Consider the following 70,125-nt stretch of genomic DNA (forward strand, 5'->3'; position numbering starts at 1 on the left):
CTATCATTACAACTATACAAATTTATACATAAATAAACGGAGTATACGACCAGGCTGGTCGTATATAAAACTTGAACCCTGCATATGGAAGAATCTCTGGTCGATAGGCGAGCAGCATCTCTGCCACGTGTCAACCACATGCTGAAAATTCTTGCCACGTCATCCACAGCTGTTTTTTGGATAAACATTTGCCCCCAAGTTTATTTATTGCGACCAACAATAAGTAAACTTAGGAAACTAACCTTTTGCATACCCCACGAAATCTGTCAGAGTCACTCGTGCTTCCTCGAAAAAGGTGACCTAATCACGTCCAATCATGCCTTTTCGATTTCCAAGTAACCCTTCTGACGGCTATTACACTCCCCCATGCCTTGAAAAAGGTAACTTCTTATTACCCATTTTTATCATATTTCAGCCATTATAAATAATCCCCAAATTTACCTTTTCACTTTTACTTGTCATTTTCTTGCCAAGAACCCTCAAGAATTTCAACCCAAAGCTCAGAAAATTTGAAGATCATCTGTCGCTTGTTCTAAAGATCCTCTATTTGCACACCCAAAGTTGTCATTTCAGAATCTCCAATCTTAATCTAGGTAAATTTCTTCAACTTTCATGCTCTCTAATATGCCATGCATACTGTTACATGCCTGTTTTTAGTTCTGAAATTTTTCGTGTTCTTGGGTAGAAGTGCATGAGGATTGTGCGTATACCGATTGATGCTTGATAGGGTAGCGTAGTTTTGCTCTATAGAAGTTAGGAGCCAGTTTGATAGTCAAGATCGTAAGTTTAGGGCGTAAAATAGAATTTTATTCGATTTTTAGGCTAGTTGAAAAACTGGGTTTTTCCCGCCCCTTCGGAGTCTAAAAAGCTTTTTTTCCAAAAAAGTTTTTATTTCCACTTCTCAATCTGTTTTTCAAACTGCTCGCATAGAATTTAGTGTTTCTGTTAGAATGCTGCTGGTTGTATACGCAAGCAACATTATTCCAACTTTCAACACAAGTTTTTAAGATGTGCGTCTTATCTCCTCCTTTCTCTGTTCACAGATTTCATGAAAGATCCATGGGGAGGAGAAAGACCTATCGATGATGACTTATTGGCTCAACTGCTTGAGGACGAGGAACAACCATCATCACTAATACCTAACATTCCATTTTCTCGTGTCACTTCAAACACTCCACCTGTCCTTACTCAAAATATGGCTCGAGCTAAAACCAAAGCCTAGAAAAAGAAAACCCCCAATCCTTCACATCAGCCTGCTCCTCAGGCTGAAATTCCCTCGACCAGTGGTTGAGCTGAAAATATTCCTGACCCCAATATCCAAACACACGCTCAGCCCCGACATGCCATTCAACCAGATGTTGAGTAGTATTTAGTACCCGAGAGCCGAGTGACGATCAGGATGATTGCCAACTACATCAGGAAGTATGGTCTCATGGGGGTGACCTTAGTCTGATCCAACCAAGATCAATGAGCGAACCTGCCCGGAGGTGCCTTCAGCGCTTAGTCGAGGTACCACATTGAGGCAGGGGCTACCTTACCTCTTCATTCATTCTTTCAAGGGGTGGCCAACTATTTCAGAGTTGCCCCTTTTCAAATAACTCCAAATGGATATAGAATGCTTGCAGCACTCTATATCCTGTACAGCCACAAAAAATGGCACGTGCCAACTCCTCATGAGGTTAACTACTTGTTTGACCTCAAGTTTAACCCCAACCAAGAAGGTACGGGGTTTTTTCATTTCTGTCATCAGGAAACTGGGCACACCTTCCTGACTAATACCACCCATATATCGAATGTGGGGAGGTACTACCAAGAGTACTTCCTCACGACCGACATGGTCGTGCACAATCTGGCCTTCACGTAAGGAGGTAAAACCTTCGTACCACTGGCTGTTGATATTTATTTGTGTTTCCTTCATTTTTTTCTTTTAATGCCTTTCAGGCCCATGGCTGGGACCAGACCCAACTCCAGACATGGAGTTGAGATCAACCCTCTTGGCCAGCATGACTGGCGTAGAAAAAATCGTCAAACATTTGGTCACAGAGGCTAACCTTAGGATGGTTAGCCTTTTGGCCCCTCATCAGGACATGAGGGAGTTGACAGCGGGGAGTGCTACTGGCGGAGAAGTTCCCGAGCAGCACCCGAACGTGGAACAACCTCCTCCGAGGAGGGCCACCAGAGTGACAATTAGGGAACCTTCCAGCACCCCGCGGGCTGCTGCTCCCCCTGTCCCAAAGGGAAAAGGGAAAAAGAAAGCTACCGAACCCCTTGAGCCCCTCAACAAATCTTCAGACAAGAACGGTATTGATCTCTCGCTCTTAGATAGCTTGCCAATTCCCTGTCACTTATTTGACGGGGACGGCAATTTTAAGTATGCTCCAAATTTAGATTCATCCTTCTTCATGCCAGAGAGTAAGTATAAGACTAGTAGAGTCTATAGTATATCGACCAGTAATAATAGCTCGGGTATTTCACATACACTTTTTTCCATTTCTTTTCTTGACATGACATATTAAATTGTTTATACTGTCTCACTGCTCGAATGTTTGCCTCCATTTCAGATATGGACTCCGAGAATGTGTTCGACATTTACAGCACCCCTGAGGCTCTTGCGGCTCCCTCGAGCAGAAAGAAAACAAGCAAGAGGCATCCTGGGGAAAGTAGTAAAGTGCCTCAGGCTAAGAAGCCTCGCAATGCAGGCCTCCCGGAGGACGGGCCTTCAGCCAATGCAACTCCACCTTCTCCTCACGAGTAGCAGACTCCCCTGCCCGAGCCCGATTGACTCCATCTTTAGCGGCCCCTACTGACCAGACTCAGCAGGCCGGTCCTGCTTCGACTGGGGGTGACATAACTAGTCGTGCCTTCAGATCGGTCAAGGACAGGGTCACGAAAATTGTAAAGCACAACCGCTCCAAGAGGTGATGGCCGCGACAGAGGCGATGGACGTCGACCAGGTCCTAAATCGCGCCTTGAACAAGTTTGCCAGTGTTATTCATCTTTTTCTGTGGAGACAGCTCTTCTATGTTCTACAGTTATTCTAACCTTTGCTCTGACCACAGGCAATGCTGACCCTTACTGTCGGCCGTCTCCGCTTGGGTGATGTTACCGAGCAGGCCAAATCTCTGGAGCAACGACACGCTGATGAACTCAAAGCTGTCGAAGCAAAATATGCCGAACAACTTGCAGCGGTGCTCGAGGAGAAGAATAAACTGGCTTAGGAGTTGAGGGAGAAGCAAAATTCTCTAGACAAAGCCATCGAGCAGAGGGACCAGTTCAAGGAGTCTAACCGCGTCAATTACCGCGCGGATAAAAAGCTCGAGGAGGATTTGGCTGTGAGAAGACATTAGACTACAACCTTGGAGGGTCAGATCGAGGGGCTTGAGAAAGCCAATGCCAGCGATTTGGAAAGGTACAAGAATGCCACACTCTGATGCTTCTACAATTTCTAGAAGCACAACCAGGGTGCCAACTTCAATTACCTTCCTGAGAATGCAAGAAACGCTGATCTCGCTCACTGTGCTGCTCGACTGGCAGAGGAAGAAAGAGGGAGGATTCCTGCTACCCCTGAGATCTCGCTGGCCACTGGGATGGACAGAGGAGAAGCTGGTGCTGAAGAAGTGGTCAAACAGGATGCTCCCCAAGATTCTTTAGTCCCTTAGTCTTTTCCTTTTATTATTTCAAGTATTCGATCTACGGGTCATAGTGTAAAGACATCGATTTCTTATTGCTGCATGGGCAGCCTTTACTTTTATTTGAACAATTACATCCGAGCAGCGACTGCTCGTGGTGTAAAAGGATACATTTTGATATTATAATATATTTCCATCTTACTATAACATCTGTTCGCATGACCGAACTTAGCATATCACTTTGGTTTGATTTAACAAAATAACAAAATTTTGAAAAATACTCTAAGTACCCTAGCATGCTTTCACTTATTTTGCTCATGTGTTTACATACCTTTTAACGATATGCTTTGCTTACTTATACCTTATATGCCCCCCAAGTGATCGAGGAGCTTTAGGTCCTTAGTCACTTGCCTTGACCAAAACCTGTTCGAACATTACTGCTCGTAGCAATATGGTTAGAATTATAATACAGCAAAACAAGATACGTAATGAGAAAATACTTGTAATAAATACAATAATTGGAAAGAAATGACTGGCTGCGCACAATCTCTTTTATTTCTCGTAATAAATGGACTAAACCTGTCTGTACGAGTGATCAATAAGATCTTACACTTATAAGCGATCAGTCACATAAAATGACTAACCCTTTTTGAAAACCTGTAAAAAGTAAAATTAATACAAGCCAATTATTTAAGAAGAATTGTTTATTGGTAATACTTGCGCAAGTGTTCTCCATTCCAATAGCGAGGAATGAGATCTCTGTTTAAGCGTGCAAGTTTATAAGTGCCTGGGTGAAGGACCTCATCAATCTGGTATGGCCCTTCCCAATTAGGTCCGAGTACTCCAGCAGCTTGGTCGCGGGTGTTTAGAAAAACTCTTCGGAGTACAAGATCTCCAACATTGAACTTTCTTTCTCGCACTTTAGAGTTAAAATATCGGGCGACTTTCTGCTGGTACGCAGCTACTCGAAGTTGGGCTTGTTCACACTTTTCTTCAACCAGGTCTAGGGACTCCATCAATAGTTGGCTATTAGAGTCTTGGTCGTATGTTAATCTGCAATGCGAGGGTGGATCCAACTCGACAGGCAACATAGCTTCATACCCGTATGCCAAGGAAAATGGGGTATGACCTGTTGCTGTTCGGTGGGAAGTCCTATACTACCAAAGAACTTCAGGCAATTGCTCTGGCCATGCTCCCTTAGCTTCCTTAAGTCTTTTCTTCAGGGTATCCTTTAAGGTTTTGTTAACTTCTTCGACCTGCCCATTCGCTTGGGGATGAGCGACTAAAGAAAAGCTTTTGATAATACCATGCCATTTTCAGAAGTCTATGAATGGATCACTGTCAAATTGGGTGTCGTTATCCGAGACGATCTTCCTTGGCAATCCATATCGACAAACAATGTTCTTGACTACGAAGTCAAGCACTTTCTTGGTCGTTATGGTTGCGAGTGGCTCAGCCTCGGCCCATTTGGTGTAGTAATTGATGGCAACCACTGCATACTTTACACCACCTTTCCCTGTAGACAAAGATCCGATTAGATCTATTCCTCAAATTGCGAAGGGCCATGGACTCTGCATTTGCTTTAACTCGTTAGGCGCTGCTCGTGGGATTTTTGAAAATCTTTGACACTTGTCACACCTCCGCACAAACTCCATTGAGTCTTCATTCATGGTTGCCAAGAAATATCCTTGCCTTAGGACATTTTTTGACAAACTTTGCCCCCCAGCGTGGTCCCCGCACAAACCTTAGTGCACTTCTTTCATCAGCTCTTTGGCTTTCTCCTTTGTAATACATCTGAGGAGTGGCAGTGAGTATCCCCTTCGGTACAGGATTCCATCGACTAGGATATACCTAGCAGCTTGCCACTAAAGGGTCCTGGCTTTGTTTCTGTCTGCTGGTAGCACGCTGCCTGACAGATACTCTACATATGGTACCATCCACGTATTTGCATCTTGGATTACTAGAGTGGTTTCTGCCGCTTGGATGCTTGGAACCGATAGCCTTTCGAACTATGTTTAGAGTATCAGCATCCTTCGCACTTGCCAAGAACAATGGTAAAATCAGTTTGTTCATTCACTATGGTGCACTTGCTACAGTAAATTTTCCAACCCCCCCCCCCCCCCCCAAATGGAAGTGGAGTCCATTTTATAGTAGGCTCTAATGGCCCTTGATACATTGTGGTCCAGGGGACCAATCTGTGCACAAGTACACTATCAGGAGAGTGGTATCAGGTGTAGTGGTGTCGGCTCTGGTACACAGTCAGAGTCCATGGGAGCACCTCATCTTTTGTACCCGGTCATGACTCCACCACTCGCTTTGTACTGGTGTCAGAGACGTGGTGGTGGTGTAGCCACTCTTCGTACTATTCCCAACCGCCACTACTTGTCGGGCACAGGTGTCAAGCCCGTCCCCTGATCCTTGCAGGCATGTACGTACCCCTTTTGAGGTATCTTGTTCGTACTCTTTTTGTCTCTTGTGGGCCACCTCGACCACTATCATCATGCACGCGGGGCCTTGGGACGAGATCGATTGGGGCGAGGTTGTCTCACATGCATAGCTCTTTGGGAGAGGCCTTCACGAGATGCCGAGAGGGTGGCACGGCCTCACGGCTGGGCTATGACGAATTCCTCGCACAGCCGAGGTAGCATGGCCTCGCGCGGACGAGGCGGCAGGGACACGGCCTCGCGCGAACGAGGCGACATGGACACGGCCTCCCGCCTAGATGCGGCTGAGCGAGGCGGGGCGGTGCCTTGCGCCTGGGTATGGCTGAGTGAGGTAGGGCCTCTTGGCTAGGCGTGGCCGAGCGAGGTGGGGCCTCGCGCTTGGGTGTGGCCGAGCGAGGCGGGGCGCTGCCTTTCGCCTGGGCATGGCCGAGTGAGGCAGGGCCTCGCGCCTAGACGTGGCCGAGCGAGGCGGGGCCTCGCGCCTGGGTGTGGCCGAGCGAGGCGATTGCCAGAGGACGGTGGCCCGAGCATCCCGCGGCTCAGACACTCATTTAGGCCTTTATGGGACCTTAGCGCGCGTCTTGGATCTTTTATGGGTGTGGAATATTGAGCATCCACACTTGCCCCCCAGTCTAGGAGGGACCTTTAGGTGCTCTTGTAGACTATTCTCCTTGATTCTTATAAATAGGCCCTCATGCAAGGCTTATTATTTACACCTTACTTCCTTAGCTTAGTGGTATCTAGACCCTTACTCCTTTCAAGAGGTAAGGGGTTCAATCCCCCACAGCCTTACTTTTGCCATAGTTTTCGTTATTTTATTTTTTCATTTCATTTTTTTTTTTACATATGAGCTAATTTCTTGGTATGTCTATTTGGAGGCTAACACATCCTTTTTGTCTATTTTTGCAGACGTGTATTTTCGACCATTTGGTGCTTTTGTCCCTCGACCTCCTTTTTTGGCCTCGACTGCCTCTAATTTCTACATCTTGAGGTATATTCTCTTTTTCCCTGGTTTTTGTTGGGTCCACATTAGCGTTACTCGGGATGGGGTACCATGGCCTGAGCTCGCTGTGAGTTTGCCCAGTTGCATGCCCCTCTTTTTTATACTATGCAGTGGGTCATTTAGGGCGTTTGCATCTAGAGGTATTAAGCCTATTCCTTTGTGTTTTGTAGCCATCCCCTCATTTATACGTGAACCCCTTTTTGCTTTCGGGACGAGGTCTCATGACCAGTGACGGCCTGTCCGACATACCTCCGGGAGTTGAATTTATTGACCTGTCCTCAGACTCAGAGTCCCCTGAGGAAAACCTTAACCAGGACTATGACTCCTTAAGGCAGGCCCGTATCCGCCATCTTGAGTACATGGCTGAACTTAGGTGTAAAATTTGGGTGGTGGAGAGCGAAATTGACTCGGTGTCGAGAGGAGACGGAGCACCTTTCCCCCCAGACCTTAGTGACCATGTAGCGAGCCTTAGGGTGACCCTCTTAGAGTTGCAGAGGGAGTTGGAGTTTATGGAGGGGCACCTTTCGCTTGAGCCCTCTAGCCCATCCTCGCCTAATGACTGTCAGGGGGCTGCCTCCGCTTCTCCTCAACCCCTAGTCTCGGTTTTTCCTAGCTCAGCACTTCCGCAGTCGCTCCCTTGATGGAAGACTCTTGCTAGGAAGAAAAAATGGAGAGTTAAGTGTTCTGTCTCTTCCTCACATTTTTCTTTTGATTTTGCAGATATGCCGAGGGCACGACGACAGGTGGCTTCCAATGAACCGGAAGATGCTCCTTTACTGGCAACCGAACTGGTGTCGTGTGTGTCCGAAAACAAACTGAGGGACATTGTGTATCACTATCGCATCCCTCCGGAGTATGCGTTATATGCTCCTCATGAGACATGCCGAGCTGACAGTCCTAGGCTCGGCTTCGTGGCCCTCAGCGAGCACATCCTGAAGGCGGGTGGTACCATCCCGTTACACCCGTTCCTTGTTGCGGTCCTCAACTACTTCGATCTTGGCCCACTTCAGCTGGCTCCCAATGGCTGGCTGACTTTAAGCTGCCTTTTCGTTGCATTTACGAAGCTGCTTAAACGCGCTCCTACGACGACAGAGGTGCATTTCCTCTACAACCTCATGCCCCTTCCCAAGTACAAGGGCTTTTACTATTTACAAAAATCCAACAACTAGGCCTCTTTGATAGAGGGCTCGGTGTCCAACCCGGGGTCCTGGAAGCAGGACTTTTTCTTCGTGGAAGGCCCCCTCTCGGTCTGCGAGGACTTCCGGGCCACTCTCAGTAAGTATCCTGAGCATCACTTTCTCTCTTTACTTTCTTACAACTTATTATTTCATGACTTACGTTCATATCGACCATGGCGTGTATTATGCAGAGCAATTCGCCGAACCCACAGTTGTCGGGTCAGAAGCGAGAGATATGAGAACGTTCCTCAGCGCTGACCCTGCTATGAAAAAGGCGATGTGCCTATTCACCGTGAAGAATCTGAACCGCCATAAATTGTCCCCTGTCTCGGACCCCAAGTTGCTGTGGACCATCTCTTGGTCCACGAAGATGAAGGGGGCCTTGGCCGAGCCTTGCCCAGATGAGGATGAGGATGAGGAAGAGCCGGAGGAAGCCCCCCTTGACCGTGGGGGATCTCACCAGCTGCCTCCCTCTCCTGGGGGATGCCCTCCATGTGCCTCCTATGATCCAGACATAGCCCCTCATTCTCAAGACTAGTTGGCCATTCCGGAGTGTTATGTTTGCCCTAACCTTGAGGGCCACGACGCCTTCACTCAGGCTCCTCTCGACCCTGGACCATCGGGGACTTATTTCGCCGACCTTCCGGAGCCTCCCTCTGATCTACAAGATCCTCAGTTTTCCAGTTTCACCGCGCCCCCTCCCATTTCGGCGAGCAGGTCGTCTGTCATCATCCAGCCAGGTGCCCCTCATGCGGATGGGGAGCCCTGGGTGACTCGGATGGCGATGTCTTACGGGCAGCGATACGTCCAACTTTCCTCGAGCCTCCCCGTATCTGACTGGAACGGTCTAGGGAATGTTTCTCAGTCGGACCTTGGGGAAACCCTAAGGCACACCATGACTTGGGTGAGTTCCCGCACCTAGCGTCGGCCCTATTATGTATAGGTGTTCATGCATATTTTTTTTGTTTTTGTCACTTATTGTTGCTGTTGTTAACTTTCTTGTGTAGGCCTATACTGTGGCTCTGCGGTTTGCCGACTCGGCTGGAAATCTCTCCGCGTCGTGCATCGAGAGGGACTGTCTCGCAGCACGGGCGCAGGAACTTGAGAGAGATCTTAATGAAACCAAGGACAAATTGACAAGGGTTCGGACCAAACTTGCCAACTCGTTAATAAAGAGGAAGAAAGTGGTTACCAAGGCCTCGGAGCTGCAGGACACAGTTACCAAGCTAGAGAGCAAGCTCCAGGGTGCCCAAGCTACCGCGGTTGCTGCACAAGCGAGGGTCTCCTCCCTAGAGATCGATCTTGAAGCTCCTAGAGCTGAGGTTGCTGTGTCGCAGGAGAGGGTTGCCTCTTTAGAAGCAGAGAGGGTGACTACTGAGCATAGGTCTATAGAGCGCGCCCTCTATGGCATATGGAGGCAGGACCCCAATTTTGACTTCTCCTCCTTTGGCGAGTATGCCGTGACCCGGGTGGCTGGGTGGAGCGCCCGGGGCAGGAGGCCCTGAGGTTGCTATTTCATTACCTCTGCCAGCCTGTAGTAGATGTATGCTCGCTTAAGTCGTTGTAATATTATCGTTCTTACTATTTTTCTTTTGTAACTCTTGTACTGTCTTCAAAACTTTCTTTTTCAATGTATATATACATGTGTTGCTATTTATCTCTTATTCTGCTGCATTTGAGGTCCTTTTGAGCCTGTATGATGGGGTTTGGTTGGTTCCCCTCTTTTATTTACTAGGCTGGAGGTCCTTTGGAGCCCATGTGAAACTGGGACCTCTTTTGGTGCCTCTTGATTACTTTTATAAGGATATTTTGACCCCTTGGGTCCTACCTATCCTTTTATATATTCTTGCGCGCGCTTATTATTTTTTGCAAGAAGCGTCCTTCTCATCGTTATTCATAGTACTATTTTTGCAAGGGTCTCTTTTAGGTTCCTTTTTGGCTAGACGGCTTGGTGGCCGCTCTAGACTTATTATTGTCATTACCATATATTTTTTTGTAAGTCCCTATGGCCTCCTTGATGTTCACAAGGGTAGCTAATCCTTGTGATCCCAGGGGATGCCTTGTAAGGACTTTGCTTAAGGCCCTGATATAGGGGGCCCCTCTGGGATCCCCCGTTAAAGGGTCCTTTTTAGGGTCATGGTCCCTTTTGGGTCCTCTTGATGGAGGGCCCTTTTTAGGATCCTCCTGGTGCATAGGGTCCTTTTTAGGGTCCTGGTGCAAGGGGTCCTTCTTTGGATTCTCCTGCTCGTTGCTTGCTTTATCTTCACGAGCCACTTCCTCCTGATGGAGGGCCCTATTTAGGGTCCTCCTGGTAGGGGGTCGTTTTTAGGGTCTTCCCAATAGAGGGCCCTTTTTAAGATCCCCTGTTAGAGGGTCCTTTTTAGAATCCTCTTGGTAGAGGGTCCCTTTTAGGAGCCTCCTTTTTAGGAGGGCAAAGGGTCCTTTTTAGGATCCTCCGTTAGAGGGTCCTTTTTAGGAGCCCTTTTTAGGTTCCCCTTGCTAGCTGCATGTTTTTGCCTTCTGTCCTGCCCCCCAAGTGTTTGGTGAAATTTATTTTGGCAGGCACTTTGGCTGATGCCCGCGTAGCAAAGAAAAGTAACATATGAAGTTGCAAACAGTTTCATTCATAGCATGCAGTTTACAACCAACCTTGTAAATAAAAGGGTTACATCTAACTAGGAGGTTACCTAGGTAGCCTCTTTGATTCTTACTTACTTAAGCTAAAAAAACAAGGAACAAACTAAACATAGGTTCTTTTTGCACTGAGTGCCGAAGCCTCGCTGGTAGCACTTCTCGAGATGATCCGTAACTCGTGGGTCCAACTGGTGTGGGTCTAATTTGTGTGGGTCGCTCCTTCATACACAACCATTGCCATCGGTACAGATGGTATGGTGGCTGTGCGGAGGGACATGTTATAGCATTCCCTCGCTTCCTTCTGCTCCCCTTTCACGCATGCTACTCCCTCGGGGGTCAGAAACCTCATAGCTAGATGATACACAGAAGTTATTGCCTTCAATTCTCTCAGAGAGGGTCTCCCTAATACTGCATTGAAGACTGAGGTGCAATCCACCACAAAAAAGTTAGCCATTACGGTGGTTTGCCTGGGTTGCTCCCCCATGGTAAGGGCTAACTCGATTGCCCCCAGGGGCTGTATTGAATCTCCCATAAACCCATACAAAGACGTAGTGCAAGGCTTTAGGTGACAGAGGCTCAATCCCATCTTTTCCAGCGCTGGTCGATACAAGATGTCCACAGAACTCCCGTTATCCACCAAGACCCGATGTACCCTCATGTTAGCAAGCTGGGAAATTAGCACCAGGGGGTCATTACGAGGGAAATGCACCCCCTGCGCATCTTCTTCAGTGAAAGTTATCAAGTCATTCTCGCCCTTGAAGCTCTTCTGGGGGCGTTGCTCCAAACTTAAAACGCAAGGTGGTGGACTTCGTTTGGCCTCCTTGGCGTACTTGTCTCGCCCCTTCCTTGAATCGCCTCCGAATCCTGGTCCTCCAAAGATGGTCCTGACCTCTCCCTGTATTTCTGGGGCCACGTCTCGCACCTGCAATGGGGACGCTCCTTCTTCTGGCTTTTGGCTCTCCTTGCGCACGTACCTGCCCAAATGTCCCCTGCGAATGAGCTCCTCGATTTCCACCTTCAAATGGTTGCATTCCGCGGTGGTGTGGCCGACATCCTTGTGATGCTGGCAATACCTACTCGGGTCTCTTTTGGACCGGTCTTTTTTCATTGGAGGGGCCTTTTGAAATGGACCTGATTTTCATTCACAACAAAAATATGCTCCCTCGCATGGGTGAGGTCAGTGTAAAAGGTGTAGGGGCCCTGTAGGCGCTCCTCAGAGCGTTGATGCTTCCGGGGTCGATTGTCTCTTGTTCCTTCATAAACCCCCTTCTTCTTTGCACCGCCCGGGTCTTCTCGGGCTGAAGGTTTCGGAGGCGATGGTCCTTTTCCAGCTTTGAGGTTCTCGTGACCATCCTCCATGCGAATGTATTTTTGTGCCCGCTCGTAGAAATCATCCAAGTCTGTGACCTCCCTCTTGAGCATGTTATCCCATAACTTGCTTCCTGGGCATACTCCAGCTGTGATGGCTATTTTCAGCTCTCGGCGGGTCAGGCTCCCTACTTTAGCTGCCTCCATATTGAACCTATGAATATAGCTCTTTAGGCTCTCGTTTTCTCCCTGCTTCACCTTTGCGAGGCTGGTGCCTGGCATCGTGTAGTCGCGCACGACGTGGTGCTGCTGGAGGAACTCATCAGAAAGTTGTTGCCAAGACCTGATGGACCCCAGTCTAAGTATTTTGAACAACTTGTACGCAGGTCCTTTTAAGGTGACAGCGAAGCAATGACATCTCACCCCGCTGCCAATTCCCCTCAGCTTCATCAAGTCGTTAAATGTCTCTAGATGGTATTTTGGATCCATGCTTCCTTCGTATGGGGTCATGTGGGGCTCTTTAAAGTTGGCAGGGAGCTTGATGGCCTGGATCTCCCTAACGAAGGGTGACTCATGGTCGAACTCCTCCTCAAAAACCTAACCGCCAGAGGCGGTGACGATCTTGCTTCGTAGGCTCCTCATTTCTATGTCCAGGTCCTGCCTCCTCTTGCTTAGAGAGTCCCTCAAAGTGGACGGGTTAAGATCCGCCTTTCCCTTGCCCTCTCGAGGTTCCATAGGGGGTGTGGTCCCTTTACTCGCCCTCTTTTTATTGAGCTCCTCCCGTAAGTCCGAGGGTGCTCTCTTAGAGGTGACCTCGTCCTCGTTGCGAGGGGCAGCATTGGTCCTTGGCTCTGGTTTCTGGGCCTACTTCGGTGGTTCAGGATGTTCGCGTTGCTTTGCTCGGGGGGGGGGGGGGGGTGTTACTGGTAGAGTGTCGAGTCCTCCCATCATCTACTGGTACGGTGGTCTCTACCCCCTCCCGACCTTTCTCCTTCCTCTTGGGCAAGGTCACGCTTGACTTACCCTACAATAGGCCATTCAGCACCTCTTGCATGTTCTCCAGGGTGGTCTCCAACCTTTGGTTCTTACGGTGGAGCTCACGTATTTCTTCTTCATAGAATCAAGATTTCGAACTCGAGCTCACGGAATCAAGATTTCTGCTTATAGTGCCTACGCGTAGAGGGGCCCGGGTCCTGCCGGCCGGAGTTCGGTACTTGGGGTGGTTTAGGGAGCAGGAACTCGTTAGCATTTCCCGGTGGTGCTCTTGGAGGACTCTCTACAGGAGGGACGCCCGGTGACGAGGCCTCTCTATCACCCTCGCAAACCTCAGGGTCCCTTGGGGGCTCCAACTCTCTGGGTGGAGGGGGATCCTACATGGAGGCCTTCAGCTGGACTCCGCTAAGGTGGACCTCCACCTCTCGTGGCTCCCTGAGTCGCTTTGAATGTCTTGGCATTTCTTCTTGCTGGAAGTAATGGTAGAACAGTAGGTTGGAACTTAAGTTCCCACAGACAGTGCCAAACACTGTTGACGGTGAGAACTCGTCAACAAAGTTAAGTTGGAAAGAATTGCAAGATAAAGATTATCAATAGAAAAGCCTTAGAAATTTAAGTATCCACTCTAAGAACAATTGCAGAAGAACAATGGTAAAATCAGTTTGTTCATTCACTATGGTGCACTTGCTACAGTAAATTTTCCGACCCCCCCCCCCCCCCCACCCACCCAAATGGAAGTGAAGTCCATTTTATAGTGGGCTCTAATGGCCCCTGATACATTGTGGTCCAGGGGACCAATCTGTGCACAAGTACACTATCAGGAGAGTGGTATCAGGTGTAGTGGTGTCGGCTCTGGTACACAGTCAGAGTCCATGGGAGCACCTCATCTTTTGTACCCGGTCATGACTCCACCACTCGCTTTGTACAGGTGTCAGAGACGTGGTGGTGGTGTAGCCACTCTTCGTACTATTCCCAACCGTCACTACTTTTTAGGCACAGGTGTCAGGCCCGTCCCCTGATCCTTGCAGGCATGTACGTACCCCTTTTGAGGTATCTTGCTCGTACTCTTTTTGTCTCTTGTGGGCCACCTCGACCACTGTCATCATGCACGCGGGGCCTTGGGACGAGATCCATTGGGGCGAGGATGTCTCACACGCGTAGCTCTTTGGGAGAGGCCTTCACGAGATGCCGAGAGGGTGGCACGGCCTCACGGCTGGGCTATGATGAGGGCCTTGCACGGCTGAGGCAACATGGCCTCGTGCGGACGAGCGGCAGGGACACGGCCTCACAGCTGGGCCTCGGGCGAGGCCTCACGCAGACGAGGCGGCAGGGACACGGCCTCGCGGCTGGGCCTCGGAAGAGACCTCGCGTGGACGAGGCAGCAGGGACACGACCTCGCCCGGACGAGGCGGTATGGACACGGCCTCGCGCCTAGATGTGGCCGAGCGAGGCGGGGCAGTGCCTTGCGCCTGGGTATGGCTGAGTGAGGCAGGGCCTCGCGCCTAGGCGTGGCCGGGCAAGGTGGGGCCTCGCTCCTAGGTGTGGCCGAGCGAGGCGGGGCGGTGCCTTTCGCCTGGACATGGCCGAGTGAGGCAGGGCCTCGCGCCTAGATGTGGCCGAGTGAGGCGGGGCCTCGCGCCTGGGTGTGGCTAAGCAAGGCGGTTTCCAGAGGATGGTGGCCCGAGCGTCCCGCGGCTCAGACACTCATTTAGGCCTTTATGGGACCTTAGCGCGCGTCTTGGATCTTTTATGGGTGTGGAATATTGAGCATCCACACGTCCGCGTTGGAATTCTGATCGCGAGGTACCTACTAGAGACTGTATCTATCGAATTGGGCTAACAGAACCTTTGTTTTGTTCAGATAGGCAACCATCTTCGAACCTCGTGCCTGGTACTCTCCCAGGACCTGATTCACCACTAGTTGAGAATCACTATAGATGTCAAGCATTTTTATGTTCATATCCTTGGCTAACCGCAATCCAGCGAGTAGTGCTTCATATTTGGCCTCATTGTTAGAAGCAGTGAAGTCAAATCTGATTGCACAGTGAAATCGATGCCCTTCCAGTGTTATCAACATCACTTCTGCTTCTGCATAGGATTCGTAGGATGAATCGTCTGTGAAAAATTTCCACGTGGGAGCTTGGATTTGACATTCAGGTTCGCTGGGCTCTTCAGTCTGTTCGCCACTCGTAAGTTCAGTGAACTCCGCGATGAAGTCGGCCAAGGCTTGTCCTTTTATCGCTGCTCGCGGTAAGTAAGATATGTCGAATTGCCCGAGTTCGACTGCCCAATTTAGTAATCTTCCTGCAGCCTCTGACTTTTGCAGGACTTGCCGAAGAGGTTGGTCAGTCAATACTGTAATTGGATGATCTTGGAAGTAAGGTCGCAGCTTCCTTGAGGCCAAAACCAGGTAATAGGCTAGTTTCTCGATGGGCGAGTACTACTGTTCTGCTCCAATCAGCCTTTTGCTTACGTAGTATACAGCCTTCTGCACGCCTTCTTCTTCTCTTACTAAAATAGAACTAGCAACGTATTCCGTGATTGCCAGGTAGATGAATAAAGTTTCTTTATCGACCGACTTTGACAGGATGGGTGGTTGCGCCATATGTGTTTTTAGTGCTTGAAAGGCCTGTTCGCACTCATCTGTCCATTCAAATTTCTTATTGCCTCTTAGTAGATTGAAAAATGGGACGCACTTGTCTGTCGATTTCGAAATGAATCTACTGAGAGCAGCAATCCTCCCGGTTAGGCTTTGAACATCTTTAATCTTTACTGGCGATTTCATCTCGATCAGGGCTTTAATTTTCTCGTGATTGGCTTCAATTCCTCTTGAGTTAACTATAAATCCCAAGAACTTCCCTGATCCTACTCTGAATGAGCATTTAAAGGGATTTAACTTCATCCGATATTTATTCAAGACGTTGAAACATTCCTGCAAATCCCTTACATGCCCTTCTGATTTCTTTGACTTGACCAGCATGTCGTCGACATAAACCTCCATGTTTGTGCAGATCAATTCCTTGAACATGTGGTAGACGAGTCTCTGGTAAGTCTCACCAGCGTTTTTCAAACCGAAGGGCATCATCTTGTAACAGTAGCCATGTATTAGTTCGAAAGCTAGTGTGATCCTCATCAAGGGGATCCATACTGATTTGATTATACCCGGAGTACGCATCCATGAATAAGAGGATCTCATGCCCTGCGGTGGCATCGACCAGCTGGTCGATCCTTGGGAGTGGGAAACAATCTTTAGGGCAGGCTTTATTTTGGTCTGTAAAATCCACGCATGTACGCCACTTGCCATTTGGCTTGGGCACTAGTACGGGATTAGAGACTCACAATGGATCAAATGCCACCCTGATGAACCCATTCTCCTTCAGCATCTCGACTTCCTCTTTCAAGGCCTTTGATCTATCTTTGTCGAGCAACCTTCTTTTTTGTTGCACTAGTGGAAAGCATTTTTCGATGTTCAGGACATGGATGATGACTGCAGGATCTATCCCGACCATGTCTTTGTGCGACCAGGCAAAGACCTCCTGGTTCCTCCTTAAGAACTCCACCAGTGCTTGTTTTTTTGTTGTCTTTAAGTTCTTACCGACTTTCACAACTCTGGTCGGATTTTACTCATCGAGTTGGACCTCTTCAAGGTCCTCGATGGGTCCCACTTCTTCTTCAAAATCCCCAAAGCGAGGATCTAAGTTCCTATCCTCACTTTGGGCAACGCCCTATTTGGTGAGATTATCACCCGAGTGGGCCTGAACATCAGTCGCCATTTGCAACTCTTTTCTGGTGGCATCTCTCGATACACCCTTCTTCGCCTTGGTGATCGAGGTGTTGTAGCACTCCCTCGCTTCCCTCTGGTTTCCCAACACGCATCCTATCCCTCTATCCGTTGGGAATTTCATAGCGAGGTGCCATATAGAGGTGACGGCTCGTAGGTTGACCAAAATTGGCCTCCCTATCACAGCGTTGTACGCCGAAGGACAATCAACTACTATAAAAGTAGTGAGTAATGTCCTATTAGCAGGTGCAGTTCCTACTGTGACTCGAAGTTTAATCGACCATGCTGGGGCGAGAACTTCTCCGAAAAAACCATAAATGGTTTGGTTGCATGGCTCCAGGTCTTTCACGGACAACTTCATCCTTTCCAGCGAAGACTTGTATAGGATGTTGACCGAACTTTCTGGATCGACCAACACCCTTTTCACCATCATGTTTGCGATCTGTACATCCACGAACAACGAATCGAAGTGTAGAAATCGCACGGGTTGGGCATCGTCGTCAGAGAAGGTGATCAGTTCTTCCTCTGTTCGAGCCTTTTTTGGTGCTCGATCCTCAACACTCATCATCTCGATGTCCTGGTCGTGGCGCAGGGTTCGAGCATATCGTTCCCTCGCTTTCCCACTATCTCCTGCATGATGTGGGCCTCCGCAAATGGTGAGTAGGGTACCTGCCACAAGAACTGGCTGTAAAGGTGGCGAGCATTGGCGTGCAGGCGCCGACTCATTGCCACCTTGAGCCTCTCGCTGAGAACTTCCCGCGGCTCATACAAATCTTCTTAAATGTCCCTGCCTTATCAGGAACTCAATTTCGTCCTTCAGCTGGTTACACTCGTTAATGTCGTGCCCGTAATTGTTGTGAAAACGACAGAACTTTGTTGCATCTCTCTTGGAGATATCTTTTCTTATAGGTGCGGGTCGTTTGTATGGAACACTTGAGTTGGTCGCCTGGTAGACCTCAGCTCGGCTTTCAACAAGGTCAGTGTAGTTGGTAAATCTCGGTTCATACGGATTACCTTTGGGGCGCTTACTCTCTGAGGTAGAGGGTTCGTTCACTTCCCACCATTTCTACCACTGCCATTCCCGTTGCCTTTGCTGTATGGTCTTTCGGACCCATTGGCGGCTTTGGCAGGTTCTTCCTTGGGCTCCTTGTCTTTTGTTTGCGATTTCCCTTCGTTGGCAATCGCGTCCTTGAGCTTGATGTACCGATCAGCTCGATCTAAGAACTCTTGGGTGCTCCTTACCCCATTCTTTCTGAGGCTGCTCCAGAGGGGTGAATGGCGTCTAACTCCAATAGTTAGGGCCATCATCTTACCTTCATCACTCACAGTCTTGGCTCCAGCTGCAGCTCGCATGAAGCGTTGAACATATTCCTTCAAGGGCTCCCCCTCTTTTTGGCGTATCTTGACCAGTTGGTTCGCCTCAATGGGGTGCACACGACCCGCATAGAACTGTCCGTAAAACTCCTTTACGAACATTTCCCATGATACTATACTAGCAGGAGGGAACTTAAAGAATCACTCCTGGACAGTGTCAGACAGTGTTGCTGGGAAGATTCGGCAGCGGGCATCTTCTGACACCTTTTGTATATCCATTTGTATGAGATACCGGGTCTCCATACCCATCGAAATTCGGCAGTGTTGGCATCTTGAACTTACTGGGGGTTTCAGCCACAACAATCCTCTATACGAAGGGGGTGCCTCTCCTCCGATCATACTCAATGTGGGATGTTCGTCCCCAAACCAGCTGCTGCACCGTCTGGTTCAGGGCATCAATCTGAGCTTGAACAACTTCTGGGATTGCTGGGGCCTCTCATGCCGGGAGAGTGTACTCATCATGCCTTTCTCGGCGGTCGTTAAGTACGTCCCTCAGATCATCGTCTCTTCGTCGTTGCTCGCTGGGTTCGAGTCGACTAAAGACGTTATTTTGCCTGGGCTGCCCCACGGCGTTATGACCCGCTGGTCGGTCTTCTCTAGGTGGGGGGCTCCTGCCTCCACCTCTTTCTTCGTTCCTCTGACCAACATTTCCTCTGCCAGAGTCGGCTTCATTGTAGTCGTAGCCATCTTTGAATTGTGGCTGACTATGGCGTGATCGTCTATTCACTTTGTTGCCTCCTTGGGCTGGCATTTCCCGAGCGTTAGGGAGGGGCCTACGTTGGTCGGTGGGTCCCCGTGCATTATTATGCCGTGGGGGGCCCCTGACCGCAGAGCTTGTCTCTGAGTTCTTCCTGTTGGCAGAAGGACGCTGCCCCTGCTTGGTGGATGCGGCTCTTCATCCTCTGGGAGTCTAGGGCTGCGGGGCAGTTGCCCGGCCTTATTCTGCTTCGGGCGCGGGGGATTGCCTCGACCAGCCTGAGATGGAGGCTTCTGCTCAGGATCCCTAGGTAGGACATCATCCTGAGCCACAGGTGGTTGCTCCGGCCTTTGAGGGCTTATTGGTTGGAGCGGAGGACTAGGATTGGGACCCCTTTGAGGTGGCCCGTTTGGTGGCTGGTCTGGCTGGGAGGCTGGCGCAGCCAAATTCCTAGCCAGCTGGATGGCTGCTTCAAGGGCAGCCAAAGCATCGCTCTATCGACAGTCCATCTCAGCCTACCGCTCGCTCAGCTCCTGACGCTGGCGCTCTATTTCTCTTTGCTGCGACGCCATTATCTCGGCATCATTCTCCTCAGATTGGCCAACACATCCTGCAACACCCCCAGTGTTGCCATCAGGGTCTCAGAATATAACTCCTCCTCATCAAACTCCAATTGCGGTTCATCCTCAACCACATTTGGGGGAGGAGGCTGGGATGATGCAGTGCCAGCAACCTGTCCAGTCTTCTTGGATGTTTTTTCCATTAGATTCTTTCATAAGCTCTCAATGAAAGCACCAGAATGTTAACCCTTAAATTAGCCAACGACGCGGAGTCAAATATACGACAAGAAAATAGCACGATGCTTGAAAATACAATCTAATGGAAAGTAAAGAACACCAAGAATTATAGTGGTTTGACCCCAAAGATTGGTAATGACCTACGTCCACTTGATACTATTATTAATGTTGAGCTTCAAAGGTGTGATCAAAGAACTAGGGTTCTTGAGTTTCACGAACCTTCGAAGGAGAAACAATACAGACGATGGATAATGGCAATACAATTATCTTTTTCTCAGATCAGAAAAGAGGATTCAAAAAAAGATCCCCCCTTGAGCTATTTCTTGTATATTTATAGGCTCAAGGAGGGTTACATGAGTCAATTAATCATATCTTTCCTTAATAAACATATATTCAGGTTATAATGAAGATATATTCTCGACTATCATAAATAAACGGAGTATATGACCAGACTGGTCGTATATAAAACTTGAACCCTGCATATGGAAGTATCTATGGTCGATAGGCGAGCAACATCTTTGCCACGTGTCGACCACGTGATGAAAATTCTTGCCACGTCATCCACAGCTGTTTTTTGGATAAACGCTTACATTATACACAGCGGAATGAATGAGTCATTCCTTCAGATTCTCTAACCCCTGTATCCTTTCTGTCGCAAAGTATTACCAAGAAACTGAACTGATCTTCAATTTTCTTCAGAGCCTTAGGATCGTCTAGACTAGAGTGGCCAATTCTCAATACATGAGATAGATACACAGAGAAGAAGAGAAAAGAATAATAAGGCTTAGAAAATGACTTATGTTTAGAGAGAATCTAAAACCTATCAGAAACTTGTGTTTCAACTTGTGTTTTGACTTATGTTTTCAACTCTCTCTTAACATTCCTTTTATAGACTCAATTAGATCATTTATTTAATTAAAAAATCAATAAAATAATAGCCAATTAACAGCTCTAGGTCGAAATTATCATGGGCTTTAGGCCCGTGAAATTTCCCATTTGATTATGAGCCCGTTGGACTTAAAATCAAGGCCTGTATTATTTTCTATTGATTTAATTAATTAAATAATTATTTTAATCCTTTATAAAATTAATTATTTATAATTTGAACATTGATTTAAACTTATTTATTAATTTAGATACCAATTTATCTTAATTAATAAATTTTCCCTAATTTCTATTTTCTTCTCTAAATTACATAACTCTGTGAAACTATCCAAAATTGGCCTGGTCAACTTAGATCATTTTAATTGATAATTAAAATAATTAATTGAGACTATCTAGATGATTTTATCCAAGGTACAATGGGGATCAGAGACCTATGAAATCAAGCTCCAATAAGTTATCATAAATTTAATAAATAAATTTACTAACTTATTAATTCCTCGTGACTCCACTAAAGACTCGGAATTGCACTCTTGAATTCATAGAACGCTCTATAACAAAAATAAAAATGCTATTAATTATCCATTGTTACAACCATAACTGTCACTCAATCATCTATAGACGGTCTACAATGAGATGAGACTAAAATACTGTTTTACCCCTCATTGTATTTTATTCTAATGTTAATATATTTGCGGCTACAGTTTCAAAAAAAAGTACCATAAAGTGGTTCCAATAAGTTTTTTTTTTTTTTTTTTGAGAAAAGTGGTTACAAAAGGTTAGGTTAACAACAAATCTCTCTCTGAACTCAACTCAACTCAACTCTTATTAATTTTCTCATAAGAAATAAAAAGTTAATATTAACGGCTCTGTTAACCGAGATTTTTGGCAACTATCTTAAAGAAGGATATTTACTGATAATAATAATGAGAATGGAAGATCGACACAAGATTTTTACATGGTTGGGGCGTTAACTAGCCTTAGTCCACGAGTCTGTATATAAGTCTGTATTAGAGCTAGGATAAACTTTTACAATGGAGTTGTTTAACTGTATTTGAGCAGAGTTTCTGCCTTCTCTCCCCTTCTACGTTGCATTACAACTTATATTTATAGGACGAGGGAGACATCAGGTTTGGGCCGGGCCTGGCCCGGATCCATTTGGGGAATGTGCACAAGGGGCCTTCCTAGTGGAGGCCCGAGCTAAAAAGATATACAGAACACCAAACCCGAACCAGCTCAGGCCCAATCAGTTGCCCTGAGATGCAAGCATTCTCCCGACAAAACGGCACTCTGGCTCTGACCACTTCGAATCACGAGGCCGATTCAGGGGACAAGATCGGTCAAAGTACTTGGCTGCGCAGTCCTGACACGCCAGCAGATAATCCCAAGGAGATCCTTTCTGCAGGTGAAAAGTGGGGGGACAAGACCCACGCGAAATGAGGCGGCTTCAGTGTCCTGGACGCCTGACCCATAGCATGGGGATGAAGCGGTCCAGGTTCGTTTACCCTTGGCCCGCTGCGTTACTTCGGGCCCGGACCATTCTGGGCCCGGGACCGGGACGCGATGGCCGCGGCGGTCCGGGGCACTCCGAAGAGTGTCGGGACCGTTCAAGTTGAACATGAACCCGGAGGGACGTCCCGGACCCTTCTACACAGGCCCAGTCCGTAGTCCGCGGACTACGCCCAAATACCGAACCGGTCCCTCTGACCGTGGGCCGGGGCGAGGGCCCAAAACCCTGACAGGAAATGGGGATAACATTTACCCCCCAAGCCTTCACCCCGGTTAGCCGGGGGGAGGGTTGCACCACCCTCGTGGTTCTTGCCAAGTTGCCTCCCCAATTTTTGCCAGGGCCAGGAGGCTCGCGGGAAGGCAGTGGCTGGGGCAGGTTACCCAGCCCAGACCATTTGAAGTACCCCGGGGACGTTTACCCTTGGCCTGCTTCAAGAATAGCGACACGTGTCACCATGTGACTGTTGCAAGGGCCTCGAAGAGTCGCCTAGGCCTCCCAAAGTCTGCTAGGCCTGGGCTAGGATGTCAGCGCACGTCACGAGGCGTCCCATCCGCACGGGGAGAGTCATCATTGATTTCCTTGGAAAGGGGTGGACCGTAGGATGGGGCGTCCTTTGACATCCACCACTCCTGGACCGTCGGATTGGAGGTGCTGAGGATCCAGACCAAAAAAGAGCTCATAAATGTCCTCTGCGCGATCCTCGGCCGTCGGATGAAGAGGCATCTGACCGTTGGATCGGGGGGCCAGTATTTGGGGGCTGATATAAAGACTCAGACTACAGACATTCGACACTTTTCCACTTCCGACCCAGCTTAAGAAAAAGAAAAACCAGAACGCTCGCCAGAGCTTTGCATGTCCAACCTCGCCGACGAAATACTTCGCCGTTTACTAGTTCTGCGCCACCGCCTGTTTCCCAGGGCCTCAACTTTCGTTCTGCAACCTGATGGCGCTTCTCGGACTTGCCCCGCCGACGAACTGCTGAACCGATTGTGCCACTTCAAGAACGAGGTCCTGCCGTCCTTACGATCGGACAACCGCCAGCTTCAGCAGTCGGCACCACACAGTAAGTATCTTCCGATTCTATTGTCAACTTTGTGAACCTAGGATTTCTAGACGCATGCACCTAGGCTCCGTGCTTTAGAATTTTCTAGGAAGGCTGCCCGGTTTGGGTGGCACCGTTACGGATGATCCCTGGACAAGGGATGGACCGTAGTAGCCTTTCCTCCCGATCAGGGTCCCGGGGCTTTTCGAGGTCCCAGGCCTTATCTGTCGGGACTCCGAGCAGTCCTTAGGGGACTCCCTGTACCTCGACCGACTCTATTGGGTTCAAGTACTGACTGCTTGGCCTTTCTTTCTTTGTTCCCAGATCGTCAATCATGGCCACGGGCGTCACACTTCACTCCGAAGAGGAGGTTAATAGGGCCCCTGTAGTCACTCCCGGCTCCAAGGCGCCCAAAGGCAACAGGCGGGAGATGGACGTAACGCCCAACCTGTTCCGGAACTACCGGATGATGCAGCTCCTGGAGACGGGGCTGGGCATCGAATCGACTCCGGGCCTATTTCACAATCGTATGTCCAGGTTAGAGGAGCGGGCGCATACGTCCGTGGATGGATTCGGGGCCTGGAGTGCCGGCCACATCAGCGCGGGAGCTACGCTCCCGCTTCATGACTACTTCGTGCAGTTCCTGACGTATGTGGGGATCGCACCATTCCAACTGCTGCCACAAGCATACCGCCTGCTTGCTGGGTGGAAGGTGTTCTGTGTCGCGAAAGAGATCGCGGATCCTACCCCGGCGGAAGTCCTGTACTTCTACAAGTTGGTGCCGCAGGTCAGCGCCAAAGACAAGAGCCTGGACGACTTTTACAGGCTGCAGCCGCGGAGTGGCTATCCGGCTCCGACCAGCACCTGGAAGCACCCCCCGGATGTCAGGCATTACTGGTTTATGACATCCGGGTTCCTTATTGACAAGAATCCCACGCTGCTGCTAGACTTCCAGCGAGTGGGTAAGTATTTCCCCGGACCCTCTATTTCACTCCTCTTTCGCTTTCCATCTCTCATCGTATCTTCCGGGTCGCAGGTCCCTTCATACAAACCCCCCTCACCGCCTTTCTCCTGGAAAGGAGGAGGTTCTACGCCAAGCTGACCGCGGAGGAGCTGGACGTAGGGGGCTATGTCAACGACAAAAACCTCCGGCTAGTAGGGTTACTCGCGGCCACCCAGACCATTGTTGCCCCTAGCCTTCGGGGCATCCCGTTTGAGAAGAACGTCGAGGCCCGGGAGCAGCTAGCCCTTGACCACATCGCCGAGGTGGTGAGAGCGGTGCGGGCCACCGCAGCCCAGCGTAAGAAGAATCAGCTCCCGGTGGAAGAGGCCACCTCGGAAGAGCTGGAAGAGCTTTTCGAAGATGCCCTACCAAACGTTGGGACTCTCGGGGCTAGTGTATCGGGGCGAGGTAACTCCCCTTTAGTCTTAATTTATGCCCCTCAAGTTGGGGACTTAGCTAGGGATAGGCTAGAGCCGCCGGGCCCCGCGTTTGGGGCTGATGGGGGGATGAGGCCTTCATCTCCCATCCCTGTAGGATCAGAAACCCTAATGTTCCTGTCCGGGTTCCTCCAGTACGGGGGGTTTCTAATCCCGGACGATGTAGGAGACCGGATACACTCGTTTGCTTTAAGGGAATTGAGTCTCGCCCGGGGCCTAGACGAGGGTTTGTCCCGGGCTATACTTTCTTCTTACTGTTGTGCTTTCCCGTTCGGCTTATCATACTAACTTCGTTTTCCTGTATTTTTGCAGAGGATTCCAACATGTCTGACCCGGCCATCGAGATGAGGAGGCTCATCAAGGAAAGATCAGCCTTGAAGGCGGCCAGGAGGTCAAATGTCGTGGCCGGCGCGGAGCTCCTCCCAACCAGTGAAAGATCCGGGACAACGCCCGGCCCAGGTGAGGCATTGGCCGTGGTACCATTCCGGGCCGTGGAGCCGGCCGCAGACGGCCTCCCAGACCAGCCCCCGGTAATTGATTTGGAAACGGGCGAAGCCGCAAGCCGGAGCTCTGGGAAGAGAGGCCCCGGAGATGATGCCCGGGTGGGCAAACTCGGGAAGAGGCCTCGGACGACGTTGTCAGAGACAGCCGAGGAGTCACACGGGGAGAGTAGGCTAACCGCGAAGGAGATCCCTGCTCTGCCTGTCCTTCCTCTCTGCCCAACCCTTCTCGAGGAGGGGGAGTCCGCTCTGCGGGACGAGCAGTCCCGGCTGGTCAACCGGACCTGGGAGAGCGGCCGATGCTGGAGAGACGACGCCTACAAGGCCCTGATGATCCATCGCCAGGTCAAGTTTTCGGATCGTCCCGCCGAGTTCAGCGCTCCTCAGCCCATCGTGGATCGGCTAGCTGCTGAGATGGGCTTCCGCCCCAAGCTGGGCCAGGACATTGCCCCCATGGCCGCTGATCTGCTCGATCAGGTCGGGAGCACTATGTCTAACCTCCAGCTGAAGAGGTACGCCACGATAGCCAATCCGGACGGGCTGTTCATCTCTCAGGCTCTCCGCCACCAGGCTACCGCGGTAATTTTCATCTCATGTCCTTTAGTCATTCGTTGGTGGTGACTTCTTTTTCTAACTTTCGTTTGCTCCAGGTTGCCTTGTTATCTCAAAGGAGTGCCGATTTGATGGCCGAGCTTGCCCTCAAGATGGAGACGGCCAAGCTGGAAATAGAGGCAGCCGTGAACCAGAGGGAGACCGTCAAGGAAAATCTCAGCAAGGAGACAGCCAGCCTCCAAGAAGAGCTGGCCCGCGCGAAGGCAGAGCGCGAGGAAATTAGCCGTGCCAAGACCGGGGTGGAAGAGGAGTTGTCCCGGACGACGAAGGTTGCTGTTGAAAGGGCGACTCTCTTGGAGACGGCTGCGGCACAGTCCGTCCTGGACAAGGAGGAGATCCGGAGCCTGAAAGCCCGTGTTCTTGAGCTGGGTGACTCCCTTCTTCAGGAGAAGGCGGCACACGACACCACCCGTCGGGAGAAGGAGGAGGCCGACAACTTAGTGGATGTCACCTTTAACGAGGCCATTTATATGGCCTGGTGCAAGGACAAGAACATGAACCTCCTTATCTTCCCCGATCCCGACTCGAAGCGTGCCGAGTACGAGGCCAAGGAGAGGGAGGATGCGGACCTCTGGGCGGACGCGCTGTAGGCCCTGGTCTCGGCCTCGTTCTATTTGTTAATTAGTTTAGCTTGTAATTTAATTTCAAACACTGCTTCTTCCTTTGGTTTTTAAAAGATTTCTCCTTTCACCATTCCGTAAGAAGTTGATGTCGCGACTAACTGATTGCAGGGGGTTTTGTCCCGGTTCCAACGGCCGAGACTGGACCCAACGACTAGTCTTTGCTCTGTTCGGGGCCCTTGGGACTTTTTTTAACCCGGAGTGTGCTTTCCCTGGAATTTTAGGTCCTGGGTTTGTTCCGGGGTTGAATTGATGCTTCTGTGCTCCGAGGATCAGCACGTCCGGGTCGGACAGACTTTATACTCCCGGACATCGTTCGTCCGGGGTGGGACCGGCCTTGGGCTCGGTTCCCTTTTATTTATACCCCCGGACGTCGTTCGTCTGGGGTGGGACCGGCCTTGGGCTCGGTTCCATTTTATTTATACCCCCGGACGTCGTTCGTCCGGGGTGGAACCGGCCTTGGGCACGGTCCTCTTATTTTTATACTCCCGGACATCGTTCGTCCGGGGTGGGACCGGCCTTGAGCTCGGTTCCCTTTTATTTATACCCCCGGACGTCGTTCGTCCGGGGTGGAACCGGCCTTGGGCACGATCCTCTTATTTTTATACTCCCGGACATCGTTCGTCCGGGGTGGGACCGGCCTTGGGCTCGGTTCCCTTTTATTTATACCCCCGGACGTCGTTCGTCCGGGGTGGAGCCGGCCTTGGGCTCGGTTCCCTTTTATTTATACCCCCGGACGTCGTTCGTCCGGGGTGGAACCGGCCTTGGGCACGGTCCTCTTATTTTTATACTCCCGGACATCGTTCGTCCGGGGTGGGACCGGCCTTGAGCTCGGTTCCCTTATATTTATACCCCCGGACGTCGTTCGTCCGGGGTGGAACCGGCCTTGGGCACGATCCTCTTATTTTTATACTCCCGGACATCGTTCGTCCGGGGTGGGACCGGCCTTGGGCTCGGTTCCCTTTTATTTATACCCCCGGACGTCGTTCGTCCGGGGTGGAGCCGGCCTTGGGCTCGGTTCCCTTTTATTTATACCCCCGGACGTCGTTCGTCCGGGGTGGAACCGGCCTTGGGCACGGTCCTCTTATTTTTATACTCCCGGACATCGTTCGTCTGGGGTGGGACCGGCCTTGGGCTAGGTTCCCTTTTATTTATACCCCCGGACGTCGTTCGTCCGGGGTGGGACCGGCCTTGGGCTCGGTTCCCTTTTATTTATACCCCCGGACGTCGTTCGTCCGGGGTGGAACCGGCCTTGGGCACGGTCCTCTTATTTTTATACACCCGGACATCGTTCGTCTGGGGTGGGACCGGCCTTGGGCTCGATTCCCTTTTATTTATACCCCCGGACGTCGTTCGTCTGGGGTGGGACCGGCCTTGGGCTCGGTTCCCTTTTATTTATACCCCCGGACGTCGTTCGTCCGTGGTGGGACCGGCCTTGGGCTCGGTTCCCTTTTATTTATACTCCCGGACGTCGTTCGTCCGGGGTGGAGCCGGCCTTGGGCTTGGTTCCCTTTTATTTATACCCCCGGACGTCGTTCGTCCGGGGTGGAACCGGCCTTGGGCACGGTCCTCTTATTTTTATACTCCCGGACATCGTTCGTCCGGAGTGGGACCGACCTTGGGCTCGGTTCCCTTTTATTTATACCCCCGGACGTCGTTCGTCCGGGGTGGGACCGGCCTTGGGCACGGTCCTCTTATTTTTATACTCCCGGACATTGTTCGTCTGGGGTGGGACCGGCCTTGGGCTCGGTTCCCTTTTATTTATACCCCCGGACGTCGTTCGTCCGGGGTGGGACCGGCCTTGGGCACGGTCCTCTTATTTTTATACTCCCGGACATCGTTCGTCCGGGGTGGGACCGGCCTTGGGCTCGGTTCCCTTTTATTTATCTTTGCGCCTGGGATGACACCCCCCGCAAGTGACCAGAGACTGGTCTGGGGTCACTTGAGATAATAGCCCTGAGGCACACATTTTCATGGAAATAATAGCCCTTTATGACGTTTTGCACACGTCATTTTCATTGTTCTAAAAAAGGGAATTAGCCCTGAGGCGTACATGTTACAGCGTAAACATTAAACTCGGACGAGCCCTTAGGCTACTGGTAGTATTTACGGAGGTGTTCTGCGTTCCAGGCCCGCGGAACCTCGGAACCATCGAGCCGCTTCAAGCGGTATGTTCCGGGGCAGATCTCTTGCTGGATCTTATACGGCCCTTCCCAATTGGGGCCCAGAACCCCTACCCCTGGATCCTGAGTGGCAGGGAAGACCCTCCGCAGGACCAGATCGCCGGTTTCGAACTTACGGCTCTTGACTCTGGAGTTGAAGTGCCGAGCGATCTTGCCCTGGTACATCTTTAACTGCACCTGCGACTCTTCCCAGATTTCCTCGATAAGGTCCAGAGATTCTTGGAGTAAGGCATGGTTCTGGGTGGGATCATACGTGTCGCGACGATGGGACGGGATGGTCGTTTCAATTGGGATGACGGCTTCGCATCCGTACATCATTGAGTATGGGGTGTGCCCGGTTGATGTCCGTTCGGTTGTGCGGTAGGCCCACAACACGCGGGGGAGCTCTTCGGGCCACTTGCTCTTACAGGCCTGAAGCTTTTTCTTCAGTGTCCCTTTTAGGATTTTGTTCACGGCTTCGGCCTGTCTGTTCGCCTGGGGCCTGGCCACGGCGGAGAAACTCTTCACTATACCGTGCCTCTCGCAGAAATCCGTGAAGTGGAGGCTGTCAAATTGTTTCCCGTTGTCAGACACGATTTTGTAAGGGAGGCCATACCGACACACTATGTTCTTAACGACGAAATCTAAGGCCTTCTTGGACGTGATCGTGTTCATAGGCTCCGCCTCAACCCATTTCGTGAAATAGTCTACTGCCACAATGGCATACTTCACCCCTCCTCTCCCAGTTGGGAGGGATCCCACAAGATCGATCCCCCACTCTGCAAAGGGCCAGGGACTGTTCATCAAGGTTATCTCTGTTGGGGGGGCCCGAGGGACCTTCGCGTACCTCTGGCATTGTTCGCACCTGCGGACGTAGTCTATGCAGTCCCTTTTCATGGTGGGCCAGAAGTATCCTTGGCGCAGAATCTTCTTGGACAAACTGGGTCCGGCTGTGTGATCTCTGCAAAAGCCTTCGTGGACCTCATGCATGATGGCGCCCATCTCAGTCCCGGACACGCACCGGAGGTAAGGCATAGACAGTCCCCGGCGATAAATTTTCCCGTCCATCATGACGTATCGGTGGGCCTGGTACAGGAGCTTCCTGGCCGCGACTCGCTCGTTCGGAACCTCCCCGGTGGACAGGTAGCGGATCAGAGGCCCCATCCATGAATTTGAGTGATCGACGGCATGGACGGTCGGAGTCCCTATGCTTGGGACGGGGAGACGGTTGACGGGGACCAGCCCGGCCAACTCGGCCTCTGCGTCGGTTGCTAGCTTCACTAATGTGTCCGCAAAGACGTTCTTCTCCCGGGGTATCTGGCGGATGGAATGCGCCGCGAACGCTTGGAGCATCTCCCTCGCTTGGGTTACGTATGCCGCCATTCGCTCTCCCTTGGTCTGATACTCCCCCGAAATCTGTCTGACTACCAGCTGAGAATCGCTGTATATTTCGAGGTTCGCCGCCCCTACTTCTCGGGCCAGACGCAAGCCGGCTATGACGGCCTCATGCTCCGCCTCGTTGTTCGACGCTTTGAACTGGAAACGGAAGGCGTTTTATAGCTGATGCCCCTGCGGGGATACCAGGATGATCCCGGCGCCGGCCCCGTTCTCGTTTGATGCTCTGTCCACGAAGACTTTCCAAACGGGAGAAGTGCGGGCCGCGGGGGCACTCTCTTCTGGGGTGACCCCGGAACATTCGACGATGAAGTCGGCCAGGGCCTGTCCCTTAATGGCCACCCGGGGCACGTAAGATATATCAAATTGGCTCAGCTCCATGGCCCATTTCAGGAGTCTCCCCGACGCCTCAGGTTTCTGCAACACCTGCCGCAAGGGGTGGTTGGTTAAGACCTTTATCGTGTGGGCCTGGAAGTAAGGTCGAAGCTTCCGGGATGCCGTCAGCAGACAGAAAGTCAGTTTTTTTATTAGTGGGTATCTAGATTCGGCGTCTAGTAATCGCTTGCTCACGTAGTACACCGGGAGTTGAGTCCTCTCCTCTTCGCGCACCAACGCGGCGCTGATGGCGTGCTCGGTTACGGCCAGGTATAAGTACAAAGGCTCTCCTTCGACTGGCTTCGCCAGGATGGGGGCCTTGGCCAAGTGCTCTTTTAGCTTCTGGAAGGCTTCTTCGCACTCGGGTGACCATTCGAACCGCTGGCTTCCCCGGAGGACGTTGAAAAAAGGGACGCACTTGTCCGTGGCCTTGGAGACAAAACGGCTTAAGGCGGCCACTCGCCTCGTCAGGCTTTGAACGTCCTTGTGCTTCCGGGGAGAGGCCATGTTGATCAGGGCCTTGATCTTCTCGGGGTTGGCTTCAATTCCTCGGGAACTCACGATAAAGCCCAGGAACTTCCAGGATGCGACGCCGAAGGTGCACTTCTTAGGGTTCAGCTTCATCCCGTACTTCCGGATAACCGCGAAAGCCTCCGCCAAATCGCTCGAATGTTCCCGCGACATCTTGGATTTGACCAGCATATCGTCGATGTATACTTCTATGTTTCGCCCCAGCTGGGCCCTAAACATTCGATTGACGAGCCTCTGGTAGGTTGCTCCGACATTCTTGAGTACGAAAGGCATGACGACATAGCAGTAGATGCCCTTGTCAGTTTGGAAACTGGTGTGCTCCTGATCTGCCACGTGCATGGAGATCTGGTTGTAGCCTGAGTAGGCGTCCATGAAACTCAAGATCTCGTAACCGGACGTAGCATCCACCATTTGGTCTATCCGGGGGAGCGGGAAACAGTCCTTCGGACATGCTTTGTTGAGGTCCGTGAAGTCGATGCAGGTCCTCCACGTCCCGTTAGGCTTCGGCACCAAGACCGGGTTGGCCAGCCATACGGGGTACACGGCTTCGCGGATGAAGTTAATGGAAGACAGCTTCTCTACCTCCAGCTTGAGGGCCTCGGCCCTTTCCGTCCCCAAAGGTCTGCGCTTCTGGCGGACCGGGGTCGCGTTTGGGTCAATACTCAACGCGTGGCATATGATATTGCGGTCGATCCCAGTCATATCGGAGTGGGACCATGCTAGAAGATCCTGGTTTTCCTTGACTTGGGCGATAATGGCGGCCCGAATGTCTTCCGGCAGGCTCTTTCCCACTTGGATGACCCTGGCAGGGTCGGACTCGCTGATGCATACCTCTTCTATTTCGTCCATTGGCTCAAGGGTGCGTTCCTCTCCCAACCGTGGGTCCAGATCGTCTTCGTCTTGGATAGCTTGCTCGGGCGGGCGGAGTGCCGGCCCGACGGGCTCATCCCGGACCATACAAACGGGACGGGCAGAGATATGGTAACACTTCCGCGCGCTTTTCTGGTCTCCGCGGGCCGTCCCAATCCCTCCGTTGCTGCACGGGAACTTCATGCATAGATGGCGGATGGAGGTGATGGCCCCGAACTCGACCAGGGCGGGCCGGCCAAAGATGGCGTTGTAAGCGGTCGGGCAATCCACCACCACAAAGGTGCAGAACTTGAACGATTGCTGCAATGCGTCCCCCAGAGTAACAGGCAGTTGGACCTTTCCCATGGGGAGGAGTGCGTCTCCGTTGAAGCCGTAGATTTGGGTCGGGCATGACGCCAGATCAGCCTCCGTTAGGCCAATGGCGGCAAAGGAGGATTTGAACAACAAGTTGACAGAGCTTCCATCATCCACCAACACTCGGGACACCATCTTGTTGGCAATTTAAGCATCTATGACCAGTGGGTCGTGGTGCGGGAAATGGACGTTACGGGCGTCGTCTTCCGTGAACGTGATGGGGAGGTTCATCAGTTTGGGGTGCTGAGCAGGGGCCTGGACGAGGGCGCAAACTTCTTGGTCATGGTCCAGCTCGCTCAGATAGCGCTTTTGATCATTCTTCGAAGGGCCTCCTAGGTGGGGTCCGCCTGATATGGTCGACACGTGCCCGTCCACTCGAGGGGGCGCTGCCCCGGAAGGATAGGGCATCCCAGGACCGGGGGCCTGCGTGGCGACGGCCCCCTGAGGGGTCTGTGCCGGGAGCCCTTGCGCATACCCTCCTTGGGGTGGGTATGCACGAGTTGTTGCCGGCGCCGCAGACTGCCCGGGATTTGCTGCCATGCCCGGGACGCCTATGGGCATCCTTACCCACTGATGGAGGTGTCCCAGCTTGATGAGGTTTTCAATTTCATCTTTGAGCTGCCGACATTCGTCGGTGGTGTGGCCCACATCTTTGTGATAGGCGCACCGTTTGCTGGTGTCTCTGGGGTTCCTCCCCCCCCCCCCCCCCCTTAAACATGGGGCTAGGTTTCCGGTAATGGACCGCTCTTTCTGTAGCCAGGTAGATGTTTTCCCGGGTATCCACCAAGTTAGTGTATTCCGAGTATTGGGGCTCATAGCCCCTCTTCTCTTTTTTTGGCCGACTCCGGCCGGTTCTGGCCTTTGCCGGCCCGCTTACTCCGGGAGGGATTCACGCTTGCCTCGGTTACCCCGGTCTGCGATTGCTGGGCCACGACGGGGGCCATGCTGTGCCCCGCTGGCGCGACACCATACCCGGAGAAGGGCGTTGACTGGGCCAGGGCGTATCCCGAAGCGGCAGGACCGTACACCGTAGGCGTGTAACTAATGCCGGGCGCGACAACTGCCCCCAGGACGATGAGGGGCGATGCGTATGACTGCGCGGGGAAATGTCCCGCACCTCCTGGAATCGTCTGAGGGACTGGATGAGGAGGCGAGGGCCATCCGAAGGCCTGGATCTGGGCCTCCTCCCAATTGATGAATCCTTGGGCCCTCCTAATAAATTCTTCTAGGGTGGCGGCTTTATTGCGCTGCATGTCGTCCCAGAGCGGGGACCCGGCCCGGATTCCAGACTGTAGTGCCACCAGGCGCTGTCCGTCGTCGACCTTTGTCTTGGAGGCTTCTTCAGTGAAGCGCTGGATGTAGGCCCTCAGTGTTTCTGCGGGCATTTGCTTAATATTGTCGAGGGCACTGATTTGCATGTCCATCCTCATGGCGGCCACGAATTGCTTCCGAAAAGCCGACTGTAGCCCGGACCATGTTTGGATGGACCCCGGTTTAAGCCTTTTCCACCACTCTTCGGCGGGACCGCCCAACGTGATGGAGAAGCAGAGGCATTTGCCGTTGTCGCTGACATGAGCCACGGTCATGAGTCGGCTGTACCGGGACAGATGATCCCTAGGGTCCGTGCTTCCAGTGTAGGTGGTGAGACTTGGCATCTTGAACCCCTTGGGCAACACGGCGTCTAGGATATGCCTCGCGCACGGCTCCTTGTCCTCTTCGTCAGAGTCAGTGTCCGCGCCCTCTTGCTTGCGGACCAAGCGGTCGGTGACCTTTTTTAATGCTGCCAGTTGCTCCATGAGCTGCCTGGTCGCGCCGTCCTCCAGGGGGATTCTCTCGTTCCGCCTGTCGTTTATGTCGTTCCTGAGGTCGCCGTTTCGAGGAAGGATTTTTTTCTTGCGGGCCCGCTCTTTCCGGGCATTTAGTCCGTCACGTAAATCTACCCGGGAAGTGTCGTCCCCGGAGCTGAGAGCGTCACGATCCTCGCGGCGGGATCGTTCCCGATGGTTCTTGTTGACCGAGGCACTCGGGTGCAAAGACTTTTCCCTCCCGTTCGCCCTTGGGGCGGGCCGGGGCTGACCGTCCTGCGGCCGTACCCCCTGCGGATCGATTGGGTGGCCTCGTCCTGGGACAGGGCACACCTTCTCTTTCCTAGGTAACGGCCGTGAACGTGCCCCGGCTTTACTGACGGGGGTAGTCTTTTTCCGAGTCGTCCGTCGCTCCCTGTCCGGGACTTTCGGAGCCGTGTCGGGGGGAGGCTCTTGGAAACGGATCGGGCTGGCCCCCCTGGGGCCCCCGGTTTGCGCTTGGGGAGCGGGTTGTTGCGTTTCTGGGTGCAGGCCAACTGCGGGGTTGGCCGCCGAGCCCTGTGCGGCCATCAGTGCTTACAGGGCATGGAGAGACTCTTGCACCCGGCGGTGTGCCTCCGCCTGCTCGGCCATCCTGGCTTACTGATCCAGGATCTGCTGCCTCAGTCTAGTCACCTCCAGGTCTTGCTGATCGTCGCGAGGGACCTCGGGATCCGCGGCTTCATCATGATACTCCCCCTCGTTCTCCTCCTCATAGTACTCTTCTTCGTTTCCTACTTCGTACTCTGTCTCACCCTCGTAGTCTTGCGACTCGTCTTGGTGAGACGTCTGAGGAGGCACGTCTTCAGGCAGGTTTTGAGGGATGCGCTGAGAAGGCAGTGGGTCTCCGTTGCCCTGCTCCGGGTTGGCAGGGTCGAAGGTGGTGTTACGAGTGTTCACCATCGTAGTAAAGGCCTGACGTTGGCGCTAGCTTCCTTCAGCTCTCAATGAAAGCACCAAACTGTTAACCGAGATTTTCGGCAACTATCTTAAAGAAGGATATTTACTGATAATAATAATGAGAATGGAAGATCGACACAAGATTTTTACGTGGTTGGGGCATTAACTAGCCTTAGTCCACGAGTCTGTATATAAGTCTGTATTAGAGCTAGGATAAGCTTTTACAATGGAGTTGTTTAACTGTATTTGAGCAGAGTTTCTGCCTTCTCTCCCCTTCTACGTTGCATTACAACTTATATTTATAGGACGAGGGGGACATCAGGTTTGGGCCGGGCCTGGCCTGGATCCATTTGGGGAATGTGCACAAGGGGCCTTCCTAGTGGAGGCCCGAGCTAAAAAGATATACAGAACACCAAACCCGAACCAGCTCAGGCCCAATCAGTTGCCCTGAGATGCAAGCATTCTCCCGACAAAACGGCACTTTGGCTCTGACCACTTCGAATCACGAGGCTGATTCAGGGGACAAGACCGGTCAGAGTACTTGGCTGCGCAGTCCTGACACGCCAGCAGATAATCCCAAGGAGACCCTTTCTGCAGGTGAAAAGTGGGGGGACAAGACCCACGCGAAATGAGGCGGCTTCAGTGTCCTGGACGCCTGACCCATAGCATGGGGATGAAGCGGTCCAGGTTCGTTTACCCTTGGCCCGCTGCGTTACTTCGGGCCCGGACCATTCTGGGCCCGGGACCGGGACGCGATGGCCGCGGCGGTCCGGGGCACTCCGGACAGTGCCGGGACCGTTCAAGCTGAACATGAACCCGGAGGGACGTCCCGGACCCTTCTACACAGGCCCAGTCCGTAGTCCGCGGACTAGGCCCAAATACCGAACCGGTCCCTCTGACCGTGGGCCGGGGCGAGGGCCCAAAACCCTGACAGGAAATGGGGATAAGAGGCCCAATTATTTTTTTTCCCATAGATATGAATATGAAAGCTAAATCTATATATGGACTCCTCTCCGTGACTGACTAACTTATTACACTATGCATAAAAATTGCTCATCTTACAAGTTTTTAATTTGGTCAACGGCCGGTGGACCGTTGATCCAACTACAAAATCATGTGTCCAACTTGAGTTTTTTTTTTCATGAAATTTGATGTTTAAGGTACTACACTCAAAAATCACGAGGGCACATCAATTTTTTTCTTTGTAAAAATTGACAATTGAATCGACAAAAACTTAGTATTGTGAAAACGCGTTTGTGTATGAACCAATGCAAACTTTTAAATTGTTGAGAAAATCTTTTTGATTGGTGAAAGAGAGTTCAATGTACAAAATATTCGTTTTGTAAAGTACAAAAATGAAGAAAAAAAAATGCAAAGTCATCTTAACTATTCTTAAGCTAATTCATTAATAATGCATGGATGTTTGATAGTGAAATTTAACCTGTCAAAATTAAAGGGAGACCATAATTAATGTTGTTTATGAACAAATTTCTACAATAAGGTTGATTACCAATTTATCATGCTATAAATGTAAATCATATTAAAAACCCACTAAAATTCATGTTATTTTTTTATCAAGTTGGTTTTGGAATCGTTAGAGTTATATATATAGGAAAGTGTGAATGTACATATGCTATAAATGTATGATTCCACTTTTACATCAAATTTGAGATCACAATAATAAAAATATTTAGACATTTGAATTGAAATTGAAATTGAAAGCGATATTTAATTTACAAGAAGAAAAAAAAAATGCTTAATTTTTATGTTATCACTACTCATCTTTCTTTTTCCATTTTAGTAATCATATTAAAAGAATCAAAATGATGATGTTAATTGTTTACTACTAGATTATTATGAGCCTCAACTAATTTGTAAACAAATGTTTTTTATTGTATCAATCAAGCTGTTCTTTTCCACTTTGTTTTGACTTCTAGCTCTTGTGAAAGCAACCCACAATTACTATCAATGATCTACTTTTATACATAGGCATGTGAGTACAGCAGGACACCTGTTGATGTTTCTCAACATTATAAAAAGCCCCTCCAACGCCATTACAGAAAGTTGGGTTTTTTTTTTATTTATTTCTTAATTTATAAATTAAAAACTCCCAACCCATCAAATTTATTAGTCCCTCACTCCCTATCATTTCGTTTTACCAAGTTCATATACTAAAAAATTTTATTCATTACTACCCAAATACTTGAGCATTACATACTAGTATCTTCATCATCATTATCAATAGTCACTAGAAAATGGTACCAAAAGTTCGTGCAGGAATGGAAGTGGACATGGCTGGGAATGAGGACTCTGGAAAAAGTGTAGTAAAGGGAGAGAAAATGAAGTATTATCTAGAGAAAGTGAAAAGGCTTCCTAAATTGGTTTGGAAAACTATGTGGAGAGTTGGGAAAGAAGATCCAAGGAGAGTGATTCATGCCTTGAAAGTTGGTTTGTCACTAACACTGGTTTCGTTGTTGTATTTGATGGAGCCTTTGTTTGAAGGGATTGGACAGAATGCCATTTGGGCTGTGATGACCGTTGTTGTCGTTCTTGAGTTCACCGCGGGTATATTAATTAGTTTAGTTATTAGTCTCTTTTATTTTTTCCTTTTGATAGAAATATGATTTAGAAAAATAACCAAGTCTTTTTTCTTTATTATTTTGGTTTTAGGGGCAACTTTGTGCAAAGGACTAAACAGAGGATTAGGAACTTTGATAGCTGGATCATTGGCATTCTTGGTGGAGTACATAGCCACTGAAACCGGTCACGTTTTCCGAGCTGTTTTTATCGGAACAGCTGTTTTTGTCATTGGTAAGCTACGCAAATTATTTCTTATTTATCACCATTTTAATAAATATATTCACTTCTTGTGCAAGAAAGAAAAAAAGTAAGAAGGATTCATTTCTGCTGACTTTAATAATTGTCCAACCAGATATATAGAAAGAAAATCTCAAATTTGAGGTTGTAAATTGAATGGGGATTGAAATAGTATAATAATAAATATATATAATTTTTTTTTGTATTTTGTATTTTGTATTTTTTTTTATAAAGATGGGTATTTTAATTGGTTTTGGCAGGAGCATTATCAACTTATTTAAGATTCTTTCCCTACATAAAGAAGAACTTTGATTATGGGGTTGTAATATTCATGTTGACGTTTAATCTGATAACTGTGTCGAGTTACCGAGTCCACAATGTGTTAAAAATCGCTCATGAACGATTCTACACCATTGCAATCGGCTGTGGTATTTGCCTACTTATGAGTCTACTCGTTTTTCCAAACTGGTCCGGGGAAGACCTTCACAATAACACTGTTTTCAAGCTTGAATGCATAGCCAAATCCATTGAAGGTAATCTAATCATCATATAGTATATATATATATATATATTATTACCATTAAATTAATTAATTAATTAAGAATAAATATAATTACATTTTGTGTTAAAACATTAATATTTGTATTAAGTAATTATTCGCAGCTTGTGTGGATGAATATTTCAACGTTGATGTACTTGAAGAAGATGTTGACAAATCAGCTGAAGAAGATCTCGTATACAAAGGTTTCAAGGCTGTTTTAGACTCCAAATCTATTGATGAGACAATGGTATATGTAATTATTATTTAAATGCTTACTATACTTAATATTTTTTAATTGTAATCATTTATGAAAATAATTACATATATATATATATATATATTTGAACAGGCTTTACATGCAAGTTGGGAGCCAAGGCACTCAAGACACTGTCACAGATATCCATGGCAGCACTATGTTAAATTGGGAGGAGTTCTTCGCCAATTTGGATACACTGTCGTAGCTCTTCATGGCTGTTTGCAAACTGAAATTCAGGTAATAATTATTAATTCAACGCATACAAATTAATCATCAAATTGCAAATAATAAAAATATACAACATTATTCATATAAATATATATATATATATACTAGATAGAAGCAATGTTAAATACACGTTTGTTTAGTTTTAAAGTTATAAATATTGTTTATAATTTTAATAAAAATTGATTCATTGTTTATATATATATATATAATAGAATCAATTATAGTTCTATAATATATCAATAATTTCTACATATATGACATCTAAACGCAATGTTGACATATATATATTTACATGATTATATGACTTATATACAAAATACAATAATATGTAAAAAGAAATTAATAATAGAAATAAAATAAGAATAGAAAAAGTCACAGTGTAGATAGTAGTACACATACATAACTATTTTTAGTTTCTAATGTATATCACAATATCTTTTGGTAAATTTGATGAAGAAAAAAAACTTGGATCACTTGATAAAAAACAAACTATTATATTTTAATAAATTAATTAATTTATTTTTATTTAAGTTTATGTTTGTTATAGTTTTTGAATTTGGCAGTGACAACAAAAAATTGTATATTATATATATCTAATATAATATTAAGTTTAATTAAATTTTATTTAAGTTATATTATGTATGGTTTTATTATTTTTAAATAATTATCATTAATATCTTAAAAATATATTATTTTAATTTGTTTACTTATTTATTTATTTAAGTTTAAATCATGTTTACAATCTACTATTAAATATAAGAATATTCAGTTAAAGTTAACGGAAAAAAAATAAAAATCGTTAAAACCAAGAATTTCTGTTATCTACACACTTTTTATATAGAAGATATACACACACATATATATATATACTAGATACAAGCAACGTACAATATGCACGTTTGTTTAGTTTTATTAAATTTATACTAATGTCAAATAAATATCTAATTTTAATTAAATAATTTATTTATTTTTGTTTAAGTTTATATTTGTTCTACTTTTTGAATTTGGGAGTGACAACAAGAGATTATATATTATATGTTTAATGTAATATTAAATATTAAACGTTGATTTTAAATTTAAGTTTCTTGCTATAGTTTTTTTTTAAAAACAATTTATTGCTAATTCACAGTAGATTATATTATATGTTTAATATGATATTATTCTAATAAGTGAGTTTAAATTTAATTAAATTTTATTTAAGTTATAAAATGTATGATTTTATTATTTTTAAATAATTATTATTTTAAAATATCTCAAAAATATTATATTTTAATTTATTTAATTATTTATTATTTTTAAATAATTATTGTTGTAAAATATCTCAAAAATATCTTATTTTAATATTTTTTTTAATTATTTATTTTATTTTATTTAAGTTTAAATATTTACAAACTACCATTAAATATAAAAATATTATGTTATATATAAGCATATATTATGTTAAAGTTAACTTTAAAAAAATAAAAAAACCCTTAAAATAAAAAAATTTCCATATTTATACATTTATTATATAGAAGATATATATATATATATTCTTTAATCATACTAGTTTACATTATCTGTCTAATAATTATCACAAATCTCGGATTAATTTAAGAACTTTTTATTAATTATGAATTTAATTTTTGATTTTGTTCTCACGGGACATATAAGAGAATAAGATTCATCTTTTTTATTTTGTGTGTACGATGTATCCACTTTTTGGAACCCATGAATTTTCTTCATAATTTTTTTGACATTCTTCTATATGATAAGCTTTCAGCACTTTAATCTTAATATATTATATTTACTTCTTTTGTCTGCGCATCTAATCTGAATAATATTGTTGTCCCCTTATCATGTTAAATATATCATTTTCATATTCTTTTTTCTTTATATATATTATTACCGTAATTCTATTCCTTAATCACCACGTATATGTATACTAAACTAAAATATGTGACTCATACAACGCACTTTACTATATACTAGATACAAGCAATATGCAATATGCATATTTATTAAGTTTTATTTATAAAATTTATTAATTATTTTTATTAAATTTATATTAATATCATATAAATTTCAAATAAATATCCTATTTTAATTAAAGAATTTATTTATTTTTGTTTAGGTTTATATTTGTTCTAGTTTGTGAACTTGGGAGTGACAACAATAGATTATATATTATATGTTTAAACTAATATTAAATATTATACATGAATTTTAAATTTAAGTTTCTTGCTATTTAAAAAAAAAAAAATTTGTTGCTAATTGAAAGTAGATTATATTATATGTTTAATATAATATTATTCTAATAAATGAGCTTAAGTTTAATTAAATTTTATTTAAGTTGTAAAACATATGATTTTATTATTTTTAAATAATTATCATTGTAAAATATCTCAAAAATATCATATTTTAATTTGTTTAATTATTAATTATTAATTATTTTTAAATAATTATCATTGTAAAATATCTTAAAAATATCATATTTTAATTTTTTTAAATATTTATTTTATTTTATTTAAGTTAAGTCTTTACAAACTACCGTTAAATATAAAAATATTATTTTAAATATAAGAATATTCCGTTAAAGTTAACATTAAAAAAATAAAAAACTGTTAAAACAAAAAATTTTCGTTATCTACATACTTATTATATAGAAGTGATATGTCGGGGACAAAACCAACAACCTCGTTATCAGTTCATACTTTTAAAATTCATATAAAATAATAGTAACCTAAAGTAGTGAATTCAAATCACCCATCCAAGTTTAATTAATATTCTATTATGTCTCGCAAATATTTAAATATAATATTTAAAATTTTCAAAAAATATATAAATTATTAGTTAAAGATGAATAGAGATACTATGATTCGATCGAAGATTAGATTTACTTATATATAATATATAGCAACAACGATAAGTGCTTTTACAAACAATGATGCTTATTTTCATGATCTAGTTAGAGCATAATATTCCATATATTAATATTAATTTGATTAAAGGATGATTTTGCAATATGAATTTTTTTAGTTATTTTGTACCGTCACCTTGTTTTTTTGATAATTTTTTGTAAAAAATAATCTAAAAAACAATATCATTTTGCAACTAATTACTTTTCAATATAACATATTTCAATGTGCAATTATATTTTTGTAAATCAGTTTTTTAAAAAAGATTGTTTTGAGTGTGTATTTTGTAAATTTATAAGCATAATTAATTATCTTAGCAAAATAGCTGTAATTAATATCATAATAATTATTTATCTGTGTTTCAGACCCCAAAATCAGTACGAACTCTATTCAAAGATCCATGCATCAGAGTAGCAAAAGAAGTGTCAAAAGCTCTTAGGGAGCTAGCCACCAGCATAAAAAACCGCCGCCATTGCTCGCCGGAGATCCTCTCAGACCACCTCCACGAGGCCTTACAAGACCTGAACACGGCCATCAAATCCCAACCCCGCCTCTTCCTTGGCTCAGACAAAGGTGGCTCCGCCACAAACAACATGCTGGCCTTAGCCGCGGCGCACGCTGCCTCGGCGGGGAAGCGTACACCGCGAGAAAGCGAACAGAAACAACCGCACTTGTTCAGCCATTCACACCTGTCTAGCGTGAAGACTGACTCGTCAGCCTTGATGGAGTGGAAAAGCAAAGGAGGAGAGATCAACAACCGTAGTCAAAACAAGATGCTGAGGCCTCAGCTCAGCAAGATCGCCATAACCAGCCTGGAGTTCTCGGAAGCTCTGCCGTTTGCGGCGTTTGCTTCGTTGCTGGTTGAGACAGTGGCGAAGCTTGATATTGTTATTGAGGAAGTTGAGGAGTTGGGAAGATTGGCTTGTTTTGCTGAGTATAAGGAAGATGACAGTGTTACTGTTACCTGTGAAACTCCAAGAGTCAACGTTGTCCAAAATCAGTTGCCCTCTCATGGAGCTGACTAGGATAAATTTTATCAAAACACTTGTGTTCTAAATTTATCATGATTAAGAGTTTTTTTTTTTTTAATATTTTTAGATAGGATATTGTTTACCGAGTTTTTCGGAAACGAATAACTAACAGAATAATAAAAAGATAAGAACTGTAGAAATACTGAAATGTAACTAAACAAACAGTGTTTTTACGTGGTTCAGGCGTTAACAAGCCCTAGTCCACGAGTCGATGTTATTATACTTGGAAAAGATTACAGTAAGATGGCTGGTGCATAAGAACTTCCCACACTCACAATGTTTCTCTCGGGTTCTCTTGAAGAAGATGAAGCTAGAGAGATTTTAGTAGAGTTTTTGCTATATGATTTGTTCGTCCCTCTTCTTGTAAAATGAAGGGGTCTTTATAGCTAGGGTTTTGGATTAGGGTTTTTCTCTACGTACCTGAGTCTTAATTACACCAGCCATAAATAGGGATACAATTACTGTAGTAGCATGGCTACAAGACTCTATGTGGGTATATTTACGTGAAAGTATGGGGAACACACAAAGTCAGCCGTCTTTTCCAAGTTGTCAGCGGAACAGTAGGCGAAAAGGTACCCTTAGGCGTGCTGGGATGTGTGCGGCTTTGACCTGACGGGCGTGTCAGGCGGGATCCTGTGTCAGGCGGATATCATTCCAAATATGCCTCCTCCAGGACTCGACCGTTTGGCTTTGTTCCGTGCGAGGCACGGAACTGCTTCCGCGGAGACCACTCGAAGAGCTTCTCCTGGAAGGAGCTTCCCCGAAGGATACCCCTTCGGGAGTCCGGGAGAGTTGACGAGTTTCCGTATTGTGTTTGCTTGGAAGAGTAATCCGGACACCAAGCGGGAGAGGTGAAGCCTTTCTGTATATCCGCGAGCTCTGGTCACCTATCGTGAAAGACATCGATAATTCTGCTTCCCCGAGGCCATCAATCTAAACGCTATCCGGAAATCTGGATAACATTTACCCCCCAAGGTCACGGAGCTTTGAGGGATCCGGGAGCTTGTACAATCGGTTTCTTAGATTAGGCGAGGGGGTACCTTCTGTGTTCCCGGAAGGGTTCCTTTTTCCCGCCTGAGTGTTAGTATGGAAAAGAAAGAGAATTTCTTCTGTTTGAGATCAAGTACTCAAGTGCGGCAAGGACCACGTGTCATTCTGGGAATGGTTCTGCGACCAAGACGTGTGCGTGAGGCGACTGGTTGAGTATGCGTGCGTCAGTCATCTAACTAATGATTTGACGGTTTTTAATGGTACTCTGGGCCCGAGGTGGTGCAATGATGGGAAATAAATACTTTATTCCCATCCGAGGAGTCATAAATAGGATCGTCGCTTCCTCTCCAGCCGTTGGATCTGATGCACACGGAATGGGAAGATCGGGACCGTCCACTTGAGGAATTCGAAACGGCCTCTTCCCTGCTATAAAAACGAGGGAAAGGACCTTTCTTCCTCTTTACGCTTTCAGATTCTCCATCTTTAGGATTTTCAGATTTCCAAACCTTCGAACTCTCAGGCTTCCCAGCTTACGTTCCCCCGAACTCGCCATTTCTTTTGGCAAGTATCTGGAAACTTTTCTTTTTGATTTGGCAGTGGGTTTATTCCCCGAAGTTCCTGGTTTGAATCGCCGTTCGTCTTTGCAGCTTTTACTTCTCGCGATCGTGCTGTGCAGTGATCCAGTTACTCCTTCAACCTCCAACTACCCGAATATCAGTAAGTATTTCTACTTTGCTCTTTCCTCCCAAACCTTAGGTTGTTGGTAGTTGTTAGAGTAGAGGTTTCTGCCATTATTGCTTATGTGCATTTGTGAATAGGGCTTTAGTAGGCATGTGATTGATTGTGAGTCGATAAGTAGCCTTTTCTGCATGTTTTGGCGATTTGCGTTTGGAAAGTCGTCCCTTGTTTTGCTGTTTTAGGGCATAAGCATGAACGCCTTTAGGGTGTCTTTCTCTGGAAAAACACTTCTTTTGGTGGGCTTAGGCTCGGGGTCTGAGTCTGGTTCCTTGCTGTCCTTCGGGTGGCATGGTGCCAATCCCTCGGTAAGCTCGGTGGGAGCCTCTCCAAGCAGTTTTCGAGGAGGGTCTCCCCGACGCCTTTGATACCACTAGGGTATGACAAGGGTGCTGACTGCTTAGAGTGTTTTCTTCTTTCTTTTCTTTTGTCCAGTGACGAACATCTCGAAGGAAAAACTCCTTGCTGCGGGGGAGGCTGAATCTGCCCAAGAGAAGGGCTCTCCTATCGCTGGTGGAAAGGGGAAAGGAAAGGCGAAAGCGGTCGCGGCTAGCCCACCAACCTCCAATAGTTCCATCTGGGAGATGGACCAAAAACCGAACCTTTTCAGGAATTATGGCATGCTGGAGCTGTATTCCTCTGAGGCAGGCCTGAAGAACATCCCAGGTCTGATGTGGCACCGTCTGTCGGTGCTGGGCGAGTCAGCTAGCCAGAGCCACGAGGGCTTTGGTGCCTGGAGTTGGGCACACATAGTGTGCGGAGCGCACTTGCCCCTAAGGAGTTACTTCGCCAATTTCTGTGTGAAGGCGGGGATTGCCCCCTTCCAGTTAATTCCTCCCAGCTACAAGCTCTTAGCGGGGTGGTTCATCTTTTGCAAGTCCCGGAGACTGGAAGCTCCTACCCCGGAGGAGGTGCTGTACTTTTATGGGTTGAAGTCTCAGCCTATGAGGGGTCACTCAGACAAGGTGGGGTTTTACAGGCTAGAAAGGCACCCGGATGTGATGTGCCCCACTTGTCATACCGCGAGGGTTCCAGACCTCCGGGAATACTGGTTCCTGACGACTGGCTTCCCGCTGAAGAGGGTGCCAGCTCTATCTTTGGATTTCAAAATCCCTGGTAAGTGTTTCCTCTTTTCCTTTTCAACTTTGTTTCTTTGTGTTTGATTTGCCTTTTGGGAGGATCTCTAACGCTTGTATTTGATTTTTGCAGAAGTCGTTCCGCGGACACCTCGCTGCGCGGAGATGATAAGGAGGTCCAAGTTCTACGAAGGGCTTTCTGAGGAAGAGTTGAGAGTGGAGGGACTTGTGACCTCCGAATCGTTGAGGGAGTATGGGTTACTCGCCTCCTTCCAAAATATCGAGCCAGTAAGTGGTAGGGGGCAGACTCAGGTGTCGGCTGACATCCGGGAGCAGATTGCCCTGGAGCTGTCTAAGGTGATCACCCAAGTCGCTCGGGACGAAAATACTCTATCTCCTAGTTGGGCGGAGAGGTTCCCCGACCCCCAGCCGGAGGGAGAGGAGATCGAGGCTCGCCACGCCGCGGCTTACCCTAACGAAGGAGCTCCGGGGGCTAGTTCCTCCGGGAGAGGTAAGACTAGTTTTCGATTGATCCACACCCCCAGCCTGTCTGAAGTTTCCCAAACCTCTCAGATGGGGTTTGATCCTCGTTTTCTTAGGCTAGATCCGCGTAGGATACCTTTCGACAGGTACTGTGATAGGGTAGATGAGCTCCTCTGGTGTCTGAGTGATGGTAGTCTGCCAGAAGGTGTCATCATGGTTGACCCTTCTTCTCTCAGCATGTTCTTCCCGGACTTCAAGGAGTACGGGAGCTTCCTGGAGCAGGAAGCGATGTTTTGTTTTGCTCGGGGAAGGCCATCCACGTTTCTCGTGCATGGTCGTCCCTTTCAAACTTTTCTTTTTCTTGTTTCTTGTTCCCTGCTGGCGGGCTTGCTTGTACTTTTATGTTGCTGATTGTCTTGTCTTCCGCTTATCTTCTTTCTCATTGCTTGTTGGTTCGTTAACCTTACTTTGTACGTTTCTTGCAGAGTATCCCGAAGCCAAGATGTTGGGGAGGGTTACTTTGCTTATTAAGAAGGCTGCCACCAGCCAAGACCCGCCCACGGGGAAAGGACGGAAGACCAAGGCTGGTAGGGGAGGTAAGGCTGCTTCCCCTAAGAAGACAAGTGGCGAGGCGCAAGCGTCTCCGAGGGTAGAGAAGTCCCCTGCTGAAGGGCCTTCCGAGACTATGATGGTCTCGAGTAGCAGTAGCGACGGGGAAGGGCTTGTGTTCCCCGTGAGGCCAACTGGGGTGAGCAAGCGTCCCGGAGGAGATGCTGAGGGTGCTAAGAACAAACGCCTTAGACACTCTTCCCCCGGTCGAAGGCAACAACAACAGCAACGACAGCAATCACAACTACAACAACAGCAGCAACAGGAACAAGAGGGACAATCACCAACGCCGCAGCAGCAGCAACAGCAACATCCAAACCAGCAGCAGCAACAAGGGCAATTACTTCTGCTACCGCAGCAGCAAAAGCAACAGACCGGGGCCTTAATACCCCGGCTGCCTCCTCCTCCAGCCCAAAGGGGGTCCACCCTTCCGGGGTCTCCGTCTTCTCAGACAACCAATCTTCCCCTGCCTGGCCTGAAGTTCCACTTTCCGCGGAAGCCGACCAGTTTTCCCGCTGCCCTCCTGGAGGGTGTAAGACGGGCCGATAGTTTTTTGAAGAGGCGGCTAGAGGCGGAGAAGGCCGTTACTCAGGGAAGGGCAGATAACTTGTCTGCCGTGAAGAGGGCTGAGCTGGCCGAGGGGGTGAGATCTCCTCACCCGGCCGGAGCGGTTCTGGATGGTCCAGCCTTGGAGAAGAGGCTGGTGCCTAGGCTCGGACGTGCATTGGCGCCGTTCGGAGCTGAGATGATGGAGGACATGGCCCTGAGCTTATGCGAGCTCAATTCTGAGAAATGGGCCATCAGTAGCAGCAAGGATCCGCTGTTGCTGACACACGCTGTGAAGCAGCAACTGTCCGGGGTAAGCCGTCAGTTGTTATTTTTTGGGATCACCTCTCTTTTGGTCCGGCTTTAGCTCATTCGGTTGTCTTTCCTTGCAGGCCTCTATGATCGCGGAACGCTCGTTCCGGGAGGTTGGTGCGGCTCTGGTTCAGCTGGAGGAGAGCCAGCTGGCTCGCCAGGCCTTGGAGGCGGAGAAACAGAAGCTGACCCAACAGGCCTTGGGGGCTTCGGAGAAGATTGATCAGGCCCGGCGCACGGCTGAAGAAGAGGCGGAGAAGAAATATCTTGCCAAATATCAAGAGTACCGGGCCAAGGCAGAGAATGAGTTTAGACAGCGGTCGGATGGGATTAAGACCGAAAACTCCAAGCTCCGGGAAGAGCTGTCCCAAGCCAAGGTGGAGAAAGATACCCTGGAAGCCCGCTTGCAATCAAAGAACGATCTCCTCCTTAAGCGGCAAGAGGAATATTCCACTCTTCAGAGTAAGCTGCACGACGAGGAGCAACTCCATAAGAGGAGCAGGGATCTCGTGTCTATGCTTCAGTTGGGGCTCGCCGAGAAGGATAAAGAGATCGGGGCTTTGCAATTCACTGCCAGGGGGCATGTGACCGAGAAGCAATCCGTGCTGAACCAAAATAGGGAGCAGCGCAAGGCGATTGATTCTCTTAAGGGGGAGCGGGATGCCTCCAAGGCCGAAATGGAAAAATTGAGGGCCCAACTAACTGCCGCGGAAGCACAGCTGGCAACCTCCGAGGCGGAGCGGTTGAAGGAGAAGGAGGATGCTGAGGTGATACTGAACAGGACTATTAATATATCGCATGTGGTCCTCATGCATCAACTCTGGAAAGTGAACCCGGAGGTGTTAGGCTATCTGGGAGATGATGCCGAAGCCATGAGGGAGAAGCTACTCGTGTGGGATCAGGGCCCAGAGGCGTACGTCCAAACTTATAACATTGACGATCGTGCTGAAGCTCCTGAGGCGGGAGATCCCGGAGAGGCGGGGACTTCTGAACCTTCTCATGACCAAATTCCTCCTTCCAATGAGCCGACTCCGCCAGCCTCAGCTGAAACAGATGCCCCCGAAGCTGCGGTCGTGGACGCTGTAGTTACCCCCAATGCTTGAAGGGGTTTTATCTTTAATTATTTTTCATTTTGAGTTTTTCATTGCGGACATTTTTACCATAATCATAGCATTCTCCTTTCTTTTCTGCCGAGTTCTTTATTTATCCTTGCGCTTAGGGTAGACATTTATACGGTAGAAACTGTTGTAGGGGCGTATGGGGTTTTGGTTCCAACGGCCAAAACCTATGCACTTCCCACTTGAAGCTTTAACGGATGATGTCTTTTCCCATGTAGTTTCTAGGTTACGAAGGTTTCCTGGTTCCAACGGCCAGGCTCCTTTCACCGTATTTTAGCTTTCCTGAGGCAAATAGCCAATCCCGGGACTTGTAGTTATACTGTTCGCTGGGATTGCTAAGGTGAGTCGTTCCATTGTTTGGAACGGGAGTTCTTTTGGTGAGCGTCGCTAGACTTAAGGTTAGATCTTTGCGAAGCAAAACTAACTGTTGTTGCGAACCTCATTGTGGCTGACTTCAGGGACCTGGCATGGAGCCCTGCGAGGCAAGGCTTATTGCTGTTGGGGAAATCGCCACGCCCACCAGGTGTGATCCTGGAGCAGGGGCTTTGCGAAGCAAAGCCGGCTGTGAGTGGGGGGATCAAGCATGTCTGCTTCTGGAGCTGAAACTTGCAATGGCCATGGAGCTTGCCATGCATTATTTTGTGAGATCCGGAGTTGGAGCCTGCGAAGCAAGGCTTACAACGGTCGCGGCTCCTGCCATCTTTCGCCTCGCTGGACCCGGAGCTGGAGCTTGCGAAGCAACGCTCTACAGCGCTCGCGGATCTTGCCAACTTTCGCCTTGCGGGACCCGGAGCTGGAGCTTGCGAAGCAAAGCTCTACAGCGCTCGCGGATCTTGCCATCTTTCGCCTTGCGGGATCTGGAGCTGGAGCTTGCGAAGCAAAGCTCTACAGCGCTCGCGGATCTTGCCATCTTTCTCCTTGCGGGACCCAGAGCTGGAGCTTGCGAAGCAAAGCTCTACAGCGCTCGCGGATCTTGCCATCTTTCGCCTTGCGGGACCCGGAGCTGGAGCTTGCGAAGCAAAGCTCTACAGAGCTCGCGGAGAATTCTGCAAAGGACTTGTCAAGGAGCTGGGGGTGTTTTGGCGTAGCTCTATGAACGTGCATTAACCCCCAGTACTGTCCATCGCTGGGCTACACAAGAGATAATTCTCATGATACATAATGGCAGGCATTTCTGTGGCAATTTTCACTTAAGCACATAATGCACATATGACGCGTAATGCAAGCATGTTCATGGCAACAAATAAACCTAAGCTTAACAATTAGAGCAAAACAATTTAAAAACTTCAAACACAATGCTAGCACATAAGTGGTGTTCTGTGTACGTTTTGTTCAAGGGGCGTATGGCTAAGCCTTAACCATGTATACCCCCCAAGTGAGCGTGGGGTCCGGACGTCTCCGGACCGCGTGGTCACTTGTTAAAACGCAGCTTTGAACATAGGGATAAAAAGTGCGGTAAAAGCGGAGTGAATCCCTCCGTGTTTCGTTAAAATAGCCTGCTAGGCGTTAGTTTTACAACAGGGAGGATTATTTCCACATTTTTCACTTTTGTTATTTTCACCAAGGACTTCCGACTGGATGGTCCGGGGCCTACTGGTAGTAACGGCGGAGGTGCTCCGCGTTCCAGGCGCGTGGGACTTTAGATCCGTCGAGTCTCTTTAAGTGATACGTCCCATGGCCCACTTTTTCTTGGACTTCGTAGGGGCCTTCCCAGTTGGGTCCGAGGACTCCTACTCCCGGACTCCTACTCCCGTAGGACAAGGTCCCCAACTTCGAATGCACGGCTCTGGACTCTCGTGTTAAAGTGTCGGGCTATCTTGCCTTGGTACATTTTTAGTTGGACCTGCGACTGCTCCCGGAGCTCTTCGATCATGTCTAAGGACTCCTGGAGGAGGGCATGGTTCCGGGTAGGATCGTAGGTGTCTTGCCTGTGAGAGGGGATCATAGTTTCTACTGGGATGACGGCCTCGCAACCGAAGGTCATGGAATAAGGCGTGTGCCCCGTCGAAGTTCTCTCTGTTGTGCGATAAGCCCAAAGTACTCGCGGAAGTTCTTCCGGCCAGTGAGCCTTGCATGCTTGGAGTTTTTTCTTCAACGTGGTCTTTAATATTTTGTTTACAGCTTCCACTTGTCCATTAGCCTGGGGTCTGGCGACTGCGGAAAAGCTTTTGATAATTCCATGCGAAGCACAGAAGTTCGTGAAGTGTTCATTGTCAAACTGCTTTCCGTTGTCGGACACAATTTTCCGTGGAAGCCCAAAACGACACACTATATTCCTGATGACAAAATCCAGTGCTTTTTTAGATGTGACCGTGTTCATAGGTTCAGCTTCAGCCCATTTGGTGAAGTAGTCTACCGCGACTATGGCGTACTTCACTCCACCCTTTCCAGTGGGGAGGGAACCTACTAGGTCAATGCCCCAAACGGCGAACGGCCAGGGGCTGGTCATTAGGGTAATTTCCGTAGGCGGCGCTCGCGGAACCTTGGCGTACCTCTGGCACTGCTCACACTTCCTGACATAATCCACACAATCCTTCTTCATGGTGGGCCAGAAGTATCCTTGTCGAAGGATTTTTTTGGAGAGGCTCAGCCCGGAGGTATGATCGCCACAGAAGCCTCCGTGAATCTCATGGATGATGGTGCTGACTTCGGTTCCGGCAACACACCTAAGGAAGGGTATGGAAAACCCCCTGCGGTAAAGCTTTCCATCCATAACCACGTAGCGGGGAGCTTGATACTGGAGCTTCCTTGCGTCAACTTTATCGGTGGGGAGTTCTCCGGTGGTGAGAAATCTGAGGATGGGTCCTATCCAGGAGTGGGAATGGTCGATGATGGCGTTTATTCTTCGCATCTCAGTACTGGGGGCTTCTAAGTGCCCGATGGGGACTAAGCCATACTGTTCAATCTCCGGGTCCGTTGCAAGCTTGGCCAGCGTGTCCGCAAGTGAGTTCTGGTCCCGGGGGACCTGGCGGATTTTGTAGCCTTTGAAATGCTGCAGTAGGTCGCGGGAGAGAGACACGTAGGCAGCCATCCTTTCGCCTTTCGTCTGGTATTCCCCGGATATTTGGTTTACCACAAGTAGGGAGTCGCTGTACACTTCGATTTTTTGGGCTCCGACTTCTCTGGCCAGTCGTAACCCAGCTAACATGGCTTCGTGTTCTGCCTCGTTGTTGGATGCTGGGAATGCGAAACGGATGGCGCTCTGGAGCTGATGCCCTTGGGGAGATATTAGGATAACCCCCGCTCCAGCTCCTTTTTCATTTGAGGCTCCGTCTACGTAGACCTTCCAGGTGGGAAGTTCCGGGACAGGATCTTCTGGGAGGTCATTCATTCCCGAGCACTCCACAATAAAGTCCGCGAGAGCTTGACCTTTTATGGAAACACGCGGTTGGTAGTGGACGTCGAACTGGCTTAGTTCCATGGCCCACTTAAGCAATCTGCCAGAAGACTCGGGCTTCTGCAGGACTTGTCGGAGAGGGTGGTTGGTGAGTACTTTGATGGTGTGCGCCTGGAAATATGGCCTCAGCTTCCGTGAAGCGATCAGCAAGCAGAGGGAGAGTTTCTCGATCATCGAATATCTGGACTCGGCGTCCAATAACCTCTTGCTTACGTAATACACAGGGAGCTGGATACGGCCATCTTCCCGGACGAGAGCGGCACTTACTGCGTGCTCAGTCACAGCTAGGTATAAGAACAACGCCTCTCCTTCGACCGGCTTGGACAGAATGGGGGCTCGGGTTAAATGTTCTTTGAGGTGTTGGAAGGCCGCTTCGCATTCGGGGGTCCACTCGAACTTCTTGTTCCCTCGCAGAACATTGAAGAAGGGGATACACTTGTCGGTGGCCTTGGATACGAAGCGACTGAGAGCAGCTATCCTTCCGGTAACGCTCTGGACATCCTTATGCTTCCGGGGGGAAGGCATATCTATGAACGCCTTTATTTTTTCAGGGTTGGCTTCCACGCCGCGGGAGCTGACAATAAAACCGAGGAACTTCCCAGACGAGACCCCGAAAGTACATTTCTTTGGATTTAGTTTCATCCCGTACTTTCGGATCACGGCGAAAGCTTCCTCAAGGTCGTTACTGTGGTCCCCGGAGGTCTTGGACTTTACCAACATGTCGTCCACGTACACCTCCATGTTCCTCCCCAGTTGGTCCTTGAACATTCTGTTTACCAGACGCTGGTAAGTCGCCCCAGCATTCTTCAAACCGAAAGGCATGACCACGTAACAGTAGACACCCTTATCCGTGAGGAAGCTGGTGTGTTCCTGGTCCGCGACATGCATCTTGATCTGGTTGTATCCGGAGTACGCATCCATGAAGGATAAGAGTTCGTACCCGGAAGTAGCGTCCACCATCTGATCGATTCGCGGGAGAGGGAAACAATCTTTCGGGCAGGCCCTGTTTAGGTCCGTGAAGTCAATGCACATTCTCCAGGACCCATCGGGTTTCGGGACCAGAACTGGGTTGGCCAACCACACGGGATAGTGCGACTCCTGGAGAAAGCCTATGGACATCAATTTGTCCACTTCAGCTTTGACGGCTTCGGCTCTCACTGGGTCCAGCGGCCTCCTCTTTTGGCGAATTGGAGTTGCAGCTGGGTCTATGTTGAGTGCGTGGCACGCAACATTGGGATTAATCCCCGTCATATCAGCGTGGCACCATGCCAGGATATCCTGATTATCCTTCACAGTGGCCACGATCTTATCTCGAACGGCCGACGGCAGGTTTTTCCCCACCTGAATGACCTTGGTGGGTTCTCCCGGATTGAGGATCACCTCTTCGACTTCCTCCATCGGCTCTATTGCTTTCTCGATTCCCACTCTTGGGTCGAGTTCGTCAAAGTATGCCTCCTGAGCATCCCTAGTTTCTGGCAATACTTCCGCCAAAGGAATGGCAGCAAACGTCTCTCGGACCGTGTAGACGGCTCGGACGGAGACGTTATAACAGCTCCGTGCACTTCTCTGGTCTCCTCGGAGGGTGCCAATACGCCCATCGTCGCAGGGAAACTTTAAGCATAAGTGACGTATCGAGGTTATGGCCCCACAATCGATCAGGACCGGTCGGCCTAAGATGGCATTATACGCCGTGGGGCAGTCGACCACCACGAATGTGCTATGCTTGAAGGCACAAGCGTCGCTTTCTCCTCTGAGGGTGACCGGAAGTTGAATTTTGCCTAATGGCATGAGTGCGTCCCCATTGAAACCTTGAAGCTGGATGGGGCATGGGGCCAGGTCCGTCTCGGTCAATCCGATCGCGTGGAAGGCCGCTTTGAAGAGGATGTTCACGGAGCTTCCATTATCGATCAAGATCCGTGAGACCTTCTTATTGGCAATCTGGGCTTCCACTACGAGGGGATCGTTGTGGGGGAAGTGCACATGTCGAGCATCGTCCTCCGTGAAGGTGATGGGAAGATCCATCATTCGGGGACGTTGAGCAGGTGATTGGACCAAAGCGCACATCTCCTCGGCGTGCTCTAACTCCTTCAAGTACCTCTTCTGGGAGTTGCGGGTACTTCCGGCAAGGTGTGGTCCTCCGGAAATGGTGGCGACGTGTCCGTCAACGGGTGGCGGAGCAAGGCCGGGTGGATATGGGTTGCCTGGTCCTGGAGCCAACAAGGCAATGGGCGCCGGAGCGGGTGGAGCAGGAAGTGCTGGGAACTGAGACCCGGGAGCTTGGGGGTGACCGGCTCCAGGAGCGCTAGCGGCCCCCCTCTGTCCCGGGGAATATGCAGCTCCGTGAACTACCCCCTGTCCGGGATAGATAATGGGTATCCTCACCCACTGACCGAGGTGTCCCGCTCTTGCCAGGGACTCGATCTCATCCTTCAGCTGAAGGCACTCATTCGTGGTGTGCCCCACGTCTCCGTGAAACTCACACCTCTTATTGGAGTCTCGCGGACGCCTTCCTCCGTGAGACACTTTCGGGGGCTTCCTGTAGTTGACCATATTACAGGTCGCCCGATAGACATTCTCTCGCGAGTCTATCAAACTGGTATATTCCGTGAACTTGGGCTCATAGTCCTTTCGGGGTTTCTTTGAATGGTCTCCCCGGTTGGAGTTTCTTCCGCTTCGTTTGCTCCGCGATTGGCTCAAATTTCGTTCTGGGGCATCCGCTTGCGGCTGCGGCATGCCAGGAGCGATACTACATCCGGTTTGTACTGCTCCGTACCCAGAGAAATGGGTTTGACTCGGCGTCTGAGCAGACGCGGAAGGCCCATACACACTTGGAGTGAATCGGGCTCCTGGAAGCGTGAGGGCTAGTGCGGGAGCTTGCGAAGCAAAGCTCGGCGCAGTCACGGAAGGGGTTGGAGCCGGGGGAACTCCAAAGGCCTGCTGGTAGGCATCCTCAAGGTTGATGATTCCCTGAGCTTTTGACATGAATTCGGACAGTGTTTCTGCCCGTCTCCTTTGCATTTCCCCCCATAGCAGGGAGCCGACAGTAAGGCCCGATTGAAGGGCGATCAGCTTCATGTCATCGCTGACCTTGGTTTTTGCAGCAGCTTCCATCATTCTCTGAATGAAAGCTTTGAGGTTCTCAGTGGGTTGCTGCTTGATGTTGGTTAAGGAACCAACCTCCATGTCGTGGTCGCGGGCAGCAATAAACTGCCTCCTAAACGCGGACTGTAGCTCCTTCCAACTGTGGATTGATCCGGGAGCTAATCTTTTCCACCAGTCCTCCGCAGACTTGGTAAGGGTGAGTGAGAAGCACATGCATTTGGCGTCCTCACTGACGCGCGCCACTTGCATCATTTTATTGTATTTAGCTAGGTGGGTACGCGGGTCTGTCCTCCCATCATATAATTCTATGTGAGGCATTTTGAAGTTATCCGGGAGGGACGTTTCCGCGATCCTCCTAATACATGGTTCCGGGTCTTCCTCCTCAGAATCTGACAGGGCCCCACTTTGCTTCCGGACCAGCTTGGTCAAGGCAGCAATCTGTTCCTCGAGCCTCTTCGTATCACTTTCCGGGAGGTCACGTCCCCGGAGCTTGTCATTAATATGATTTCGGAGGTCATCTCCGCGAGGCCGGGCTTTTTCCCCCTTGGCCTTCTCATACTTGGCCTCCAACCTTCTTCTTAGGTCCACCGTGGACCAGCTATCTTCGGAGTGCGAGTTCGCAGCCCGACCGTCCTGATTGACGGAATCACTGGGGCGGTTGTTCCTTCCCCTAGGCCTGGGTGCCTTAGCACCGGGCCCTTTAGGCACAGAGTGCCCCCTTGGGGCTGAAGGGCGTCTGGGCTTAGGAGCGCCAGAGACCTTCTGCGCGCGGGGGGGGCAGTCGGCCTGGTGATTCACGCCTTTAGGAGGTGCAGGGGCGTCAGCGCGCACAGGCTCTCCAACTTTTTCTTTGCCCTTGTTAGGGGCGGCTTTGGATGGTCCAGCAGCGGCTGGATCCGGCATGGGGGCATCAGCACCACCTCGAACAGAGGTATCCTCGTCCGAGTCGCCTAGATCTCCGAACTTACTTTGGAGGCGTTCCATCATGCGTTGCATTCTTTCGGAGACGCGCTCCTGCTCAGCAAGCTTGGCCTTAGTGGCCACCAGTTCTTCGGCTACTTGGCCCAGTTCTGGGTCCTTCTCATAGTAGCAGCCGTCCTTGTAATAACCGTCTTGGACATACTCTTCTTCGTCTTCTAAATATGTTGTATCTTCGGTACTGACCTGATCCTGGCGGGATGTCGGGTCTTCACCTTGGTAGTCTAAGGGTTCGCTTTGCACCACATCTTCCATCACGGTATCGGGGTTGACCGTAGCATTTTTGTCAACAGCGGATTTTCTCGTAGTCACCATCTCTTTAGCACGAAGTGAATACAAAAAACGTACACAGAAAAAGAGCTGACTAACAACTTCCTACAGCTCTCAATGAAAGCACCAAAATGTTTACCGAGTTTTTCGGAAACGAATAACTAACAGAATAATAAAAAGATAAGAACTGTAGAAATACTGAAATGTAACTAAACAAACAGTGTTTTTACGTGGTTCAGGCGTTAACAAGCCCTAGTCCACGAGTCGATGTTATTATACTTGGAAAAGATTACAGTAAGATGGCTGGTGCATAAGAACTTCCCACACTCACAATGTTTCTCTCGGGTTCTCTTGAAGAAGATGAAGCTAGAGAGATTTTAGTAGAGTTTTTGCTATATGATTTGTTCGTCCCTCTTCTTGTAAAATGAAGGGGTCTTTATAGCTAGGGTTTTGGATTAGGGTTTTTCTCTACGTACCTGAGTCTTAATTACACCAGCCATAAATAGGGATACAATTACTGTAGTAGCATGGCTACAAGACTCTATGTGGGTATATTTACGTGAAAGTATGGGGAACACACAAAGTCAGCCGTCTTTTCCAAGTTGTCAGCGGAACAGTAGGCGAAAAGGTACCCTTAGGCGTGCTGGGATGTGTGCGGCTTTGACCTGACGGGCGTGTCAGGCGGGATCCTGTGTCAGGCGGATATCATTCCAAATATGCCTCCTCCAGGACTCGACCGTTTGGCTTTGTTCCGTGCGAGGCACGGAACTGCTTCCGCGGAGACCACTCGAAGAGCTTCTCCTGGAAGGAGCTTCCCCGAAGGATACCCCTTCGGGAGTCCGGGAGAGTTGACGAGTTTCCGTATTGTGTTTGCTTGGAAGAGTAATCCGGACACCAAGCGGGAGAGGTGAAGCCTTTCTGTATATCCGCGAGCTCTGGTCACCTATCGTGAAAGACATCGATAATTCTGCTTCCCCGAGGCCATCAATCTAAACGCTATCCGGAAATCTGGATAACAGATATATATACATATATATATAATAGTTTATAATGTTTGTCGAAAGACACTAGTAGTTAATGTAATTTACTAGTGTTTATATACATATATATATATATAATAGTTTATAATTTACTAGTTTATAATGTAATTTGATTGAATACCTTTATTTATTATAAAATTGATAAAAAAAAAAAGTTGACCCTACAACAAAATAGAGGTTTTATGACTTTAATTGTGAGACATTGGAAGTCTACAATGTCTCCCAATTGGGGAGACGTTGCTGCTAAGGTCATTGTAGGTATATATCACACGTCTCCCATTGGGAGACGTGCCTCACTTCCCACGTCTCCCATTGGGAGAGGTTGAAAGTCAAACGTTGACTTTCCACCTCTTCCATTGGGAGACGTGGGAAGTGACTCACCTCTCCCAATAGGAGACGTGGGAAGTCCCTAGGAGACATCCAACGTCTCCCACTGGGAGAGGTGAGTCACTTCCCACGTCTCCCAATGGGAGAGGTGGAAAGTCAATGTTTGACATTCAACCTCTCCCACTGGGAGACGTGGGAAGTCTCCCACCTCTCCCAGTGGGAGACATTGAAAGTCTCCCACATTTAAAAAAAATAAATTAAATAAATTTATAATTTATAATTAATATTATTTTAATTTGATTTAATAATTAATTAAATTGAAATAATATTAATTTAAATTGAAATGATTTTAATCTAAATTTAAATTGATTTAATAATCAATTAAATTGAAAGAAAAAAATATATTTGTTAGACATATACAAGAAATACAATATTTGTTAGACATATTCAAAATGAACAAATATTGCATTGTGTATGAAGAAAGAGTTAAAAAATTAAAAAAAAAACCTATCAACGAGGTCGGTAACTTTGGATTATCGACAACATATATGTCGCTCATTCTTGTCGCAACTCATCAATTTGTGCCTCTGTATATGATGTGTTTGTTAGCTGCAAGAAATATAAAGTAAAATATATTAATTAATTATTTGATTACATTTATAGTTTCAAAAATAATTTGTAAATTTTAATTAATAATACCGTTCTCAAGTAATGCCCGGGACTCGCATGTTCAATCAAATCCTTCAACATCCTCATTAAGTAGCATCCACATGTCACATTGTCCGGTTGGTGTGGACACTAATTATTTAAAAATATGAGTAATTTATTATTAAATTGAAACTTTTTAAAAAAAATGCATACATATTATTCTACTTAATTATTATAAATGTTCAAAAATGTCTGCTGAAGTTACTTACCTGAGGTTGCTTAATGCGTAGAGTATCAGGGATCTCGACATCAAGAAGATTCATAGAGAAAAAAAGATTGAAAGCGCTGACGATCATTGATACAATCTCCTCACGGTTATTTAGCTCTGAATTCACTGGATCACAACAATATACATGATATGCATATGGTGCCAAAATAAGCAACATCCAATGTTCATTGTATAAGAAAAACAAAAAAATTATATCTCAAATGTTAAACAAAGAAATTATTGATATGGGTCGGAAAAATGACAACTTTTTAAACTTACTCATGGTTCCAAGGGACAAGCATATAACTTGTTCTTTTGATTTTACGTCATTGCAACGTCTGAACAGATTCTGAACACGATCGTCGAATGAACTCCCTTGAGTGGCGACGATATTAGGATTGACAAATAAAAACTTATTTTGGCGACCTTGTTGTACCACATATCTGTAAATGAACCTAATACAAAAATATGAAAAATTATTATATGAATGAATAAATCAAATTAGAAAATTAAATGAGCAAACTTATTTGTGAGATATATACCTCATGTAGCTGACGACTACTGCTTAAACAAACTTATTTTTGGTCTACTTGGCAGAGTTGGAGCAATTGGAGCTATCTCCCCATGGTAATACCAAATTGTGTAACTCTTGTCGATCCCATTGAAATATAAGTGTTCTTTAATCTTTTTAAGATCCATCTTTTTAACATTTCCACACTTAAGACATGGACAATAAGTAAAATTTGGGTCTTTCACATTTTCCGAACAAAACCTTAAGAACAAATCGACCCCGTTCCTATATTCCGCAGATAACCTATTCGCTGACATCCACTGTTTATCCATATATTCTCCTATGTCTATGGAAAAGAAAAGAAACAACACTAAATAAGCACGTGATAAAGTTGTATGTCTATATAAAACTAATTTTTTATTATCCTAGATAAAATCGGGCAGCATTTCCCCTATAATAGTGACCTAACCATCTGCATGTGTATAACAAAACAAACAATTCAAACAACATAAAATAAGTTTCTTCCTTATAGGATGTCTATATTAAACTAATTATTTATTATCCTAGATAAAATCGGGCAGCATTTCCCCTATAATAGTAACCTAACCATCTGCATGTGAATAGCAAAACAAACAATTCAAATAGCATACAATAAGTTTCTTCCTTATAGCTCCGCAACACACAACCAAATTTCTCAGAACCTACTTCACTAAAACACACAAGTTTTCAACCTTCCGTTATCATCGCAGCACACAATTTTAATCTCAGAACCTACTTCACTATGGATGAATATTTAAGATATTCAAACTCCTCTAACATTTGTTTAATAATATTAAAAGTAGAAGTAAGAGAATATATATGTATCTCTTGCAGTCAATAATCCAAAAGCTAGCAAAATTATTTCACTTAGTAATCAAATTCGCTATTAAATCCACAAACCAATAAAATTAAATTAATAAATAATAAATAAAACATCACTAAATATCTAGCAATATATAACGTATTATTGTAATTTTAGAAACTTAATTACCTCAAATGTGTGATTGATATAGGAATTTTGATGCAAAATACTCTCTAAAATCTCACCACAAAAATCACAACCTATGAAATTAAATTAATTAATATGTTAAACATTACTAAAAAAATATCACTAAATATCTAATAATAGTAAATGATATTGGTAAACAAATAAAAAAAATCTCAATGTGCCACTAATTATAACCTCAACAAAAAATCAATATAAAATTTCATAACCTAAAAACTTAATAATCAACAAAAACATAAAAAATTTCATATATTTATATTTTATAAATTATTTAATAAATTTATTTTAACATAACTATATATATAACAAAATAGTTACAATTTAAAAAAAAAAATTCAAATATACAAAAATATATCTAAATTTCGAAATAAAAAATGATAAAAATTTAAAAAAATCATGAACATATATACTCTAATGAAATCTATACAATGTGATAGGTTAAATTAAAAAAAAAAATAAAAAAATCATAAATCCCTAAAAAACTTCCATGAAAAAACCACAAAATCATGTATATTACTCATCCTAATGCAAAACCTATGATTTATTTGCAAAATAATTAACAAAAAATCAAGAAAATTAAAAAAAAAAAAAAAAAAAACTTACCTTAGAACCCTAAAAACGCAGCCCCAATTCGCCCAACTCCTCTCTGGTTTGCTCTCGGGTTCGTGTATGAGGAAGAAGAAGAAGGCTGATATGTGGGTTTTATAAGTAGAGACATCCAACGTCTCCCAGTGGGAGACGTTGGATGTACCTATGAACACTTCCCCAGCCTATTTCCAATGTCTTCCACCATTTTTAATGTCTTCCAATTGTAGCCATTAATATAAACTTTCAATGTCTTACACCATTAGACATTTAAAACCCCTGATAAGTTTTAATGTCTTACACCATTGGTGTAAGACATTGTAGGGAGTCATTGTATATCAAATTTGTTGTAGTGTGATCTTAACATTATGTGGTGATAGGCATAGGCATAAAGTTAATGGTATTACACATTGTTCAGGTCGATTTTCCCGAGCACGTGGAGTTTCCTAAAATAGAAATTTAGAATACACTTATCTCTCTCTATGCCTTCACTTTAGCATCCTCTCTTTTTACTTCCCTGTTGACTTAATCAACTTTTGGGAGAAGCTTCTTCCACAATCAATCTTTCACAAGATTAATCTTTGACAAAAGAAATTTTTGGCAAGAGTAATCTTTGACAAGAACAATCTTTGACATGAACCAATGGTGGGTACTTGCAATAAAACTTAGTGAGGCTTAAGTTAGTTCTCACTCTATATTTTGACAGAGTAACTGTATAGTAAAGACTTGGAAAGAACTCTCCTTGTCTCAAAGGAAATTAATTAGCTCAAGAATGGAAGGGAAGATTAAGAAAGACTTATTATTATTGGTCCACATGTCCACACCAGATTCCATTTCCCGCCAAGTTCAACCAACTTCCCCCGAGCCTGCTCGAATTGGTTTTCCTTGCGTAGAGGCCAAAGCCTTTGCCTCTGCCTCTGCTTTGTTTTATGTAAGTAGTCCCTTGACTACTTGTGTAACACCCTGGATAACCAAGATCATGTTGGATTAGCTTATACATGATCTTTATTTATTTTCATGTATATCTAATATTAAACAAATTAATACGAGATAGCCTAAAACATGTTTCTAAAATTGAATTCAAAGAGAAAACAAAGAATAGAATACTTACAGTATACGCAGCAGAATTAAAGAGTATTTCCTTCAGTTTCTCTAACTCTTGTATCCTCTCTGTCGCAGAGTATTATCAAGAAACTGAACCGATCTTCTATTTTCTTCACAGCCTTCCAATGTATCATTAGAATCATCTATACTAGTATGGGCAATTCTCAACACATGAGATAGATATAGAGAGAAGAAGAGAAAATAACAAAGAGGCTTAGAAACGGACTTGTGTTTAGAGAGAATCTAAAACAATCAGAAAATCTGACTTGTGACTTATGTTTTGACTTCTCTCTAAGCACTCCTTTTATAGACTCAATTAGGCCATTTAATTTAATTAAAAAATCAATAAAATAATAGTCATTTTGAAGCCCTAGGTCGAAATTATCATGGGCTTTAGGCCCGTGAAATTTCCCATTTGATTATAAGCCCATTGGACTTAAAATCAAGGCATGTATTATTTTCTATTGATTTAATTAATTAAATAATTATTTAAATCCTTTATCAAATTAATTATTTATAATTTGAACCTTGATTTAAACTTATTTATTAATTTAGACACCAATTTATCTTAATTAATAAATCTGCCATAATTTCTCTTTTCTTCTCAAAATTACACAACTCTGTAAAAATATCCAAAATTGACGTGGTCAACTTTGATAATTCTAATTGATGATTAAATCAATTAATTGAGACTATCTAGATGATTTTATCCAAGGTACAATGGGGAACATGGGCCTATGAAATCAAGCTCCAATAAGTTATCATAAATCTAACAAATAATTTACTAACTTATTAATTCATCGTGACTCCAGTATAGACTCGGAATTGTACTCTTGAATTCATAGAACGCTCTATAACAAATATAGATACGCTATTAATTATCCATTGTTACAACCATAATTGTCACTCAATCCTCTATAGACGGTCTACAATGAGATAGGACTAAAATATCGTTTTACCCCTCATTGTATTTTATCCTTAAAACACTTAGTTCCTTGTAAATGATATTTCAGTAAACTAATATTAATTAGTGAAATGAGATCTCTATCATTTAACACCTTGAACCAAACTAAACGGAAACCAACATTTCACTTCTTCATCAGAAGCTATATATGTTCATATCTATGATTAACACTCCCACTCAATTATGCTACCGAGTTCCCAAGATGTAAGTATGGGCTAGTCTGTAGAATATTGATTACGCTATCTGGCTATAAAGAAATTGGCTTACTGCTTAATACTGGCATTAAGAAAACTGCGACCCTACTTTCAGGCTCATCCCATAGTAGTTTTTACCGACCAGCCCCTATGGCAAGTCTTGCAAAAACCAAAAGCTGCTGGTCGACTACTAAAATGGGCAGTTGAGCTAGGACATTTCGAAATTTCTTATGCACCACGAGTAGCCATAAAGGGACAAGCCTTAGTAGACTTTGTAGCTTAATTTACTAGACTCCCAACCAGTGAGCCAACTATAGAGCCTGAAGCCCAAGACAAAGCTCCAGCCTGGAGATTGTTCATAGACAGATCATCTAATGAGCATAACTCAGGGGCATGATTGATTTTAATTACTCCCAAAGGACATCGGTTTCACTACGCAATACGATTCAACTTTACTACCTCCAACAACGAAGCTGAATATGAAGTTGTTGACCCTCAATTTTGCCAACGGCACGGAGTCAAATAAACGATAAAGAACAAAAGGAAAACAATAAGAGAATCAAATGGAAAGCAAATGACACAAACGATTTATAGTGGTTCGGCCCCAACTAGATGGTAATGATCTACGTCCACTTAGTGTTCTTTTTTATATTGAATCCCAATATTGTGATCAATGAACTAGGGTTGACGAGTTTCACAAGCCTTGAGAGGATTACAATTTCGGTGGATAATCACACTGTGCTCTTTTTTCTGAATACAAAGATCAAAAGTTTCAAAAGTACCCTCCTTGAGTCCTCTCCATCCTATTTACAGACTCAAGGGGGTTACATGGGCCGATGGGCCTTAATTGCAATTAAGATTAACATATCAAGGTAATAAAAGGAATTATAATAAATGCACTTATTACAAGATTGCGTATCCCAAACGAAGTAAATGAAAGTATGCGACCAAATTGGTCGCACCTAATCGTTAGATTTGACGAATCAGTAACTATCTGGTCGATGGTCGAATAGGATCCATCCACTCGAAACCGACACGAGACAGCCACGTGGAAGAAAATCTTGCCACATCATCAAGAGCCATTTTTGGGTAATCATTTGCCCCCCAAGTTTATTTTACTGCGACCAACATAAAGTAAACTTAGGTGACCGACCTTTTGTATGCCCCACCAAATTTGTCAGAGCCGTCCATGCCTTCTCGAAAAAGACAACCAATCACATCATTGCAGTTTCCCAAAAGTGGTATGACGACTATTACACTTACCCATGCCTTGGGAAATTACCCTTTATGATTGCCTAGGTAACTGCTCCTTGCTCAATATAAGTACCCCTTCAAAATTACTTTTTACCTTTTACTCTCTCCTCAAGAACACCGAAGAACGAGACATGGAAAGCCCAGAAATTCAGACAACCTTCACGATTTTACGAAGCTTCTGCCCAGGCATTCGACTTAGCATTTCAGAAATTTACTCCAACATCCAAGTAAGTTTCTCACACCTTCTAGTCACTGAGATGCCATGCAATATCTGTTTCATATCTATTGCTCTTGAATGTTCTTGACTGTTTTTGAAAAAATTATTTCGGGGTAAAAAGGGCACGCAAATGCTAGCCTAATATGGTAGGAAAACAACACTTTGCATGGGTTAGGAATCAGTTTGGTAGTCAAGATTATTAACTTAGGGCGTAAAATTGAAGTAAAAATTTGATTTTTAAGCTTGTAGAAAAAACTGGGTTTTCCCGCCCCTTCAGAGTCGAAAAGTTTTTTCTGAAAAACTTTTCACTTCTGCTTTTTAATCTATTTTCCGAACTGTTCGCTTAGATTTTAGTGGTTTTTCTAGAATGCTGCTGGTCATATAAAGGTTTAACTTTTATACACAAGCAACGTTATTCCAACTTTCACACTTCTTGGTCTTTTGGCCGTTGATTCTCATCTCCCCTTCTCTGCTCGCAGATTTTCATGCACGATCCGTGAGGAGGTGAGAGGCCAATTGATGACGACCTGCTAGCTCAATTGCTCGAAGACGAAGAACAGCCATCATTGCTAATCCGAGAAATTCCTTTCTCTCGCAACCCTTCAGCTAATCCTTCGACCAGACCGCAAAACATGGGTCGAGTAAAATCCACTGTTCAAAAGAAAAGGCAAACAAACACTCCTGCCAAATAGCCTGCTCCTCAGGCTGAAAATCCCTCGACCAGACCTCCACCTGAAAACACACCCCAGCCAGAAATCCAAACAAAGGCCCAACTCCGGGACGTCCTTCGACCAGAGGCCTAATGGTATGTGGTACCTCCTAGCAACATCACTGCTAGGATGGTAGGGAACTATCTCAAAAAGTACGGACTTTTTGGGATAACCCTTACTAAACCTTCCATCGACCAGTGGACAAACTTGCCTGGGGGCGCCTACAGCGCCTGGTCAAGATTCCATATTGAGGCGGGGGCAACCTTGCCTCTTCATCAATTTTTCCAGGGGGTGGCAACCTATTTCGAGGTCACCCCCTTCCAAATCACCCCAAACAGATATAGAGTGCTTTCTGCTCTCTATATCCTGCACAGCCATAAGAAGTGGCTTGTGCCTACACCACATGAGATCAATTACCTATTTGATCTCAAGTCCAACCCCAATCAAAATAACACGGAGTTCTTCTATTTCTATCACCAGGAATCAACTCGCACCTTCCTGAGTGAGACTACCTATAAGTCCAACATAGGAAAGTACTTCTAGGAGTTATTTTTAACAACTGACATGGTCGCCAATAATCTGGACTTCACCCAAGGAGGTAATTTCTTGCTTCTCTGATCGCTTACTTTCGTTTATTTTTTCTACACATTCCTTAGAATTTCAGTGCCCTTCAGGTTCGTGGCGCTGACCAGCTTCTACTCCAAAAATGGAGATACGAGCAGCTTCCCTGGCCAGCATGAAGGATATAGAAAAAAGTGTCAAAGAGCTGGTCACGGAAAACAATTTAAGGCTGGATGGCCTTTTGGTGCCTCACCAAGATGCGAGGGAATCAACTGCGGGGAGTGCCACTGGTGGAGAAGTTCCTGACCAGCACCAAGACGTGTCACAACCTTCGAGAAGACCAACGAGAGTAACTATTAGGGAACCCTCCAGCACCCCGTGAGCAGCTACCGCCCCTGCCCCTTCGAGAAAGGGTTAAAAGAAGGTTTCTGAACACCCTACGCCTATTCTCGAATCTTCAGATGAAAACGGTACTATCTTCACACTCTTAGACAATTTGCCCATTCCCTGTCATTTATTTGACGGGGACGACAACTTTAAATACACACCCAATTTAAATTCAGATTTCTTCCAAGCAGTGAGTGAGTGTAGCGGTAGTACAGTAAATAATGCAGCGACCAGTAGTTATAACTCGGGTATTTTACTTATGGTTTCCCTGCTCTTATTTCCTTGACATAGTAGTACATCTATTCATATTGTCTAACTGTTCGTATATTTTCTTACTTGCAAACATGTCATCTGAAGATATGTTCGAACTTTATAGCGTACCTGCAGCTCCTTCGAGCAAGAAGAATGCAAGTAGGTCACACCGAGGGGAAAGCAAAAAGAACCCCCCGACCAAAAAAGCTCGGACTGGGGACTCTCCAGCTGCAGTTTCTTCAAAGGAAACAACACCGCCTCCATCTCCCCTCAATCAGACGTCTCCTCTAGCACCAGTCGACCAGAACCCTCCTCCACCAGCACCTGTCGACCAGACACCTCTTGACCAAACTGGAGATGTCCTGACAAATGCCGTGGTTAGCTCGCCCACAGAAAGAATGACCAAACTCTCAAGGCACAAACGCAGGCGAGAGGCCATTGTCAGCACAGACTCCATGGAGGCCGACCAGATAATTAACCGAGCGCTGAACGAAATAGCCAGTGTAAGGTGATATCTATTGGTGAGCTTTATTTATTTACCTTGTCATTTTCTGCCATCACATTATCTCTATATCTAATCGCAGGGAATGCTGACTATGACTGCCAGCTGGCATTGCATGGGGGCCTTGATTACTAAGTTCAAAGAATCTGATGCCAAGCATGCTGAGGAGGTCAAGATGCTCGAGGGGAAAAATGCAGAATTGCTCGATCAAAACAATAAGCTTGCCGAAGAACTGAAGACATTCCAAACTGCCCTGACCAAAGCTGTTGTGGAAAAGGAGAAGTTCAAGGAGTCTTCTAAGCTTAACTTCCAAGAGGCCAAGAAGCTTTAGGATGAGATGATCGCTAGCAGAAAGGAAAATGAAGGGCTGGAGGGGCGCATCAAAGAGCTCGAGGAGACCAATACCAAAAACCTGGAGAGGTACAAGGGAGCCACCTCTAACTGCTTCTACGCATTCTGGAAACACAACTGCGAGGTAGACTTTAGCTATCTCTCTGAGCGCATGAGGAAAACTGAAATAAAACGGTGCCTTGCTCGCTTGGAGGAAGAGGAGAGAGCGAAAATCCCAATCTCCCCCGAAATTTCCTCGGCTACGGGCATTGACGGCGCGAAAGGGGAAGCTGGGGCCTCTGTCAACCAGCAAACTCCTCAGGACCCTCCTACCGCTTTATAATTTTTCCTTGTTTTCTTTCTTTTTAACCTGTAGTTTAAAACACATGAACTACGGTTTGTGATGTCACCAATTTTTATTGTTGCACGGGCAACTTTCCTTTTAATAGACAATTACATCTGAGCAGTGACTGCTCGCGGTGTAAAGGATTTCGCTTTTGATATTATAATATTTGTATTTTATTATAACATCTGTTCGCATGACCGAACTTGACATAACACTTTGGTTTGATTTTAAAAAATAACAAAATTTTGAAAAATATTCTAAGTACCATAGTATACTTTCACTTATTTTGCTCGTGTGTTTACATACTTGTTGATATTCTTTGCTTACTAGATACCTTATATGCCCCCAAGTATTTGAGGAGCTTTAGGTCCTCGGTCACTTGCTGATAAGTACTGAATTTGTCTATTTTTAATTCATTATTCTTCTATTATTATGCACTTGATTATTTATTTATATATGTTTAATTAGTTTATTTTGTATTTTTAGGATTTTCAAGATATTTGGGTGAAAGTGAATGAATTTGGGATGTTTTACAAGCAATGGTTAAGCTCGGAATTACAAGTCTAACACTTCACACTTAATTTTTATAACTTTCCGATACTGTTTTGGAAATATACCTAGTAATAAAATTTTTAGATATTTTTCTTATCTTTCTATATCTTTTTGAATCGTCCAATTACGAGTAATATCGATGAAGTTATGCTTAAAATACTTTTGGTCACTGCAACAGAAGAAAACCGAAAAACGGGAAAACTTGCTACGGCCGCGGCGTGGGGGACAGAATGTAGTGGCCGCGGCCAGAAATGTCCTAGGCAGCGGCCGGAGCCCGATTTTCTGGAAAATACATTTTTCTAGTGGTCGCGGCCGACGATCGATTTTTTCTTAAATTTCAATTTTTAAATGTAATTTTTGGGGGGCTATAAAAGGGATTAGGGTTAACTTTTATTATAACTTTGGATTGTGATTTTTAGAGGCTAGAGCAGCAGAGGAGGAGGAAAAAACAGCATCATCTATATTCTTCAATCTAGTTTTTCTTTCTTCTCAAAACTCTTTTATTTTCATTGAATATTTATGTTTATGAATATGAATATGATTATGGAGTAGTTTTCTTTATAGTTTAGGGTTATTTCAAAACCCTAGACATGATATCTTGAATGCATTGATGAATTTTATTTCTTTTATTCCCTTATATTAAATTGCTTCTATTTTTCTATTTGAATGTCATGGATCTTGTAAAATCTTGTTTAGATGGCCACTAATTAAGGTTTTGCATTGTTCTACTATCATCTTAGGATTTCTATTCACCTAATAGTTTAGGATTCTAAGTAAAGTGATAAATTGCAATTAAGGTATTGTGATGGGTATTTTAATTGTGATGAGAAATAGAACCTAGGTTACTTAATGAATTTGCTGCCTAGATTAACCTGTTTCCACAAAGCGTAATGCTTTTACTAGGTTAAATAAATTGCATGCTTAATGGGTTTATTGCTGGGTAAAAAGGATTAATTAAGAGCACTTAGCTTTAATTAATTATATTAGGGAAACTGGGATAATTGACTGCTTAAGTGTTATCTGCGGGGTTAATAGTTTAATTGGGAATAGGGAATATTATTCATCATTGTTGATAGATTGATTGTTGAAGGTGTAGAGTAATTCTTGACTATTTCTTTAATATCGTTATATCCTTAGTTATTCAATCATTGATATTTATTTCATTTTATGTTTTCAGCTATTAAAACTAAAAACTCTTTTTAATTTCAATCTAGTATTATTTTGAATAATAATTTGATCATAGTCCTCGTGGGTTCGACCCTTATTTACCACTATACTGAAGTAGCTGGTGTAAGTGAAAAAAAAATATATTTAAATTTGATACGGCATACAACACGCATCACTTGCCTTGACCAAAACCTATTCGAACATTTCTGCTCGTAATAGAGATTTTAGAATGATAATATAGCAAAACAACACATTTAATGAGCAAATACTTTTAATAAATATAATAGTTTGGAAAGATTAACTGGTTGTGCACAGTCCCTTTTATTTCTCGTAATAGATGGACAATCGTGTCTGTACGAGTGATCAAGAATATGATCTTACACTTATAAGCGATCAGTCACAAGAATGACTAACCCTTGTTCATAAACTAGTAAAAAGTAAAATTAAGACAAGCCAATACTTTAAGAAGAATTGTTTATTGATAGTACTTGCGTAGGTGTTCTCCATTCCAATAACGAGGAATAAGATCTCCATTTAGCGAGCAAGTTTATAAGTGCCTAGATGGAGGACTTCTTCAATTTGGTGTAATCCTTCCCAGTTAGGTCCGAGTACTCTAGCAGCTTGATCGCAGGTGCTAAGGAAAACTCTTCTAAGTACTAGATCTCCCACATTAAATTTTCTTTCACGAACTTTAGAGTTGAAATTCCGGGCGACCTTTTGCTAGTAAACTGCTACTCGGAGTTGGGCTTGCTCACGCCTTTCATCGGCCAAATCCAAAGAATCCATAAATAGCTGGCTATTAGTGTCTTGATCATATCCTATCTGTCGATGTGATGGTGGATCTAATTCAACAGGCAACATAGCCTCATATCCATAAGCTAAGGAAAATGGAGTATGGCC

General features: G+C 46.3%; 1 protein-coding gene across 1 annotated transcript; it reads left to right on the forward strand.

Moving 5' to 3' along the window:
• The first annotated feature begins 36,978 nt into the window (after positions 1-36,978).
• LOC133823709 (aluminum-activated malate transporter 12-like) lies at positions 36,979-42,871 on the forward strand. The gene is made up of 6 exons (XM_062256555.1): positions 36,979-37,440; positions 37,546-37,686; positions 37,953-38,225; positions 38,356-38,480; positions 38,583-38,726; positions 41,980-42,871. Exons 1-6 carry the CDS (start codon positions 37,131-37,133, stop codon positions 42,637-42,639), a joined length of 1,653 nt encoding a protein of 550 aa, XP_062112539.1. The 5' UTR covers positions 36,979-37,130; the 3' UTR covers positions 42,640-42,871.
• Positions 42,872-70,125: the final 27,254 nt, after the last annotated feature.

The sequence above is a fragment of the Humulus lupulus genome, chromosome 3 (assembly GCF_963169125.1).
Source record: "Humulus lupulus chromosome 3, drHumLupu1.1, whole genome shotgun sequence".
Taxonomy (NCBI): Eukaryota; Viridiplantae; Streptophyta; class Magnoliopsida; order Rosales; family Cannabaceae; genus Humulus; species Humulus lupulus.

Bases quoted from the DNA above. Each gene is read 5' to 3' on its own strand.
- LOC133823709 (XM_062256555.1), top strand. From the start codon at position 37,131: ATGGTACCAAAAGTTCGTGCAGGAATGGAAGTGGACATGGCTGGGAAT. The intron at 37,687-37,952 runs GTAAGCTACGCA...TGGTTTTGGCAG, and splicing joins AACAGCTGTTTTTGTCATTG to GAGCATTATCAACTTATTTA. The intron at 38,226-38,355 runs GTAATCTAATCA...AATTATTCGCAG, and splicing joins CATAGCCAAATCCATTGAAG to CTTGTGTGGATGAATATTTC.